Source organism: Magallana gigas, chromosome 3 (assembly GCF_963853765.1).
Source record: "Magallana gigas chromosome 3, xbMagGiga1.1, whole genome shotgun sequence".
Classification (NCBI taxonomy): Eukaryota; Metazoa; Mollusca; class Bivalvia; order Ostreida; family Ostreidae; genus Magallana; species Magallana gigas.
In genome coordinates this window covers 30,520,569-30,592,657 of record NC_088855.1, presented here as the reverse complement: position 1 = coordinate 30,592,657, position 72,089 = coordinate 30,520,569, and the positions used below count along the sequence as shown (strand labels likewise).

Sequence of the window (72,089 nt, the reverse complement as noted above, 5' to 3'; positions counted from 1 at the left end):
TTTATTCACTATATTTACGGTAATTTCCAGGAACGTTTTTTAAATGGGGTGTGGCAACATCATTCAAAAAATCTTCATAAGCAAAAAGAAAAATAAAATTCTCAAAATCAGGAAAATTCTAATCGGGGTGAGGAATGGGGAGTGCGTGGTATGCCTTTAGCTCTTTAGCTGCTCAAAGGTGTCTTTATTTTCACTACTATTTACGGTATTACATGCTCCCGGGGGATCCATTTTCCTAATGTGATCAACAATTTTTTTTTATACCTAGGCTAAATTTGATTTGTTTTAAACGGGGGGGGGGGGGGCTATGATAAGTCAATTTTTATTTGTAAGTTTAAGAAAAATGTCTGCTGCAAGACAAGAGGAAATAAACTGCAATGTACATTATGTTAAAATCTTTATTATTCAACAACATTTTATCTGAGATAAATTCTATACTGGCGTGCGACCAGTATATAAACAATCTGATTATATAAAATCAGATCTTTGATCCGCTCCGACAAATTCTGATGTCGCTACACTTTGTTCAGCGACTGTAAGAATTTCGGAGCGTTACAAAGATCTGATTTTAATCAGATTGGTATATAAATAAATAAAAAATCTTATGAATTATGACATGCATAATGAAAATTTACTGGAAAAAAGGGTATATTTATTTTATTTTGCATTCAAATTCATTTACTTTACGTCACTACTTTTATTTTTATTGATTTATCATAATTCATTTTTGATCACCTGCTGCGCTCGCCCCAACGGTCGCACCGTAAACCATATTAACTTGGCCTGTATACAAATGGAGTTTTAACTAAATTGACTTATTGTTAATGTGTCTTCATTCCCTGCCATATCATAGAGCATGTGGGTGACGGAGTTAGGTTCATAAGATATAATAGGCACGCGTGATAAACGTCGTATTCAGAGGGCTTATTTGAATAAAAATAAAAATATTTTTGTTAATAATTTTATAGATTACTAGTATATTGTTTCAGATTATATTTAGTGATTGCAAATAATAAAAACTACAAAAAATAATTTACAGAGAAACGCGGGGGGTTTTCTGCTTATGGTGACGGAGTTTGGGTACTCGGGGATAACAGAAATGGCAAAAATTGACGTCGTTATTATGACGTCATAAAGTAGACAAGTCGCAGCTGATCACTTTCCTCGCGCACTTTCCTCGTGTACTTTGTAAAATGGAAAAATTTCATTTTTCTATTTTACAAAGTACGCGAGGAAAGTGATCAGCTGCGACTTGCAAAAGAACAATATTTCATAAATAAATTTAAACCTAAACTTAATCGATAATTGCAATAATTTATTTATTCTGCATTGACTTTATTTACCTTTCATTTGAATAACCTCTTATTTTAAAACAATATGATTTGTACATATTTCATTACGTTTACATGTGTTTGTAAAAAAATATTTGCCGCCATCTCCAGATATTGTGTACACTGTTCGTGACGTTGTCTACTTTATGGCTCTACTACATCATCTGTAATATGTTAAAGGTGTAAGTATATATGTACAGTAAAATTATTAATATCACAAGTGGTTTGTAGGTGCGTTGATTTTTGCCTTTTACTTGAAAAATATTTTTAACTTTACTCACAAAGAAGAGGGTCATTATAATATTCCCCTTGCCTTGTAGAGATGTACCGGTAACTATAGGGAACATGTAGTTATATGAATCACTGATAGATTAATGGGGTCATTTTATATTCTTACCAAGAACATTGGATAGGTATGTATCTCCTTCCCTTATTTCTTTGCTTTTGGTCTCTGTATTTCTCTCACTTTTCAATTGAAGTCTTCTTAACTTATGAAACAGATAATTTTAAAATAATTATGAGAAGACCTTGATAATTTATCAAGGAAATGTTCCTCTAGAATAAATATGGAACACAGAATTTAAACTATTTCATTATCATAAGAATACATTAAAGATGAAAGGTAAAATCAAAGGTCAAATTTTTAAATATCCTCAGCATCAAACGGTCACTGGTGATATTCCACCGACCGTAAGAATTAACATACAGATGTTATACCTGATTTTACTTCTCAGTAATTCGCAAATCCTTATATCCGTTATAATTTAATTCTGGTTGTAACGCACTTTCTGATTGGCTAAACAATTATTTTATATCGTATAAAGAATGTTGCCTATGTCATAGTAAGACTAACGTCAAAAACGTATCAAAACACGTGACGTTACGTTTGAATTTTGTACAATTTTACGTCATTTTTTAAAAAGGTCAAATGACCGTTTTTATCTACAATGAAGAGTAAAAAAATTAAATTTTAAGCAACATGAATTCAAGATTTATTAGTTGTATACGATATAAAATGGTTTGAAACAGTTTACGCTTTTTAATATAAACCGCTTCGCGGTTTATAAAGCGTAAACTGCCTCAAACCATTATATATCGTATATAACAAATAAATATTGAATTTATTTCTTAAATAATAGCAAACCATCGCATTGCGCGTCCGTTGTTTACTTGCCTTGACTAACTGTCTATTATGACGCCACCTTGTTTTGGAGTCGCGAAGAGTTATTTACGTCATCGTTTACGAACCAACAAATCAAAGGCGATTATTTGAAATAGAGGGAATGTTCTTTAGATATTATTACTAGCCGGTCAATATCAAAAAAATATTGACCGGTCAATATTTTTTCGGACGAGCTAATATTACAATTATTGACTATTCATTTGTATAGAGTTATAGAGTGAGAATATACTACTGAATATAACAAATATATTTATTATACTTTCATGTTAAATACTGAAATCTGATTGGTTTAGACGCAGTTGATAATCCGTTCTATTACCCTCAGTGTTAGCAATACACTTAGCAACGGGTAACACAACGAATTGTTACATGCGCGTAAATTATGCGCGTACGGTTCGCCGTAGAATTCACGTCATTTCTATATAAAAGCAATATAAAAATTCTCTAAAATTAAGACATTCAAAATAATAAAATAAATAGTGCCTGTTTGGGGGGATAACAGTTGAAATTGACACCCCGAGGAAACCATTGTCAACCGACCCTTCGCGTCGGTTGACAATGGTTTTCGAGGGGTGTCAATTTCAACTGTTACCCTCCAAACAGGCACTATTTATATATTATTACATGTTTATCTCAATATGCGGTAGATATTACTCATGGGATAAATTTTTGATATTCCACTTTGAGTTCCTTCGCGACGTGATGTCATAATTAAACATTACGTAGGGTAAGGTGATTGATTGACGTCGATTAAAAAAGTAAATAATTAATTCAGTTGAAAAGTGTTGAGTTGTAAATGTGAAGCATTTGATGTTGTTTCAATTATATTCCATGAATTCATAAAAATGTTAGAAAAAGATATGTTTGTTTGTTAAACTTCAAGGAACATTTTGCATGCGTAAAGTTGTTGACGTCTTGTAGATAATGTGCTGTGCGGTACACAATTACAATTTTTTTTTTAAAAAGTTCTTGGTGAAACATTTGATAAAAAGAATCTCTCATGATTTGCGATGGTAGATGATTTTCATCCAACTCGTTGTGTGTTTTTCATCCCCTCGCCAAGGCTCGGGGATAAAAAAAACCACAAATCGTTGGATAAAAATCATATACCATCGCAAATCAATTAGAGATCCTATATAACTATATAACTATGTGTGTTATATAAATATATATATATATATATATATATATATATATATATAGTGCCTGTTTGGGAGGGTAACAGTTGAAATTGACACCCCGAGAAAACCATTGTCAACCGACGCGAAGCGGAGGTTGACAATGGTTTTCGAGGGGTGTCAATTTCAACTGTTATCCTCCCAAACAGGCACTATTTATTTTGTTATACTGAATGTCTTTTTTAAAAATTTTAAGAAAATTTTACTGCTTTTATATAGGAATAACGTGAATTCTACAGCGAACCGTACGCGCATAATTTTCGCGCATGTAATATTTTTTAATGTTACCCGTTGCCAAGTGCGTTGCTAACGCTGAGGGTAATAGTAAATATTATTAACTGCGTCTTAACCAATCAGATTACAGTATTTAACATGAAAGTATAACAAATATATATATATATAGCTTAAGCGCTTTCATTTTAATATCATTTAATATTTATTCGTGTGATGAAATATCGGCGCTTCTGATTGGTCGAAAAATTTCTTTGATACCTGCATCAATAAAATTTTGGCCGGATCTGTTCTTATTGAACACTATTTATAGAACGGGAATTTCCAAAATAAACACTGTCAACAAAGTGTAAAGTTGTGTCTGTTTATTTGTCAGCAAACAAAATACAATTTTATAAATATGAAAATTTAAAAGTTTAACCTTCATATATTAACAATACACATTATCTAATTCACTAAGTAGAAAATTAAGCGTCTTCTCACGATTTTGTCTGCTTGAGATTAATAAACATTTACTGTGAGGCTGGCTTTTCCTTTTCTAGAAATAATTATAACGAACATATAGGCCTATACAATTTCACGGTAACACCACTGTTCAAATTTGGAAACGATAAGTTTTAAATTTACACACCTACATGATCTGTATTCAGAATAAGCATCGTAAAGCAAAACTATGAGGAGTGCATCAACTCCTTCGGCGCATTCCAAGCGGCAGATATACCATTTAAGTACATCACTGGCTATCTAGTTACCACAACGTTTACAAAAGTTGCTTATACATACTATTCTTTGTCAACATATCAACTATTTTCGTCCACGATCTCCTCTCCTTGCATGATTATGCATATTCCAGTGATCTCGCATGAAATCCAGTTTTAACGAATCTCTCTGCATATTGAATAACATCACAAGTTATCGCATGTATTTCCCTTTCGTTTTCAATTCAGCCGGTTCAGATTCGGATTCAAATTCATTCGGTTCACTATTAATGTTTAATCTATTAAATTCAGCTCAATAGTTCTGCATCAGCTGAAGGCGCATCCATGTTGAATATTGTTGCTGTTGTTGTTCTGTATTCATACGAGCCGCTTCATTTACATTATTTACATTTTTGATCGATGACACTTCATATTTTATGATTTAAAAATGGTTTATTAAATGATAAGAAATGAAAATAATAATTTTTCTATTGATCCACATATCAAAGAATTTTTTTTTAATTTTGATTTTTTTTTCTAATTTTAATTTTTTAATTTCTTCTTTGATACGTCGATCAGTGAAAAAATTATCATTTTCATTTCTTTTAAAATCTTCAGAAGCTATATAATGCTAACATAGTAACGTTACGTCAAAAAAACTTGAACGTTGAACGGCAATGTCTATTATGACGTTATAGTTAGATTGTCACTGGATAGCCGAGTGGTTAGTGCGCTAGCCGCTTACTGTTGGGGCGGAGGCGGAGCTTAATATGGTGGATATATATGTTATACCGGTATATCATATACATATTTACGCACTATGAGGAAGATAGCAATTTTACTATGACAATGATGCATATAACCCCTTCGTAAATGTACATTTAGAATGAGTGAGAGAGTGAAAGTTTGTGTTCTGTCTTTTTGATGTGTTTGTCTTTATATATAGAACTATTGTATTGATTGGTAATAATGGATGTAAAGCATGAACAAAACAAAAACAAAAACAAAAAAAGTTTATTGTCATCCGAGTGAGCAACAATTTCAAGGGGCGAAAATAATAAACCGGAGGAAACTTTATTTTTCGAAGATGCAAATTTTCTTAATGATAAAAGAGCCTCTTGAAATACAATATAGTTTATGTCTAGGAGACAATAAAGTTGCTATCGTCCTCATTGCCAGTAAAAAACTATTTTATTATACCGAACAAAACTTTATTTGGCGGCAATGCAGATTTTTCTTGATGATAAACAAAAAAAATAGTTATCGGACTTTGAATTTAACTTGATAGATCGATAGATAGATGTTAATAAATTCTTAGTTTTCGAAAACATCACAGCAGCGGCCATTACTTTTGCTGAATAAAGGATGACAGCACTTAACACCGTAATTTGGGCCCGTTTTGGTCACTATTGTTAACGTTTATATTCTTCGCTCAATTTTACTTCGTCAATTTCTAATTTTTTAATTGAAATTTAACGTTATAATGGTTTTAAACTGCAATGCAATAAATTAATTCGTTGTTTTCTTACCCTTATTGCTCTGCGAATGTCTGAAATTAAGACTTGTCTGCCCTTGATTGAAGAGAAGATTCATAAATATATTAATTTGAATATTAGTCTTAGAATAAAAATATTGATTTTGATGTACATGTATATACTATTAAAAAGCGGTATGGGTGCAATGTATTCTGTGTTATTACTTGAAAATTGACCTTCATATATTATGGTACAGTGTATGCATGTTTAGGTATTTGAAGATAAACTTTCAAAAATCATTCAGTGGTGTGCTAGTAAAGACAGCTGTAAAGACAGCTGCACCAATTTTTCTATATTACGTTTCATTTACACATCTATACTACTATATTTACATCTACCATGTATAATTTCCTCTTTTTCGTACGGACCACTAAGTCAATTCATAGCTCTATAGAAACAGCCAAACTGAAATCTTCACGCCCCATTTATCGATTGGTCGAAATCTACAGCGGCTGAAACTAACAAGGCTGAAATTGACACGCCCTGTTTATCGATTGGTCTGAATCTACAGCGACCTAAGTAAACTCACGGACTGCATGAAATAACCATGATAATGCCAGACTCAAAGTCTCACAAGAGACGATTTGGCTGTTTCTTTTAGCTAACGTTCTTATGTACGTTAACAACATTTTTCCTGCAATGTCGCTACCTTCATATCCCGAATGAATCACCAAAGAAAGCCATTTTATTGTTTAAATATTAAAATAAAAGATTCGAATTTTGGTCTTTAATACCGAGAAAAGGGAAGAATACTGTCTTTTGTTTTATATATTTTAAACATCATTGGTACTTGAAAATTACCAATTTGTTTTTATTTTTTCTCAGTTAAGCTTTGCTAATTAATAATCAATGAAAAGTCCTAAAAAAAAATCCCGGAAATCACCTGGATTGTTTGGATTTCACAATCTTGCGCTTGCGCAATACATTCACGCTAACGGGATCTTTAGTTTATGTTTCCACAATATCACATCTGCATGAATAAACTTAGAAATTATAACACAAATACGGGTAAATTTTCATTGGACTTTTGCTATATATTCAGTTCATATAATTATGTTAATGATTTCTTATGAGAGAAAATATAAAATAACAAACATACATTTCAACTAAGTACTTACTTTTGTCTTCGTGATGACAAAAAATATTTGATTACATGCAAAAAAGTTACATTATGTTTGTTAAGCGAGTGAAGATAGAATATGTTTTATCGTAAAAATGAATAATGTCCAACAGACACAGTTTTACCAAGAAAATAATGTGTATGTTGGTTGGTGAAAAGGTGTTTAATTCTTACATTCTATTGATTAAACTTTTTAGTTGAAAGGTATTGGCGGTTTCAAAAAGGTCTGTTGTGATGAATTTGTCTGTTATTTTCAAGGCAACTTCATTAACTTTCTCAAACATAGTTCCGGAGCGATTCTACATTTTTCTGCTACATTACGGGTATAAGGGAGGCATTCTAAATGTGGTGAGGGCCTTTCCCGAGACACAGTTAGATTATTCAAACTAAGGAAATTGTGGTGAAATTAATAGCAGTATTGTAGGCTAATAGCTTTGTTATGTAAATGTCAACAATACGGTGTGTCGATAATGTCCGATATGCCTGTTAACCTGTGCACGAACGGGTCAAAGTCTAGTGCTTTATGTTAACAATTGATTCGTGAAATATTTCAATCTAATACAATGTTGATTTATACTTACAGATTGTTGATCCTACGTCAACAAATGTCAATTTCATGACCTGTATCCCTATGGCTAAACGGGAATATCTAGCAGCTTTGTACTTTGGAAACAAATACAACTGGTTGAAAAACATAGAAAATAAAGTGAAATACGCAAATGGATCTCTTTGCATGGAAATTGATGTTGACGGGACTGCGAAAGAAAATATAATGAAGCTTTTATATTCCATCCAATTGATGTCTTCTGATATTTTGTTCATTTACAAAGACATTGATGTTCAGAAAGCTATGCAAAAGATAGAACAGATGAATTTACGTGCGTGTCTAATATGGAACGAAGACTATATCGAGATCATTTCTGATAGCTATGAGGACATTATGAGAGGAAAGCAAATAGTCTCTAGCAAACCATCTACCAGACGAAGAGGGCGTACATTTAAAAAATCTGAAGAAACAGAAGAAACAGAAGAAACAAATCAAAATATAAATTCAAATGGGAACTCCATCAGTTTAATTCGAACCAATGGATGTTCTCTGGTAAAAGTAAAAACAAAGGAAGGTTTGATAGTAAATGTATATGAAGGTATCATCACTCATTTAAAAGTCGATTGCATTGCCAATGCAGCAAATGAGCGACTGAGGCACTGTACAGGAGTTGCGGCATTGATAGCAGAAGCTGCTGGATACCAGTTTGACCGTGAGTGCAGAGAATATGTAAAAGACCATGGCCCTATTCCAGTTCGAAGTTGTTGTGTAACGTCTGCTGGTAAATTGCCTTACAAGTGTGTAATAAACACAGTAGGACCCAAGTGGGATGACTATTGTAATAAAAATCAATGTTTAAAGGATCTCCACGACTCTATTCATGTTACATTTATTGAGGCAGATAGAATGGGAATGAAATCACTCGCTATTCCACCGATCGGTTCTGGTAATTTTTTTTTGTCTGTATTCTATTTAAGTTGATTTTTAGCTTCTCAGAGCTCAAGACTCGAGAAAGTTTTTCTGATTCTCTTTTGTCCAACGTCTGTCCGTAAACTTTTCACAATTTTTATCATCTCCTCCAGAACCACTGGGTCAATTTTAACTAAACTGGATTCAAACCACCCATGGGGGAAGGTGCAATGATCAGACCGAAACAGGGGATGTAATTTTTACATAGGAATAAATAAATTGAAATCCTTAATTAAGGTGGAATGCTACACCAAAATTTTATTTTATGATTAAAAGTATCATTTTGAAAACACGATTTCGTTATTCAAAGAAGAATATATACCCTTCATTATTTTATGAAGGGCCTCTTTTACAAAGGTATCTTATGACTAAATCTAACTGAAGACCAAAGTTGTCATACGTTCTCATCATAGCTGTTTCACAAACTATCATCCGTTATGAATACCCTAAGATCTACACAATTCTAAGACAATAAAATACTGTACATAGCTAGGTAAGTAAATATTAAAAATCTTGGTGCACTTCTATCAAATTTCCATGGGATCTAATGGTAAAATTTGATAACTCTTGAGACGACCCCAAAGAAATCGGGATGGCAAACCTCACCAAAATATTTAGGGTAGATATACAGTAAAACACGGTTATAGCGAACATGCATATATTGAATTGACGCTTACAGTGAAGTGATTTTCATTCCCCGTGACTATATTACATGTTGTAAACTTGACGGATATAGCAAATTACGCTTATAACGAAGCAAAATTGCCCGTCCCTGGCGCTTCGTTACAAACGTGTTTTACTGTAATTCGCTTCGATTCGACCTCGTTAAGAAGAGAACGGGTATTAATTTTAGAGATTAAACAACTCCTTGGACTATATAAATGATGCAAATATTATTTATAAGATTGAAGTTAAGGGTTGTGTGACCGTGTCTACGCCATCAATACTCCTCTTTTAACTCTTGAAATTGACGCTTCTACCACGATATTCCCTTTTCACATTACCTTTTCCCCCTCCAATGAAATTACATGTCTTTTTCTGTTCCTTCTCTACTATTCTGAGCCAGCTTTTTCCTGCTCTTACTACTCAGGCATGTCTACTGGTATATGTATAATGTCTTGATTTATAAGTATATCTGTTATCAGCTATTTATATTACAAATAGCAAATAGTTTTTGTTTGAGTATAAGTTTTTTTATTCTCCTTTTAAGGTATATTCGCTGTCCCAAGGGATATCTGTGTACAGCAATATTACAAAGCAGTGATGTCATTTAGCAGAAACTATCCGTTTAAAAGTCTCAAGGAAATTGACTTGGTTGATAAGGATGAATCTATGATCCTTGCGATACAGGAAATATTTCAACGAAGAGAGGGTCTACAATAGAATGAAACATACATTCGTACATCACATGTGATCATCGATGTTTTATTTAAGATTTGATGAAATTCATAGCTATAGACAGTTTTGCGGGTCGCAAATTGTGAATCGAATATTGAGGAAGCTATCGAAGCTACCAATCAAACGCGCCGAAGCTTGTATTCAGACTGACGTGGTGAAGAGCTTTCTTACACAAAATCAAACCACAGCTTTAAATCCTTTTAATTATCTAGATGCGCATGAACTACTATAAGTATGTGAAATTTTTGAATTTTTGTTTCTTTAACACCTTCCTTGTGTGATTCTACAATCGATAACTCACTCCGCTCATTGCACGATATTGAATAAGGTGTATATATTCCTGTTAACACTATGTTGTACAATGTATCATGTTTTTCTCATCATCATTATGCTCTATTTAGCATTGTACTGGTCAACAGAAACTGTCCAGCCAGTACACTTTTCGTTCTACCCTTTTTGAGGAGCAAAAAATTCCAGCTTTTTGTACTTTAATTTCGTCGGGCTTTTTTCTTTATTTAATTTTTTCTTTATAAATTTTTTCATTTTATGTCATATTTACATACATATTTACTACATTCTATCGCAATACGTTCATGCGTTACTAGTATTCAACCACCCTATTATATTGTTATTTACTTTTTGTTTTTTCATTGAACACGTGTATATGTACTTACATATATCAATATGTTATTTCTTTCACCCCTTTGTAATGTTTATTATTTTCATTCAACAATATTTCGCCAGTTGCCATGTTGAGGTATCTTTGTTTTCATTTGAATACCTTCATACAGTTGTATGTTTACTACCAGTAGTGTATCTTCCGGTTGTTGGTCTAATTCATTATCAATATACGACACATTATAGAGATTGCAGCCATATTTTCCCCTATTGTTTAAAAAGAGAGCAATACCGTGCTGCATTCGATAACTTATATTTTTCGTACAGATGTGCATGCAGAAGTGTTATGGTCATTTTTTATCATATCATTATAAATGATGACTGCACTTAGCCCCGGGTTTTGGGTCCTTATTGGTTGCTTCTGTTGCGTTTATTTTTTAACCTAATCTCACTTTTGTTAAATTTTCTAAAGAGTCTACTCAATTTCCAACATCAAGTAAGATTTTAGACTGTGATACAATAAGCTCATTCTATATTTTTCTTCTTACAACTGTCGATAAAAAGAGAATTTTCGCTTATCTGCCCTTGATCAAACAGAAGAATGATATTAATATGCATGAGAGGTGGAGCTGACATTATCAGAAAGGTATTAACATTAGACAAGCATGAATAACAATGCCAAGTATACAATTTATGGGATTACCCTTCACCGTAACCCTCTCTATTCTATATGGCACAAGTATACTTTTTACTATCGTTTCAACAATAAGACCACGCCCATGTTAGTACAGAAGACTTTAAATCAATGCTTGACAACTTAACGTGTTCGAAAACATTGTCCTAGTTAGCACATAACATGCTACCTTACACGTCACGTAATAAAAATTTGTATTCACAAAGTCACCTGCGGTGAGAAATCACGTGGTAAATTATTATTATTCAACATGCATCAGCCCTCGGTTACAACAGGGAAAGCGAAAGTAAGAAGAAGCAGTTTTTTTCTTTTTTAAACAATGAGCGCATGTTTGTTTAATCTCCCTTTGAGATAAATATACAACTACTATTCAACGGAGAATAATAGACAATCATGCGCTGACTATGTGTGAAGTCAGTATAAAAGTTGGCGTCCTCATTATCGTATGGAGATTGAAGAAATCGTGATGACCCCCGCCTATGAAAACAAATTCGTACTTGGTAACAAAATACTTTTATTTAACGCAATTACCTAAAGTTGCAGTTAAGATGTTGACCATTTCTGCAATTGAAAAACAATCTTCTTTTAAAAGTTTATTTTCTTGCAAATATCGCATGTCCTTTAGTGCAGTCATCCTTTTAAGGTTTTCAAGCTTTGTTTTAAGCACTAGTTTTGAAATACTTGAGGCGATACATTGTCGTTTTTAATTTTTGTTTACAGTATTTCATGTTTCTTTTACTTCTTTGCTGTGTTATTGAGGTCATCTTGGGACCTATTATTGCTAATGTCCTTGACATTTTATATTTTAACATTCCCAGTATCAGAAACAAAGTAGTACATCTTAATACAATAGTACATGATTTTGATATACTTTGTTTTAGGGAAACACACCCCGATTTTGATATTACGAACGAAAGTTAAGTGTTAGATGAATTTAATACTATTTATTGTAAGGACAGAAATTGTTCTGGGGAAGGGGTAATGATATATCTATCGGATTTATTACTAGCAATAAGGCGTCCCGAATTCAAAACAACAGGTAATGAAAACATATGCATAAAAATGCAAAGCTATACCTGTAGCTATTTTTGCTCTTGCAATCAATGCAGAAAAAAATTTACATAACACACCAAGGCCACACCAATATAATTCTTTGTTCGTTGGACAGTCAATGAAAAAAGGGTACGAGTGGGCGAGCGAATATAAAATGAAACTAGATACGATCTCGTTACGAGTAACGAGTAGGTCTTCCTTACGATTTCTGTTTTAAATCATACCATGAATAATCGATATAATTTCATTCTTACCCCCCCCCCCCCCCCACACACACACACACTTTCAGAAAATGTATAGAAATCCCTAATTACATAATAAATGGGTGTTGCAATGAGTTTTTTAGATAGATATTGCTACAATCAACAACTTTGCTTCTATAATGCATTACGAAATCTTAATCGTTTTTATGTGATTTGTAATAGACTTTACGAATCTCTTGCCCCCCCCCCTCCCCCCCCCAAAAAAGGGGGCCAGCCCCTTTTTCTTGATTTCTTTGAAAAGGTCTTTAGATTGAGATACAAATGTTTGAATATATTAGGGGCCAGCCCTTTAGATCCTTAATGGGGACAGACATTAGTGTTTTGATTGATGGAATCGATTAGAATCATCAACGCAAGCATTTTCTCTTCTACAAAGATAAACAAAATATGTCTCCGTTTCTAGATATATTGCGTCAAAGTTTAAGTACTTTCGCCCCTAAAAATCCCTAATTACGTAATGAATGGGCGTGGCAAAAATTTTACCTGATAAATATTGTTACGATCAACAACTTTGCTTCTATAATGCATTACAAAATCTTTATCGTTTTTAAGTTATTTGTAATAGAGTTTACGAGTGTGTTGGCCCCTAGTTTAAGGGGCCAGCCCTTATTTCCTTAATTCATTCGAAAGGTCTTACGATTTGTAACATTTTTTGTTCTTACACTTATCTAAAATTGTTGTTCATTTTTGAGATACAAATGATTGAATATTTTAGCGGCCAGCCCTCTAGATCCTTAAAGGGGACAGACATTGGTGTTTTGATTAATGGAATCGATTAAAATCATCAATGCAAACATTTTCTCTTCAACAATGCTAAACAAACTATGTCTCCTTCTCTAGATATATTGCGTCAGTATTGTTTCAGTACTTTTGCCCCTAAAAATATCTAATTACGTTATAAATGGGCGTGGCAACGATTTTACCTGATAGATATAATTACGATCAACAACTTTGCTTCTATAATGAATTACAAAATCTTTATCATTTTTAAGTTATTTGTAATAGAGTTTACGAGTATCTTGGCCCCTAATTTAAGGAGCCAGCCCCTATTTTTTGATTTTATTGGAAAGAACTTTTTATTCTCTACCACTTTTGTTATATATATTTTAACAAAATATCAACTCGTAAAAAGATACAGATCAAAACGTATGAAAAATTTGATTCGAAATTCGTACTTAATTCTCGAGCCTAGACGCGCTCATTGAAATGGCGCCACTGGCGCCAAAAAGCTACATTGTGCACAACTACAAACTATGGTCTACCTATCCTGAAAATTTTATATTCATATCTCTAATAGTTTCTGAGATCAGCTCTGCACAAAATAGGTCGTAAAATTTTGAATGAAAATTCGTACCTAATGTTCGTGCCTAGGCGAGCTCAAAGAAATGGCGCCACTGGCGTTAAACAATACAATAGTGCACAACTTCAAGCTATACACTACCTATCCTGAAAATTTCGTATTCATATCTCTAATAGTTTCTGAGATCAGCTCTGCACAAAATAGGTCGTAAAAAAATAGAAAATCCGCCTTAACTCGGTACCGGAAGTGACGATTTCAAAATTTCAAAAAACGTCTAGAATTATGATCTCTGGCAATCATCTGTGAAAAAATGGTCAAAATCGGCCGAATAGTTTCTGAGAAATCGCGTGCACAAAATTTGTGGAAAAAAATAATAAGAAGAAACAGTACGAAAACAATAAGGTCTTCCGTTGGAAACGGAAGACCTTAATTACTTTTTTTTGTAGCCCAAATTATTAGGCGGTACAGAAATACATTTGAGCGGACAGTAATATTTCTTCTACTTGTTTCTGATTTAAAAATTTAAACTATTTTAAATGTTAAAGATATAGCAGAAATAGAACAGAAAATAGCGCAAAATTTCCGGAATGTGGAAAATTAATTGTAATATCATTTGTATAGTGTTAGTTAAATACGATAGAGCGCGCGACGAACAAGAAATTATATTGATGTGGCCTAACGCGGGTTATGTATTTTTTCTGCAATGTCGCCACCTTTATAACCTTCATGAATCACCAAATAAGCATGTAATTGTTTAAATATCCAACGGAAACGTTGTTAACCACTCATATTTAATGACTTAATTTGTCAACACCGGCTGTAAAGGCGTAATTAACATAGACTCGTCTGTTTGTGACCACAAAGCTACCTATATTTCCATTTCTATCGACAATGAACTTAATCGTGCATACAAGCGTAATATTTGGGTATATAAAGATGCAGATGAAAATTAAACTCTCTAGTTTGTAACTGCGATTTCGATACTATAATTAACAGTGCTCCAAGTACTAATGCGGCAGTTACACAATATCCTTCATTTGAAATGGAAATATTTCAGACATTTACAAGGAAGTTCATGAAGTTTTTGACAATATATCGATCTTGCCTGTTAATAAGGTCATTGGATCTGATAATATAAGTAATACTATGTTGAAATTTACAAAATTTTCCATTAAATAACCTTATGCTTTTTATGAAATCACTTGTAGAAAATTCACTTCCAAATGAATTGAAAATAGTTCGTGTTTTATCGCTCTTTTAAAAAGCTGACCCATCTGTTGTAAGTAATTACAAACGGGTTTCCCTTCTAAGCCCTGGCAGCAAAATTATGGAAAGGATAATTTTTAAACATGTTTTCTATTTTTTTCTACGAAAATAATGTATTCTATAAATACCAGGCAGTTTTTTGCCAGATCATTCCAGTTTTCCAGTTATGAGAAACATATAGATGTATCATGTATGGGTACATCTCGGCTGAACAGAGGGGCAATGATAAACTTATGAATGTCCACTAACAATGTATGCAAGTTCATCTTCTCTGCACTCATCCTGTTGGTGCATGCCAATTGCTTTTACTAATGCTAGAGATCACAACATTGCCAAAAGTATAGAAGATGGGAAAATGTGCGGTATGATTTTTTGTTTGTCGAAAGCTTTTGAGAGTGTGTGGCACGAAGCTCTATTTATTAAACTTAAAACTAACGGCATTGCTGGACATCTTTTACAATGGTTTAAGAATTATTTATGTAATAGAACACAAAGGGTAATATACAAAAACAAGTTATCTTCAATCTAATGTTTAAATGCTGGTGTACAACAAGAGTTAGTTCCAGGACCACTTTTATTTCTTATTTACATAAATAATGTAGCAACTAATATGTTATCATTCTGTAGACTTTATGCTGATGATAATTCATAACAACATTGTGATTTATACACTAAAAACTTTAAAATTGTCTTGAACCATGATCCGAAAATTCTCAGCGACTGACACTTCTCTCAGCATATTCAGGAAAAACATTTTTGAAAATTTGTAATAACCTCAGAAATATTTTTCATTTAGCAAACGCATTTTTGATATTTTGCATACCAAATTGATATACAACTGTGTTTTGAATTATAATATGTACAGAAGAAACATGATTATGGTATGTTTATCACTTCTTCTTCGTATGCAAGAATTAGGTAAATGCAAGAAACAATCTATTTGAATCACCTTTTGATAGACTTGAGGAAAGAATTTTAATCAACACAAATTTGCTATTTTGGGGTAATGACAATTGTCTTATAATACAAATTGCTTTTTCTTTTCAAGATTTTATAAAATTTAAGTCTGGTTGATTTATTAACTTATTTTCTTTTTGTTATTGCTATTTTTTATACTCACAATTTTATTAACACTATTATATTATAGGAATATAATAATTTCTATGACAACTGTAAACATTATATATATATATATATATATATATATATATATATACATATATATATATATATATATATATATATATATATATATATATATATATATATATATATATATATATATATATATATATATATATATATTTGTTTTCCCTTGGACTGAAATGTCACATTTTCATTGGTTTAAACGTAGCACGTGATTGCCTCATATATCTTTATATTTGTTCTGTGAGAAATAATATTAGGCAATATGGCCGTCATTGGTCGACGCTTCGCTTACTCATTTCGACATTTCATAGTATTTGATACATAAAACGCATGCCGTAAGTTCTTAAAGTATTTGGAGTAGTTGCCCTTTGAAATTCTTTAAAATTAGAGTAGTTGCCCTTAGAATATTGACGTCACATTGTTTTGTCTGGAGCAGAACAAAATGGCAGCGTCGAAATTTGCTCAAATCTCTGCAGAGGAAAGGGAGAAAACATTTAAAATTGAATAGCAACAAAACATTGTTAGTAAACATGGGTGAAGCAAGGATTTTTAAAGAATATTTGAAAGGTGAGATTGAAAATTTTGAAGAGTTTAAATGAGTTAAATTGAACGAGATGTTAGGCATCTTGTATACCAGTATACATGGCTTTACGTAGATCATCGCTATTTGTGAATAAATATGTCGCTTGATAGTCCTCGGGAAAACAAAACACTTATTAGGTTAGTTACTGACTCACTACGGAAATATATTGGGTTGATCAATCTCATAGACGGCTCGGCTTCGCCACGCCATCTATGAGATTGATCAACCCAATATATTTCCGTAGTGAGTCAGTAACTAACCTAATAAGTAATAATATAGATAGATAGATAGATAGATAGATAGATAGATAGATAGATAGATATATATATATATATTCAGTATGACAGGAAAGTATAAGTTTAGAAAACTTACTTCCAATCCTCTTGAGTAATTTTCTTAATGAAATATGTTCAAAATATGCTCAAATATTTTATCTTATATATCTTGTAGATTTTTCTCTAAAACTAAATTTTAAAAACAACGATTAAGAGCAAAACAAAAAACTTACGAAAAATATTAATGAAGCACATTGTTTTGAATTCTCCATTTAGAGTCTATAAGAGTTGTGTTTCGAATGTACATCCGCATGAAATTTGCACTGTCGCCTGCTTTGTTTCGGATCACTATATGTAAAATTTTTGGAATTTTATTTTAGCTACATGTACTAATCTTTCATTCGCCAAAACCGCTACCAATTGATCACATCGACTATATTCCTTATATAACATGTAATCTGTATTTTTAAAACTTATTATGTGATACGATTTTTCATTAGAATAGCTTTTTTAATTCTATTTCATATTCTGTAAAACATTGAACTGCTTCCTGTAATTAAAGGGACTTGGACACGATTTGACATTTTTAAATTTTATTTTTCATTTTCAATGTTTATACTGATAAATATAGAAGTTTATAAGGCTCTGTCAAGATTTGAAAGTCAAATATCAAGTAATAAGCAAGATACAGAGTTCATAATTCTTTGTTTTGTAAACAAAGCTCGAATATTGTCATTTTTGGGAGTTGATTTTAATGCAGTTACTCGGGCAAACCGAAAGTGAAACAGTGTTTGGACCAAAGCACAAAGCATCGCCTCTGACATAAATTAGTTCTTGAGAATAATTGATAAATTCGAAATAATGTATGCTAAAGCATTGTTTTTCAAGGAAACATATTTATAAATACCTTGAAAATAGTCAGATTTTAAATGGTCCAACAATTTAGATATTTTTTTTAGTTGTATATATTCTTACGCCAAAGTTCAATATAGTCTCGTTCAACTCGACGCTCGGCTGTCTCCGTAAATCTCCGACAAGCAGAGAGTCTCTCTTGCTTGTCGGGGATTAACCGCGACAGCCGAGCGTTTGGTTGAACGAGACGAGAGCTCAATATTGCTTGGATCCATAAATTTTCTATCGCTGATACATAGTTTGATTGAATTTATTCTATCTTTAAATATAACTTAACATGATTCATATGGGGTTTTATCAACATTCTTGAGTCGAAAAAGTCCGAATATTCATCTATACTACTATATTAAAATAATAGACTCGAATTTTTTAGCTTTAATACCGATTAATCGGAAGAGTACTGTCTTTTGTTTTATATATTCTAAACATCATTGGTACTTGAAGATTACCAATTTGTTTTTATTTTTCTTCAATCAAGCTTCGCTCATTAATAATCAACGAAAATGCCTCAAAAAATTCCGGAAATCATCTGAATATTTTGGATTTTACAATCTTGCGCATGCGGATTACATTCACACTAAATCACGGAAGACTCTTTATTTTATGTTTCCACAATATCACATTTGCAGGATAAACTCAGAGATGATAAAAATTTTATTGAAATTTTTTTTCTGTTCATCAATGAAAATACGGGAGATAAGTCTAACACAGTGCATTTACTATTAAAAAATACCGAGAGTTTCGAATGTCAACATTTTGTGTAAAAACGTTGTTGAAGAAATGTTGAATTCTGCAATTATAGAATTAAACTTTTCGAAGAAAGGTATTTACAGCTTCAATATGGTTTGTTATGAACAATTTAACTGTTATTTTAAATGCAACTTTATTAATTTTCTCCAAAAACGTTTTGGAGCGATTCTGCAATTTTCTGCTACATTACGGGTATATGGGAGGCATTTTAACTGTGGTGAAGGCCTTTCCCCAGACACAGGTACATTATTCCAACACAGCAGAGTGTAGTGAAATTAATAGCATTATTGTAGGCTCAAAGCTTGGTTATCCAAATATCAACAATATAGGCCTATACGGTGTGCCGATGTATCTATTTCGTAAAAGTCCGATATCATATGCTATGTCAACCCGTGCACGCACGTGTCAAAATCAAGTATTATAAAAATGTGCGTAATTCAAATACAGATTAGAAACTACCTGTACTTGTCATGCAAAATAACATATCATTGATTTTAAAATAAATAAACATCGATAAAATCAACTCCCGTCAGTTCTTCGGTACTTTGATTTGCATATGTGTTGTATTGGTGTAAGTTTCAATCAAATGTATCTTTCTTTTGATAATAGTATTTATGAAGATATTGATTTAGTTTAAATTGTTTTTTACATGTCATTTTGTCTATGAAATGGTATTTCTCTACATTTCATTTTTGTATAAGACTCCAGCTTTGTTTACATAACAACCAATTCTTACCTCTGTATCTCGCTTGTTACTTGACTTTAACATTCAATATTTTGGTCAATCATTTAAAATGCACCAGTTAACCATTTTATGCATAAAAAATGAAAATAAAACTTTTGATCTCAAATCGTGTCAAAGTCCCTTTTAAGGTTCCAAATATATATGCCCTGTATACTGCAACCTTTAAATTCTTTTTATTTTAAAGAATGTGCACAACATATCTTATAAGGCTGAAACGAATTAAACTTATGCAATTGTTAATTTAGTAATACTGAAAAAACTTTAGTGGACAGTCCTTCATATCATCCAAATGGCTAATGAAAAACCACTTTTACAAATTGGAAAAGTGACAAAAAGGCAGAGTTGATGATGTATTTTGGATACTAGTATCCGTCTTAGCGAGATCTGTATCCTGATTTATTGTCAAGAATATATTTCAAAATCGCAGAAAATTTGTCTTGCAAAACATATTTTTCTCTAATAACTATTTAGCATATATACTTTAATAAACCTGTATTTTTTATACTTTCATATCTTCTTTTATTCTTTTAATTGGACTGATTTATAATCTATTTTCCTAAACAGGATTGAGCAGAAAATGCTTTTACTGACTTGTTAATCTACTACGATTTTCTGTCGTCCTAAATAATAAATGTCAATTTCATCCATCAATCTTGGTGTTTGTATTGCTTTTTGGATACTAAAAGAAACCAGGTTAGAAAAGAGAACATTACTCTGTACAAAAATTTAGCATCAGTGAATTTGTATACGTTTACTCAGAATGAAAAAAAATTCCACTGATGATAATGAAAAACCATCTATTGTGTGTGATAGACCTTTCATGGTAGTTTTACTTTTAAAAAAAGTAGGTCAATGACCTACTTTTTGAGTTTATGGACATTGAATATTTTTTGGAAAATGAAGAAAAATCCCTAAAAATTTTACACTATAATTGAAATTTTCTTAATTGTGAAAAAATGCAAATCGCTAAACCCTGTAAAATTGAAATACAGTTTATGAATGCGAGGACACTAAATAGATACAAACCATTAAGTTTTCATTCACATTTTTTATAAATATTCTGGTCAGAATTTCCTCTATCAGTTTTCAAATCCCTTCCCATTTTTTATTTAATTTAACAAAAAACTGAATGATGATAATACTTAAACATTTATATTATAAAACTAAGTATATCGACCTTACTCTGCTGCGATTTATATGAGGTCAATGATCAAAATTTTGAGACATGGTGTGTGCCATACGATTATCTAAATAAAAAAGTAAGATACAACCAATAGAATATATGCAAAATTATTTTGACTAACAAATAAAATCTTAACTTTTAATATAACAGTACTACCAAAAGTATTTCATTGAAAAACAAAATCTGAAAAATTTAGTCCAAATTTCCTCTGTTTTGTTAAAAGTCAAACTTTGTTTGAGCCTTATTCCATAATGTAGTAAACATATCGAATGTTATGTCAATAAAAATTCATTTCATAAACAATTTTGTGTTTAGAACAAGTTTTACTCATGACATTGAACTTTATAACAATCCGGATTTGAGAACTCAAACTTTGAGTAAACAACGTCCTTAACAACATGTACTAAAATTATGTCCATTGGATATGTATATCCTTCCGAATGGTTAATTTGAAATACAACATTTTTTTTCAGTTGAATTTTTAATATTTTCTGATAACATGCATTTAGTTTGATATTTCTTTTCAATTTAGAGTATCGTTGAGATTTTGATAAAATCAAAATTGTTCTCAACAATGTCTTTGAAACTAAGCTAATTGCATAGAAAGGAATAATATAGATCAGGCCATTGGAAAAGGCAAGACAAGAAAAATGAACAATGTTTAAAATCTCTCGAAAAGTCTTTATTAGGAGTTTGATGGAAATACCCTTTTTAAAACAAAGTGTGACTGATTAAAGAATGCGTTGATACCTCGGCTATAAATACATGAATACAATATAGGCCTATACGGTGTGCCGATGTATCTATTTCGTAAAAGTCCGATATCATATGCTATGTCAACCCGTGCACGCACGTGTCAAAATCAAGTATTATAAAAATGTGCGTAATTCAAATACAGATTAGAAACTACCTGTACTTGTCATGCAAAATAACATATCATTGATTTTAAAATAAATAAACATCGATAAAATCAACTCCCGTCAGTTCTTCGGTACTTTGATTTGCATATGTGTTGTATTGGTGTAAGTTTCAATCAAATGTATCTTTCTTTTGATAATAGTATTTATGAAGATATTGATTTAGTTTAAATTGTTTTTTACATGTCATTTTGTCTATGAAATGGTATTTCTCTACATTTCATTTTTGTATAAGACTCCAGCTTTGTTTACATAACAACCAATTCTTACCTCTGTATCTCGCTTGTTACTTGACTTTAACATTCAATATTTTGGTCAATCATTTAAAATGCACCAGTTAACCATTTTATGCATAAAAAATGAAAATAAAACTTTTGATCTCAAATCGTGTCAAAGTCCCTTTTAAGGTTCCAAATATATATGCCCTGTATACTGCAACCTTTAAATTCTTTTTATTTTAAAGAATGTGCACAACATATCTTATAAGGCTGAAACGAATTAAACTTATGCAATTGTTAATTTAGTAATACTGAAAAAACTTTAGTGGACAGTCCTTCATATCATCCAAATGGCTAATGAAAAACCACTTTTACAAATTGGAAAAGTGACAAAAAGGCAGAGTTGATGATGTATTTTGGATACTAGTATCCGTCTTAGCGAGATCTGTATCCTGATTTATTGTCAAGAATATATTTCAAAATCGCAGAAAATTTGTCTTGCAAAACATATTTTTCTCTAATAACTATTTAGCATATATACTTTAATAAACCTGTATTTTTTATACTTTCATATCTTCTTTTATTCTTTTAATTGGACTGATTTATAATCTATTTTCCTAAACAGGATTGAGCAGAAAATGCTTTTACTGACTTGTTAATCTACTACGATTTTCTGTCGTCCTAAATAATAAATGTCAATTTCATCCATCAATCTTGGTGTTTGTATTGCTTTTTGGATACTAAAAGAAACCAGGTTAGAAAAGAGAACATTACTCTGTACAAAAATTTAGCATCAGTGAATTTGTATACGTTTACTCAGAATGAAAAAAAATTCCACTGATGATAATGAAAAACCATCTATTGTGTGTGATAGACCTTTCATGGTAGTTTTACTTTTAAAAAAAGTAGGTCAATGACCTACTTTTTGAGTTTATGGACATTGAATATTTTTTGGAAAATGAAGAAAAATCCCTAAAAATTTTACACTATAATTGAAATTTTCTTAATTGTGAAAAAATGCAAATCGCTAAACCCTGTAAAATTGAAATACAGTTTATGAATGCGAGGACACTAAATAGATACAAACCATTAAGTTTTCATTCACATTTTTTATAAATATTCTGGTCAGAATTTCCTCTATCAGTTTTCAAATCCCTTCCCATTTTTTATTTAATTTAACAAAAAACTGAATGATGATAATACTTAAACATTTATATTATAAAACTAAGTATATCGACCTTACTCTGCTGCGATTTATATGAGGTCAATGATCAAAATTTTGAGACATGGTGTGTGCCATACGATTATCTAAATAAAAAAGTAAGATACAACCAATAGAATATATGCAAAATTATTTTGACTAACAAATAAAATCTTAACTTTTAATATAACAGTACTACCAAAAGTATTTCATTGAAAAACAAAATCTGAAAAATTTAGTCCAAATTTCCTCTGTTTTGTTAAAAGTCAAACTTTGTTTGAGCCTTATTCCATAATGTAGTAAACATATCGAATGTTATGTCAATAAAAATTCATTTCATAAACAATTTTGTGTTTAGAACAAGTTTTACTCATGACATTGAACTTTATAACAATCCGGATTTGAGAACTCAAACTTTGAGTAAACAACGTCCTTAACAACATGTACTAAAATTATGTCCATTGGATATGTATATCCTTCCGAATGGTTAATTTGAAATACAACATTTTTTTTCAGTTGAATTTTTAATATTTTCTGATAACATGCATTTAGTTTGATATTTCTTTTCAATTTAGAGTATCGTTGAGATTTTGATAAAATCAAAATTGTTCTCAACAATGTCTTTGAAACTAAGCTAATTGCATAGAAAGGAATAATATAGATCAGGCCATTGGAAAAGGCAAGACAAGAAAAATGAACAATGTTTAAAATCTCTCGAAAAGTCTTTATTAGGAGTTTGATGGAAATACCCTTTTTAAAACAAAGTGTGACTGATTAAAGAATGCGTTGATACCTCGGCTATAAATACATGAATGGCGGGACATTAAAAGAACATATCAGTTAAAGTGCCAGTGTCTGGTTTATGTCAAACGGACACGAATGACGGCAAGGATTTATTTTCAACCTTACAATTACATATTTTTAAATACATATTACTGTTGGTGTTTCCATATTTTCGAAGGATTGTTTTAAAAGTTTCCTCTGAGCAATGTTGTGAAATTAAGCTGAAAATATTTCATTTTCAATTACAGAATAGATCCATGCCATTCTGAAAGTTACGCGAGTAAAAGGTAACAATAATCTGACTAAATAACAAAGTTCTTCTATCCAAACTCCTTTTCAGACTCTTCATTTACATGAAACATTAAATTCAATGAATTGTACACTTTCGCGAAAGTCATGTCGTGTCTACTTTTGGGGAATAATCTATGTTAGGGGAACCCGCTTGCAGTGAGGGACCCTTAGAATTCCAGTCTCCGGTCCAAACGGTTTGGGATGACCGTTAAATATAAAACCAGAGAAGGCGTAAATAAAAATTAAACTCGTTGTTATATTGGCGTCTAAAATCAGAGTGTTATAGAGGGCCATAATACTTAGACGACCTTTATTTTTTTTTCTCAGTCTCACTTTTACACGAGGAATGTATAGTGGAAAAGTGAGACTGAGATCAAAAGTGAGCTCTTCAAAGTTTTATGGCCTTTGGGTCTGGGGACTCATAGAGTGACCAAACAATTAGAAAACACTCACTCTATACCGCAGATTTATACACGTATATTTGATACAAAAAATGATTGTAGAACTCGATAATATTAATACTAAAATATCAATCGAAAAAAAATCGAAATAAGGTTTAACTAGCGTACACATATTACTGAAAACATTTAACATTCAAACAAATTCCTGAATTTACTTCAACATTTTGTTAGCTGACTCGGCTAATTAATACGCACAACAATGTAAAAATCCAATAAACATTTACCTGCATTTTGTCGCAAATAAATTGTAAAATCTCCAGACACAGGAAAGTGCACACAGTATAATTGTAAAATCTAAAAGTGTACGATCAAAATAAAATATTCCGGGTCAACGTTAAGCAATAAGAAAAATAACTGAATTAAATAAGAAATTAATTCTAAGTTTAAATAGTTTTGTCAAATTTTGTTATAAGACTGCATTAATCAACTTATCAACTCTGATAGCTCAAATGCTATGAATTCATAAACTTTTTCCGACTAGCTAAAACAATTAAAGTAAAAGGTAGTCATATTGCAGATATTATTTGAGAAATAATATATGTCAGAAAGGACAGTCATCTAAATAATAAATAATTATTCAAAAAGGAACACTTTATTAAATATAGACAATTTCAAATGATACAGGAAAAGGTCATTTGCGACATACCATAATTGAGAAATGTGTTTTCTTGGATATTGCAAGTTAAGCTCTGCATTTTTTTTTATATCGAACAAGATTATGATATCGAATTAGATTTTCTGATCTATTTGCCAAAACAAGAACTTTATTTTTCTTATACAAACAACTCAAAAAACCAACTGATCGTTTCCTTTATAAAGAGACCTAAGTATGTCATTGTGCTTTGTGAAGGCTGATCTCTTAAATTATACCCCCGCAAACATTATACCCTCTGCAAACAAAGTTTGGGGGTATATAGGAATCACCTTGTCCGTCCGTCCGTCTATCCGTCCGTCCGTCCGTCCGTCCGGCTGTCTGTGCAATCGTGTCCGGTCCATATCTTTTTTATGGAGAAACATTGGAAGTTCTTACTTCACACAAGATTGCTTATGACTTAAGGGTGTGTCATGACCTTGACCCAAGGTCATTCGGGCAAGGTCAAGGTCACTGGCAGAAAAAATGCAAAATTCGTGTCCGGCCCATATCTTCCTTATGGAGAAACATTGGAAGTTCTTTCTTCACACAAAGATTGCATATGACCTAAGGGTGTGTCATAACCTTGACCCAAGGTCATTCGGGCAAGGTCAAGGTCACTGATAGAAAAAATGCAAAATTCGTGTCCGGTTCATATTTTCTTATGGGGAAACATTGGAAGTTTTTACTTCACACAAAGATTGCTTCTGACCTTAGGGTGAGTCATAACCTTGACTCAAGGTCATTTGGGCAGGGTCTAGGTCACTGGCAGAAGAAGTGCAAAATTCGTGTCTGGTCCATATCTTCCTTATTGAGAATCATTGAATGTTCTTACTTCACACAAAGATTGCTTATGACCAAAGGGTGTGTCATGACTTTGACCCAAGGTCAATTGAGGAAGTTCAAAGTCATTGTTTCAAAAAAGCTAAATTCTTTCTGTGTCATGTCTTGTATTAATGGAAATATTAGAAGCTAAAATTTGACACAAAGCTTGCTTGCCTCAGGCCACATAAAACTATGTTTAGATTCTCATCCCCGTCTCTCTGAAAATGGCCTGCCCCGTTAAAAAAAATTTTAGGAAAAAAAATATGTGGGAAAAAAAAATTCGGAAAAAAAATCGGGCTCAGTATACCAATATTTCAAAATGTTTAAACTTGACATGTGGATTTCATTCGATTCGAGTCATGGTTGTTAACGAAAGGATGCAAATGTCCTCATGCATTAACAGTTAACTTAAATAAAATGGAATTAAAGGATAGAAATTTGTTTGTTTACTCCTATTAGCATTAACAGTTTTCAAAATTAGAGCAGTTGTTTTTTATAGAAAATGGGCGGTGAAATAGATTCATCCAATATTTTCTATAATAGCAAAAATACACGCGTTATGATTTTTTTCTTAGCGGGGGGTATCAATTGTGAGCTTGCTCACAGTACCTCTAGTTTTGTTTTGTTTTATGTGTGTGTTTATATCACTGAGTATCGAAAGAGTATTATACAAGTATTATAAGTTAGGCTTTCGTTGGATGTAGACTTCATTTAGTACTAACATTTTGTACAAGGTACACTGCATCCTTCATGTTTTTTTTTAATTCAAATAAAATAAAACTCAATTCTAAATATAACACTATTTTTTGTATGAACATGCATTGCAAATTTTGTAGGGGGTCTTTGAAACAATACAAAAACTTTATGAATGGTACTAATGGACTTACTATTGGATTTTATATACATAATACATTACGTAAAAAAATATTCTTAATTGTTAATGCGAGATTGGTCTATGATATCACAGCTGTCAAGAAAAAACAGAGTTTATTAATTATGAGATTAATTTCAGTTTTGCGTATTTGATCGCGAAGACACGCATGTAAATTAATTAAGATAATATATCGGTGTTCGCCATCAACAAAAAACAGTTAAAGTGGCAAGGCCGAGGGAGCTGGATTGTACAGTGGGTAAAGGGAGTTTTCAAATGCACAATGCCAAGCAATATACAGTGTAATACAATATGTTCAGTTAGCCAATATCCCATAGAAATGGTGTCAGTGTCAAATCAAATGTCCTTATACAAAATGTTAAATGAACCAATATCCGTTTAAATATTTTTTTAATAAGTATTATTATTATACCCCCCCCCCCTCCCCGGCAAACAAAGTTTTTGGGTATAAAGGAATTAGTTTGGCCGTCCGTCCGTCTGTGCAATTGTGTCCGGTCCATATCTTTTTTTATGGACGGGAAACAATATCACACAAAGATTTTTTTTGGTGAATACAGGCACGTAGCATCGATTATGAAAGTGGGGGGGGGGGGGGGCAGACTCATCCAAATAATCTTGACAAGCAGGAAAAACCCCCCAGAAAATTAGGAATTTTCCAAAATCTTCAAAATCCTAATCCGGGGGGGGGGGGGGGGGGCTCAACAACTAAGGTATGTTATATATTTTGAAAACACAATTCAAAACGTATCACAATAGAATAAATGGCACTGAGACAGATTGATTATGAGTACTTTAGACATGGAGCTAAAAGATACAGGCATCTTCGTTTTAACATAGCAGAAGGCATTTATCAGCAGTTTTCAGACAATCAAGACAATCAGTATAATATTTTGAAAAATGGATTTAAAAAACCCAAAGAAAACAAAACACAGTTTACAAGTGAGCAAGTATTGGCTGCTATAATTCATAAAAATGTGCATTTGGTTCTTCGAACACAGATATTTTTCTTTCGCATAAAGCTTTTTTTCGTTTTTTTTCTTAAAGCAATGAACATATTTGTTTGCTAGATAATATTGAAAAATAAGATAGATAAGCATTTTTCAACTAAAATGAAATAATTTAGTGGAACATTTTTCACTTCGTTAATACCAAATATGACGTCTTGGATAGTTAAGTGATTTACATTTTATGTGCTGTTGCCACCAATAAATAAGATCTTTTCCCTTAAGCAAGTTCAAGGTCATCGGAAAGAAAGGCGTAAAATTCGTGTTTGATCTAAAAAAAAATTATGGAGAAACGTTGCAAGTTCTTGCTGCACTCAAAGATTGCTTTTTACCTGACGATAGGTCGTATTTTGACCCAAAGTCTTTTAAGCATTGTTCAAGATCACTAAAAGAAAAACGTGCATAATTTGTGTATATTTTATACCTTTCTTATAAAGAAACATTGGAATTTCCAACTTCACATCAATATTGTTTATGACCCGATGATGTGTCATGAACTTCACACGAGTCATTTGGGCGAGTTAATTTTTTTTTTTAAATCCTACCTCCTGTCTCGGCCATATCTTTTAGTGAGAAATGGATACAAGTTTAAAGTTGACACAAAGATTGCTTGTGACTAGTAAATATGTCCGGACCTTGAACTTTGGTCATTTATACATGTTCAAGAGTACTAGTATCAATTTCTTTCTGATAGAGAAATACTTGATTCTTAGCGGGTGTATCATTCGTGAGCTTGCTCAAAGTACTCTAGTTTCTATCTGGTAGTTTACTAAATTTAATGATGTTCGGGATATCTTAAAGAAATATTTTTGTGACTATAGTTGGAAAAAATCTAAGTCTCAAAATGTGTTTTGAAATACAAAATTTAAAGAGTTAACCGATGATTTTACATTTCAAACAAAGTTTCGAGACCGAGGAATTAATCTTAATAACATTCATGAAAACCAGAACTTTATTTCTCTTCTCCAACAAGCTCAGAGTTCCAGGCCAAATATTGTTGTTGATACAGAGTGAAGATGTATGTCATAATGACTAGGCGACTGTTTCTTGTAACCCTTGGTCTGCGTTACTATCAAGAGAAATCTATTTTTTGTGGGAGCAGGTACGTGTTTACTAAGATATGAGACACTGCATACAATGTACATTGTACATTCAAACACTTTACAACTCTTAGATTTGGACAAATTGTTTACGTTGCATGTTTGTTAAAGAGTTTTCAATGTCACTGTTCCAAAGAAATTCCAAATAAGGTTGTACTTAGCGTCTAATCAAAGAAATAAAGTGTAATACTATGCATAAATAATTGTTAATCATTTTTGATTAATAACTCTAATATCATAATGCGTGTTTTAAATTTTTACTAACAGCTGAAAAAAATAGAGATTTTTTTCTTAATCATCATGAATTTTAAAAGCTAGGTGGACTTACTTCTCTAAATTACACAGTTCTTTAAAAATTTGAACACTGATAAATTGTAAAAATTTTCCAATAATATTTTTTTAATTCACTCGGATTTCTCTATACTGTCGATATATCAACACAAAATGGAATTCATCTTTCACTTATGAAATAACTTTAAAAGAAATATCCATTGCGATAAAATATTTGCAATGTGCACATTCAAAATGACTGAAACGATGCATTACAATGTTGATGGGTCTTTGTCCCATACAGACAGGTCCTTCAACTGCTCGTTCCCAGGTCGCAGAAAATCGCCAAATACTGTATAGAGGCTCGAACCAGTCGGGCTGCCGCGGCATAAGAATCCACGGAAGAAGGGGGTCTACGATCCTCCAAGTAGCCCTGCCCCTCCGCCTCTACGAGTGGTGGTATCCTTACGGTGGTGAACTCTTTTCTGTCTCCCTCGAACACGAACTCGTCCTGTTTCGGATGCCAGTGTCCACTTGTATTGGTCAACCTTTCTGTATTGTCTTGATCTAAGGTTTGGTCGTATACTTGTATTTCGAGGAGAAGAATAGGGTCTGATTTAGCCAGGACGTGGATTGCATGATGAATAAATCTGAAACAAAGTCAATTTATTTTAAATGGCATACTTGATTAGAATTTTAATGATATTTGTGAAATTGCTGAGTATCATTTGGCAGTTATCTGCCAACGGGTTTTCTATCAGTTACACTGCTTTCAACCGGGTTGAATCTTAATGGGGAAAAACATGCATTGTTGTTCTTGTCTTTCAACCGGGTTGAAAGCAGTGTAACGGATAGAAAACCCGTTGGTTTCGACGATGGTACAGTTTTTTTTATTTCACAAACAGTTGAAGATCATTAATCTATGCACTTTTATTAACAACTGATCACCAATATAAATGAACAACCATGCATGTTTTTCCCCATTAAGATTCGTCCTAATTAACGATGTTTTACTAAACAATATCTAACCTTTCAAATGGTAAACTTTTAACAGCATCACATGAAGATAGAAAAAAAATATACATAACTAGCTTGTATAAAAATCTTTAAACAATGACTGATCAACGATTTAAGTGTAAAGATAAAATTATGTACATGTAATTATGCAGTAGATACATCTAGTTTCGATTTTGACGAAATATTTGGAAATGGGTGCATGATAAGAATTTCGTATCAATCTCCGATTGTATGCAATAAATATAAAGACAAAATGCGTATACATAATGAAGAAGAAACCTGTAATGGTCCATTTCCACGTAAACAGCCACATATGTTGACCCCGGCGTAGATACAGGCCTGTAGGTGCTTCATGGAAAGGTCTCTCTCCTGGGCCATATTTCTTTCGTGGACATGACCCACACTACATTAGAGGACTGCAAAGAGAAGTGACGTCGAATTATTATAGTGGCTTATATATGACTTATTCTATGACATGATCACAACTGCCGAAATTAACTTGCAGGTGTTTCTAGTGCTGTGGAGAAGTAAGATTATAGTGACGATGAATAATTTGAATATACATGGTCTACTAAAATGCGGTTTTGTAAACTGTTAAAGCTTTCTAAATTTAATATAGGAAATTTCCAAAGCATGGAACGTCAACATACTTTACCACATATTTTCACTACGTAAAAGGAATTTATCTACTAGTTTGGGGTCATTTAATCTTTCCATAGTTCCAAACATTGCACCCTATGTAAGTACAAATGATTTCATTCGCACTTGGTGTAAGAATTTTGATATAATAATAAGCAATGAACTAAAGAAGTGTGCAAGTAGGAATTTAGATGTTCTTACCAGTAAAAACACCTCTACCTCTCTCTCTCTCTCTACCTCTCTCTCTCTCTGATGAAGCTTATACGCATAATTGAGGAAAATAATATGCAATTAGGAGTTAAGACACTCTCGTCAGTAATTACATCTCTCTCTCTCTCTCTCTCTCTCTCTCTCTCTCTCTCTCTCTCTCTCTCTCTCTCTCTCTCTCTCTCTCTCTCTCTCTCTCGTTCCATTTACCGCTCCATTTGGTTCATCATTTGTCTTCCACATATCATCTAAAACAAGTTTTTGAGGACTTTCCAGGAACAGATTCTCGAACATCGCTACCGGTTTCGTAAGCATTGGGCTAAACTCTGAGTCCTTCTGGTAGACACTGTTCCACATATAGCTATCCCAAGCAGGACAATTTGAAAGAGCAGCAAAAAGAAACAGTATACGTGTACCACATTATCAGACTGGTTATATCAAAAAAGACAAAATATCGGTAAGATAGACAATTAAAACATCAAGTCTACCAATTTTAACTAGATTCCTAGCTCGTTTGATCTGAAAGCACAAGTGAGCTGTACTGATCACTTTTTGTAAGTCGTCCTTCTGTCTGTCGGTCTGTCCGTCCGCCTGTAAACATTTCACATTTTCGACTTCTCTAGAATCAATAAGCCAATTTTAACTAAACTTTATACAAAGTACCCTTCGTCAAAAGGAAAGAAGGTTTCTTAAAATAAAGGGTCACACATTCATTCAAAGGGAGTTGATTAAGAATTATTGAATTTTAAATCCATTAAATGAAACTCATCTTCGCAAACTTTTGTCAGGAAAGCCAAAACGTGTGTGAAAGCTTCTGAAAGTAGCATAGATTCAAGTATAATTATTCAAATCACCATCACTTTGATAGGCCTAGGGTAAAATAGGATAAGACTAAAATAGGGGATGATATCTAGCATAGGGATAAATAGAAAAAATCTTTGAAAATCTTACTCTTTAAAAATGAAGCAAAAAAAGGTTCAATGTTAAGCATAAGAATATGTGAGGGGAAAAATGAGGAAGATCTATTGAAACAAGATTTACTATACATGATTATCAAGATATATTTTAAGATTTCATACCGTAAAGCTGGATTGCGGAGAGTTATGGACTTTGTTGCTCAGGTGAGCGTTGTGGTGTCTTTAGTTCAAAGAATTAAGCGGGTTTTTTTTCAAGAATTTAAAATTAGAAACTTACAATTCACAGTCTTTGGTTCTCTACCCACAACTTTCACCCTACTCCAAAATTGATAATTATCGTGGTTGGCAAACACATATTCTGATATAACTCGCTTGGATGAGTTTTCTATATCTGGCATGGAGACAAACTGTAATTTTCCATTCGTTTCCATGATTCTGCAAAAGCGAGAAATTCACTGTAGTCGATTGTGTATTCATACGTTTATTTTTAAAAAGGCTCCTTTTGATTTATTGTTAGCAGTTTTGCTTATAAAAGTGTACCCAGATTTCAGCTTTTCGAAGGTTCTCAGCGGTAGCTTTACCTTTAGCTTAATATAGGCCTACCCCAGGTCAAATAGAGGATGTTATTCAGGCTATGTTATAATATGTTATCAAAAAGGAGAGCCGACGCAATCTTCCGTATGTGTCCTTAATCATATATACATTTGACTTCAGGTTCAACCAAATCAGTCCCATGTACTCTGCAATGTAAACAACATACACTGTACCCATGCATGCTTGTGTTTAAAAAGGGTCCATCGTGATTTTACAAAGATTTACGACAGTTCCTCCGAAATGAATTATGAATGCTTCATGTGGCAGACTTTAGATGTGCGAACAGTAAAGAAGTGGGAGAATTGCTAACGCCTGCCAATTCATATTCATTTTACATATTAATCTTGTTTCATCGAAAATAGTCCTGCCTTAAATTGAAATAAGTTTTAAGGAAGTATACGGTTATTGTTTAGCTCTGTACAATTTCAAATACAAGCATTTATGTTTCTTTCAATAATAATGACTAACTCCAGGATTTTTTAAACAACATATGACCTAGGTGCTTAAGTAGGTGTATTTAAAGGAGTGATTTAAACATTCATTCCAAAATTAGTTAATGTACATTTTTAGTGTTTTTAGGCCAACAGATGGTAGGATCGAGGCATATAATCAACTACAAGGAATTTAAAAAAAAAACAGTCCAGTTTAGGACATTTGTTCTGAAATGCATTCAAATTACGATATTTTATAGACCCCAGGTTTCTCTACATTACACATGTATGAGCTTCTTTTGTAAATGGGCTTGCATATATATAGTCAAGACAATAGTATGCAACGGAAATTAAGATTGCTTACCAATTCTTGCAAGAAATCGAAAGCAGGGACTTTTCACGTTCAGTTCCAATTGGCTAGATTTGAGTCTGTAGACTGATACCAACGCAACACGAAGTGGATAACTCCATCTTTGCAGCTTCTCAATAAGTAGGTCAGGTTTATGCTTTCCAAGATCATGGGCGGATTGTTGGAGATATGCAATGAACATAAGAAATGGGATAGCATGTCGACGTTTCCAAACCAGATTTAATCATTGTGCAACAGACCAGTCAGACGAAAAAGGTCAGTCTACACTTTACTTCACTTATTAAAAGAAACAACACTAATAATTATATGCACCATAGCGCACTGTAGAAGGACACTGGGTTTTTATTTGTCACAGAAAACAGAGAATAATGTAATAGAAATAATGTAAATATTTAACTATGGTTCCTTCGCCGTCCAGAAAAAAAAACCTACATAAAAATTCACAATGTTTATTTATGGTTCAGATGAATAAAAAGATAGACAAATCAGCTTGAAAAAGACTCTAAAATTTCATATGATCATTAGAAATGTATATCTAAAGCATGGTAAAAAAAAAAATAGAATTTGACCAAAATCATGACCATGCCCCTTTACATGTAACTGGTCATTTTTACTTTTCTCAATAAAAAGTTTTACATACTCTTCTTCAACCAAAATATTATTACATGTTAAAGAACTTATTTTATCAAATCTTAAAAATCCAGCAAATCCTAATAATATCATAACTAAGTTTCTTAAAATCAAAACATCATTTGTGTCTTTGTGCAATGGGCATAATCTCTGTAACATATCATTGACAATCGCGCACGGGTTTTGCGGATAATTCTTTTGCCGAATCTTGGAGTGATTTTACGAATGAATTATCCGTGGAATCATCTATACCACATAATTGTTCATCCATTTGATCGAGTAAATTGTAGAATTCACAGTGATATAAGATGCGCCCCAACCAAATAAATAGGTTAAATATAACGCAACATGCATATGTTTTGCTGGTATTTTGCTTTATCCGTGATCTTTGATGAATTTGGTCCATCGTTGTAAACAGTGTGAATATGCTTTATGTTTATTTTCACTTTTTGAAAGCAGAAGCTACTTTGACATGCGATTGCTAAGGTTTCCCAGGTTACTGTCAAGAGGAACACTGTTATCCATTACTGCCCTGTTTACGTGTGACTGGAAACAATTCATAGGAAATTTAGCAAATACTGATTTTTTGCATTTACCACCTATTTTTTTGCTGGCAAATACTTCCACCACTTTACAAAACTTTTAAAATCTTTACCATCATGCAACATTGGCCAGAATGGAGACGATTTTCATCTGGAATGATCAAAATTGCCTTTACTCTGTCTGAAACAAATTTGTTTATAACTTTTGCTATTAAATTTGGGGAAGGAACCAACCAATTGTTTTCCTCTGTCCAACTTGCATTAAAAGCATCTACACATTCAGTATCTGGAAACCAATACTCTGAATTAAATCTGACACATTTTTTGTTCTAATGTGTTGCAAACCCATCAACTGTATGAATGCCCAAAAATTTTTCATAATATCCAACAATTTCATCATCGACTGACCAATCATCCATATCTGTCAAACGACTCAAAGTGTCAGCTTTTTTATTTTCTGCCTTCGGCTTTCAACAAGGATTGACTCGAACATTATTTTCTGAGCACGTTTTAAAAATTTCAATAACAATATTTTACAGATAAGATACTGCCAATCTGTAAAACTCTAGAAACGTTTGTTATCTGAAATAATTTCGATTTTTTTATTGGTTGTATTTGAAATATTACTTTTGACAACACAGCTTCCAATTATTTCCATGCTGAACTTTTCTGACTTTTATTTTCTGTCCAACTACCAAACACACTTTCCACATTATTCTTTTGACCGTCAATAGACATATGTTTAATAAAACCACCATTGCTTACATCTTAGGCGTCACAAAAAAAAATCGCATACATCTGGTGCGTTAAAACACTCTATAAGACAACCGCTTTCGTTTAAGGAATTAACTTTCCCGCAAACAAATAATTTCATTGAAAGCATTCGCAGAAATTTTACCTTTGAGTACCAACTTGCTCTACTCATAATGCAATCATACAAATACCTTGTCTTCAGTCAGACAGTATTACCAATAACTGCCTTCCTTGAAATAATTTGGCCTTCTGTTTTTGCCATTTCTTTAAACTGAATTTTTTTTTTCATTTCCTTCAAATGAATATTGTTCAAACAAGTTTAAAGCCGCTGGATCCAGCTGTCTTCTGTAATAAAAAGTTTCCCTTTTCGATATCCCACAACAAACCGAACCATACAAGAATTTGATTAGGAAGTCATTCACATTTATCATCAGCAAACCCTAGCTTTTCAAAATATTGCTTAACGTAAATTGCTCTATTTAAAGAAAATTTAGCTCCGATGCCATCATCTACAAAAGTAATTATTCTCATACATTTTGCTCTGAAATACTTGACAGTTTCTCTAAGAACTTTCGTAAAAAGGTAAAACTTTGAAAAAAGAATAATGACTTTTCCCCATTAATTTCCCATGAAAAGCCAAGAAATTCTCTGTGTTCATTGAAAATTTCAATATGATGGTAGGCAGATTTGAGATCAAATGTGAAATAAAACCCCCTTTTTAACATTTCTTTGGCTATCAAAGTATCCTCTTACCTGTACTTAAATCTATACAAATGTGGATGTATATGTCTGCAGTCAAGAACTAAGCGCGGCCTACCGTATCTGTTGGTTTTTTCTTGTTTTGTTTTTTTTGCATCCGTCAGTGGATTTACAACTTTGGGAATATTACTGACATTTAAAACACACCCTTTTTCGGAACAAACTTTCCATTTTTTTTTCACAAATTTGTTGACGTTCAACGCAGACCTGTTATTACGTAACACTTTTGAAAATGGGTCGATTTTGAATGGAATTCTATAACCTACCTTGATCAATTGAACAATGCATTTATTTGCCCCGATTTTTCCCATTCACTCATCTGTGACTTTTAACGACCAACATGACTAGAACTATTTGGCAATTTTTCATCAACTTTCGCATTCATTTCAAATTCGCCCAAAAATGAAGTATAATATCTACTTATCTTATTTTCATCTTTTCTTGGAAAATCTCGGCTTCAATGACCTTTGAATTGGCACCACAGCCGTAACATCTGCCAGGTTTGCTTGAAGAATTTTTTTTCGTACGTTTCAATGCGAGAGACGGTCTCTGCTACTGGGCTGTTATAGTATGGCGCAAATCTTTAAGTTCGTCTTGAAAATCTCTCTTCTCTGGCCTTCTTTTCCGCTCTGATATGTGCTCGGTACATTTTCTTTTCGTCGTCCGAATCTGCCGCAATCGGATTTGATTCATACTCTTTTTCAACTGTCCACCCTAATCTGCCAACTTGATAAGGTTTTGTCAATTTTTCACAAGTTCAATACCTTCTGTGATGCTTGACTTGGCTGACTTGACGTTTTTTTCGTTGATAGTGGTCGAATTAAGATGCTCATAATTTGACTTCCTCTGGTAGAGCGTGTGCTAGAAACTGAACTTCAAAACCTGAGAATTCTACTCAAACACGTCTTTCCCAAAACTATTATTTCATTGTCTATTACTAAGAATACATACGCTACTAAATATACGAAAAGGAACTTCCTTTCGCCACAACAAATTGTGAACATGTCGTTAGGACAACTATTTCTCGCTATACTAACGTAACGCAAGAAATCAAAATTATTGACGAATTTTATCTCTTCACAATCCTTATATACTAGTATGCATCATCCGAGAACGGTGAGGAGTTAAGAAGAATTTACGTTTCTAACGTTCGCCACTTTCATGATTTTGTAGAATGCAAATCAAATATAAATTTAAATTTTTTTAAATATAATACCCACTTTCGTTTTGTAGCTTGCTGAGTTTATCATCACGATTTGTTCGCAAGTATTTTACAGTTATTTTAAATTTATCTTTATTCTTTGTGTAGAGCAAATAAACACAACAAGTATGTCAGAGTAAATATACATTATATATAAAGAACTAGGTCGACACATGCATTGTAGGCACGTATCTTTAAAAAGTCGACGTACTTAAGATTTTTGAGACAGAGGATTCTTGAAAGGTTAAAGTTTACAAAATGACGTGTAAAGCATTTTCTTCCCACCACTGAACAAAAGTTTTAACAATGAATTTATATCATATTTAGCTTGAATATTTCCTGGGGGGTTTTGTGTCTAAAATTTTTAGAACGTTTTATTTTATTAATATTGACAATTATTTGAACCTAGAGGACAAAGTTTTTGTAAGCAATAACTTGTGCTTTCTGAAGGGAGTTTTTAAGTTTAACATTATGTTGATAAAGGTGGTGCATGCGTTCTTTGTCTGTCGACGTACGAAATCAGTTAGCATGAGGTAATATACTATAAGACAAATATGCTGCAATTATTTAGTAAACATTATAAACATTAATAAAGTAGTACATATGTAACAACACTTTTTAACTAAACAGTAAGTATTTCTTATTGAAATAAAATTTAAAAAGAAGTTACAAAGTTATTAGATTATCAACGAAAAATATGCACACAACTATATAAACTAGAGTTATTAACAAATCGGTTGAAACGTACAAACACCTCTCGCTAACTTGTAAGAATGTAAAAAATATATCATTCAGAAACAAACGCATTGCTAATACAAAATTTACAATACCCACAACCAAAATGGATGAAGAAACTCATTACAATTTTGATTGGTCTTTGACCCATACCGACAGGTTCTTCAACTGTTTGTTCCACGGTCGCAAAAAATATCGCTCAAAAACAGATGCATTTCTAATACAAAATTTACAATACCCACAACTACAATGGATGAAGAAAATCATTACAATTCTGAAGGGTCTTTGTTCCATATAGACAGGTTCTTCGTTCCCAGGTCGCAGAAAATCGCCAAATATACAGGCTCGAACCAGCCCGGCTGCCGCAGCATAGGGATCCACAGAGGAAGGGGGTCTACGATCCTCCATGTAGCCCCGCCCCTCCGCTTCTACGAGGGGAGGTATTCTTATAGTTGTGAACTCTTTTTTGTCTCCCTCAAAGACGAAGTCGTCCTGTTTTGGATGCCAGTGCCCGCTTGTGTTGGACAATCTCTCTGTGTTGTCGTGTTCTAAGGTTTGGTCGTATAGTTGAAGGAGAGGTATAGGATCTGATTTCGCTAGAACATTGATTGCATGATGGATAAATCTGAAACAAAGTAAAAAAAACTCTTTCATTTTTTTAGAACTATTAATGAAAATTTTTAGATTGAAAAAAATCATTTTCCTCATTTATTTTTCCGCATGTATGTAATCCGTATCTTAAAGTATATCCACCCTCCTGTGACGTCATACATTTTACATAAACCATAAATTCATTAAAATTCTTGCAAGTAGATTTGTAATTTCTATGTTATGATAGGTGCACATCAAAAACTCAAATCATTGTTTACTTGGAGATATTTAATAAGCATTTTTCATCCTTATATTCGACATAATTCAATAATGACAAAGGGAAATAACTCTTTTCTACTTTTCTCTAAGTGATATATCTAAATGCATTAATTTTTCTAATGTAAACAATTTTTTTCTTTTTTTAAATTAATTTTAGTTTTCTGGCAAAGTTAGCAATAAAATTTAAATAGACAAACAAGTATCCATCCACTTATATTTAGTTTTTAAACAAAAGAATGTGTGATTATCAGATGATAATTTTAGCCTTTGGTTTTTATTACCTTACATCTTAAATAGTATGGATACATATATATTTTATTTATTTTTTGATGAAATTCAAGTCCAATAAGTTAAAAAAAAGTTAAGTTTTTAACTTTGAACCCATGATTTTATCGGTACGGAGTTACCTTAAACTATCTCCACTTGTGAAGATATGAAAGCATTATACTGTAGGTTTGCTTACAATGAAATTACTATTAAACTTATGATTTTTACATTGACAATAAAATAACTACAGAAATTTGTGTTCCTATGAAAGATATGCATATTACTTAAAAATGATTGATTTTTTATTCATAACTCCATATACATGTATCAAGTTTCAAGTCTTTTCTTAATTTAGTCCTGCTAAATGTCGGTGTTTTTATTTTTTTTGAAAGATAGAAGAACGATTTGGCATACTTAATTCCTCCTTTTTCTCTCATCTTCCTGACACTGAAGTTCAAATGTCCACCGGAAAAGAAGGCCTCTCCGTGTACTGGAACTGATTTTAGAGTCACTCTTAGTCCGTACTGCTCCCCCAGTCTCAGTAGAATGTAGCGGGACATCTGTAGGTGGTCCCCAATTTCTACCCCAGCACACGGCCCTACCTGATACTCCCACTGAATAAAAAACATTATCTTTTTATTTTTTAAAGATGGAACATTTCAAATACAGTATCTTCAGACACGAAGCATATTTTTCAATGGGGGAGGACAGCAGACTTATCTAAAAAAAAATTACAAGCCAAAAAAAACCCAACATAATAATGAAAAGAAGAAAGAGAATTTTTATAGTTATGAAAATCTTAATCCGTTGGGGGGGGGGTTGCTTATCACGTTCATCTAACCTAAATTTCACTGTTAATTTACTTTCTTTCACTTCAATTTTTTTAATGCTCCTAAAAAAAAGGTGGCGGACTTACTCCATGTGAATTCCCTTCGTAATATGTAAATTTTAAAACAAATGTTTGCTACGATAAAAAAGTGGGCAGAAATTCAAACAAAATAACAAGATTTTATTGAGTATCATTTAGCTCTTTGCACACAAAACTTCTACAATCATTGCATGCTAATGAAAATGTTAATTACTGAAATTTAAAAAGGTTGTTTATATAAGAAAAAACAACTTTTTGAACAAGTCATAACTTGGTGAATATATATGTATCTTCATGCATTAGATATACATAGGTTGAATGTGAAAACTGGCGCAAGCTATGAAGTGTATGACGTTTTCATGTTCATAAACATACACGTACATGTATGTTCATTCATGCATATCCAAACAGTGTGTCAATACAAAATTAATGAGGAAGACACCTGTGAGGGTCCATTTTCCCGCATGCAGCCACAGACGTTGACCCCGGCGTATATACAGGCTTGCAGGTGCTTCATGGACAGGTCTCTCTCTAGGGCCACATTTCTGTCGTGGACATGACCCACACTACAGTAGAGGACTGTGAAGAAACATTGATCGTTAGAGTTGATTTTGATCCAAACTCTACCAACACAACTGCAGAAAATAGCTGCTTGTGTATATATCAAGTGCTGGAGATAATAATAGGTATAAGTGAGAGTACAAGGAATATATATATATATATATAAGTCTACACCAACATTTAACTAACTGAACCATTCTTTCTAAATTTAATACGAATTATCCCTGGGGCTTGGAACGGTAGCATACCTTACATCATCCTATTTTAAGAATTTTACGCATTGCTATCATGTTATTGATAACAATTAATATGAAAAAGATATCGTTTGATATCTTAATTTCAAGTCAACTCTGGTTTAAGGAATGAATCTCCTTCCCTCCCCAAAACCAAGCATTACCCACCCAATCGACCAAATTCGCCGCCGTGATATGAAACTACCTTCCTACGCCCCTAACCATAAATGGAATTTATTTCTTTATGCTTTGCGACCATATCAAAATCATGGACGTGTAAAAGCTTATAGTATCCTACTAAGAGTAGAATAGTCATTGTCCTTGGGTTCATAGCTTGCCGGTAAGTTATCACTGCGTCTGGTCACTATATACTCCTGCTCAATTCCAAACCACGGGTCGTGGGGAACCTTGGGACGGAATCCGGTTTTGGGATCATTTTTTAACCTTTCCATAGTCTCCAAGCATTGCACTCTGGTATTTATTCCTATGTAAGTACAAATGATTTCATTCGTTTATGGTGTAAGAATTTTGATATATAAATAACCAATGAACTAAAGAAATGTGCAAGTAGGAATTTAGATGTTCTCATCACTAATTACATATTACACATTACACATTTACCGGCTGGTTCATCATTTGTCTTCCACATATCACATAAAACAAGTTTATGAGGACTTTTCAGGAACGGATTCTCGAACATCGCTACCGGTTTTGTAAGCATTGGGATAAACTCTGAGTCCTTCTGGTAGATACTGTTCCACATATAGCTATCCCAAGCAGGACAATCTCAAAGAGCAGCAAAAAGAAGCAGCATGTACCACATTATCAGACTGGATATATCAAAAAGACAAAATATCGGTAAGATAGAAAATTAAAATATCAAGTCTACCATATTTTAGTAGATTTCTAGCTCGTTTAAGCTGAAAGCACGAGTGAGATTTACTGATAACCTTTTTTTAAATCGTCCTTCTAACTGTCGGTCTGTCCGTTAGTCTCTAAACATTTCACATTTTCGACTTTTCTAGAATCAATGAGCCAATTTTAACTAAACTTGATACAAAGTACCCTTCTTCAAAGGGCATTAAGGTTTCTTAATATGAAGGGTCACACACTCTTTCAAAAGGAGGTGATTAAGAATTATTGAATTTTAAATAAATAGATGAAACTCGTCTTCGCAAACGTTGGCCAGGAAAGCTGAAACGTGTGTAAAAGCTTCTTAAAGTAACATAGATTCAAGTATGTTCAAATCACCATCAATTGTATAGGGTAGAATAGGGTAATGCCACAATAGGGGATATTGTATACCAATATCAAACACAGGGACCTGACGTGAGAAATTTTTCTTTTTTTACAATAACATTGTTCGTCACGGTCGCCATTTTGGTTTTTTAGACGGACAGATCTGACACGATTTATTTGCAGCGATTCATGTAAAAATAATAGCTAAAATGGCTCCGTTTGCCACTTACTACTTTTTGTGTAAACTCGTGCATCATCAAAACGAATAACGATACAACCGTTTTCTTCATTAAAATCATACTCCGAATTGATAATCTTGGGTATGTCTTTCCTGGTTGGCTGTTATATTTGTCGTTAAAATAGAGCTACAGAATGCTAAAGACATTAACTGATAAATGTACAAAGATCAGACAATTAAAAAAAACTGGTTTGAAAAAATAAATACAATGTCCAGATCAGTCACTGAGTGCTAATGATGCGAAGGAGAGAATGTGTTATGTCAAAGAAAAATATTTACTCGCCGGTAATATGTTTTTCTGACAATTTGAATAGGCAATGTTTATTGTATGATAATTGTATATTGTTAACTTTAGCTATAAATTCTATCAGAATTATTTGATTTTAAAATTTCTAATATATGCAAAGTAAACGCCTTTAACAGCAAAATTAACAAATGTTGTAGGAAATTATCATTTCAGGGATCTGTGTCCTTTCAATGCACGCTCGTCTATCAAGCGCAAGTTTTCATGCGTGTCTTGGAAAAAATGAACTTAATTTCGAAAGCGATTTTAATAGAATTTTTTCGAAGAGCTACAGTAAAGTATTTGTAAATCAGATTTTAAAACTACGATATAAACTATGAGTTTCTATCTTCTTAAAATTGAGATAAGTACTATTTCTATTTATATGTTCTACCACACGGTAAATTAAAAAATTCAAAACATAACAACCATGCATTTTTTCTGAATTCATAGGTCTAATACTGGTATGATATATTTACCGATTGAAGAGAGATCAGCAGAGTTTCTGTTGATAGACATCAAGATATTGATGAAGAATTTTTTAAAATCATGAATGTGTTTGCTTTTGTCCGTTATAAAGTATAGAAAAAAATGTAAACTTATGTCTCATAACATTAAAAAAAATTACATACATATTCCAACTAAGCCGGACAACATGAACATTAACATTTAATTTGGTTCTTCAATCGATAAGATTATATATATTGTTTGATGTACTGGTCACCCAAAATGTATAATCTATATAGATTTTGCTTACAATGCATTGTTCAAAATTTAAATTCAGTTTAATAAAGTAAAGAGTCAATGAACGAGAAGGCAAATTCAGACTTGTTTATTTTTTATATACAAAGTTCCTTAAGAGATGAACAGCAGTCATACTACCGCAAGTAAACTGGAAGCAAATGAAACACCTATTTGAGGTAGCTCGCAGGTTTACCTGCTTGTGAGAAAACATACCTTGAAAATTTGTCCACGTGATCCATAGGTTTTATAGTTTTATTTCTAAAATTTATTTAAGATTCGTCTGCGCGGTAATAATGTTATCGTGTTTCAAATACAGTGTCATTAATAACATCAAGCAACGCCATTTCAATGAAATATATAGTAAAATGCACATTTTAACCGAGAAACGCATTACAAAACTATGCTCTAAACTTTTAAACGATTCAGACGAAATTAATCATACTCAACACAAAAACAGAGGAGATAATTATGAATCAATTCATAAAAAAATATCAGTATGTGTTCTCGGCCAATTTTTGGCAAAAAAACTTTAAAGATTTAAAAGATTTCTCAAAACCTTAAATTTTCATTACGACGTTAGCCTGACGTCATCATTTCCTTACTTCTTAGAACACCAAAATTGAAATGCATTTATTGACAAGACTAGCTGTTTAACACATTTTAGAACATGTAAATGCTTATTAGACATTATTGTGAATGTTATCAAATACAATTAATGTAAGGCTGTAAAGATACAGAAAATTACTAATTTTGTTTTTATGAAACTCTGAGTCAATCAATGCAAAAATAAAATGCCAGGCAACTACTGACATTATAAGTAAGTAATCGAATTAAAACAGTTATCTCAAGCCAAAAGAAATTTAAGAATTTAATCGGTAGTACCGATTACGGAAGTTATAATTGTAAAAAAAAAAGCGAAGTTAATGAATACATTCTATTTTAAAACATGATTTTAAATGGAAGAGTTAAAATTCTTACGCACACTCATTCTTTATCTTTATAGAACAAAATATGACAATTTATGTGACATCTTTAAATTTTCAGCACTTGATATTATAAATCTTTGTATAAACAGTCATAAACCGCATATAAGCTTTTTAAAATATTTTCTTTTATACTTCTAAATATCTCATTTGTCGTTTTAAAAAAAAATTATGAGTTTACGGTCAACTCTTTACGTCGATTCCTATTGTGACGTCAGCAAACCCGCGAGCTACGTTAAGGTCAAGATCTAGTAAATGATTCGAGTGTCTTTTTGGTGCTGGAACTATTATGACGTCATAATTGATTTGATGAATCTTTTACCGTAATTTACGGCTTTAAAGGAATTATGTAGAAAATAAAAAAAACATTTTGACATTCTATATTCAATCACGGGAAAAGTAATCCCGGTACCTAGAATCAATTTTACAATATTATGAAAAGGAGGTCAAGAGCTTCTCTTCTATTGATTAATAAGCTGTGCATTCAGTTACGTAACTCATTCCACAAATCGATACATCTATTAAATCTAAGCAAGAATAGTTTGATAAATAAATTAAACTATTTATTTTTTTTCTTTATAGAATTTGGTTTATACATATAGGACTTAAATAGATTTAATGAGTGTTTTTATCATATATTTTTACTAAAATGCATGAACACTTTCTGCACTATTTTCTTACGCGTAGACTCAATCCATGTGTTCGACGAGTGCCTTCCGGTTTGAGAATTAGGCTCACAGTAAACTAATAGACGGAGTCACGTGACCTCGTCTAAAAATTGAAGAAGATCTATATTTAAACAAGATATACTATACTTGATTGTCAAAAAAAAAATTATATTTAATACTGTCAAGCTGGATTATGGAAAGTTCTAGATAGTGTTGCTCAGGTGAGCGTTGTGGCGTGTGTACCACTTGTTCAGAACTAGGCGTTTTTCAAGAATTTAAGATTAGAAACTTACCATTCACTGTCTTTGGTTCTCTATCCACAACTTTCATCTTACTCCAAAATTGATAATTAGTGTGGTTGGCAAACACATATTCCAATATGACGCGCTTGGACGAATTGGGTATATCTGGTATGGAGACAAGCTGTAATTTTCCATCCGTTTCCATGATTCTGCAAAAACAAGAAATTCACTGTAGTAGGTTTTATATTTATACATATTTTTTTAAAAGCCTACTTTTGTTTTATTGTTAACAGTACTGCATATAAAAGTTCCCAGATGTCAGTTGTCTGAATTTTTTTCAGCGTTAGCTTTACCTTTAGCTGAATATATATTTCACGTCAAATAGATAATGTCATTAAGGCTATGTTTTAATATGTTATCAAAAAGAAGAGCCGACTCAATCTTCCGTAGGTGTCTTAAGCTATAGACAAGTTTGCTTTCAGGTTCACCAAATTAGTCCCATGTACATGTACTCTGCAATGTAAACAACATACACTGTAACCATGCATGCTTGTGTTTAAAAAAGGTGCATCGTGATTTTGCAAAGATCGAATTACGACAGTACTTCCGAAATGAATTATAAATGTTTCATGTGGCAGACTTTAGATGTGCAAACAGTAAAGGAGTGGGGTAATTGCTAACGCCTGTCAATTCATATTCATTTTACATATTAAGGTATTTTAATCGGAAATAGTCCTGCCTTAAATTGAAATAAGTTTTTAGAAGTATAAGTTTAGTTTTTCTCTCTGTACAATTTCAAATGCAAATGCATTTATATTTCTATAACAATGACTTACTAAAGGATTTGTTAACAACATATTACCTATGTGGTTAAGTAGGTGTATTCAGTGGAGCGATTTGAACATTCCAAAATTAGAAGTTATAGAACCTTGTTATTGTTTCTGAGGTCAACAGATCGTGCGGTCGAGGCATATAATCAAGAAGGAATTCGAAAAATCAGTCCAGTTTAAGCCATTCGGGCATTTGCTCTGAAGTGCATTCAAAGTACGATATTTTATAGACCCCAGCTTTCTCTACATTACACATTTATAAGCTTCTTTTGTAAATGGGCTTCCATAATCATGACAATTTAATGCTACGGAAATTAAGATTACTTACCAGTACTTGCAAGAAATCGAAAGCAGTGACTTTTCTCTTTCAGTTCCTTTTGACTAGACTTGAGTCTGTAGAATGATACTAACGTAACACAAAGAGGATAACCCCTTCTTTGCACCTTGTCAGTCCAATAAGTAGGTCAGGTTTATGCTTTTCAAGATCATGGGCGGATTGTTGGGAATGATTTGAACCACATAACCACATTTCCAATAGCCAAATGTGTCCGTCAAAGCGATAACTTGAGCCCTTCCTTATTTAAGGTATTTATTTATTATTTTCCAACATTTAGATTCATGTATTGAGGAAGTATCACTTCAGACACAAACTGGTAACTGTTAAATGTATGCAGACGGCATTGTTACTTTGTCATCCTCAGCTAAAGGTATACAAGCAAGACTTTCTAAACTTGAAAAGTACTGGTCTGATTGGTGTCTAAACATTCAGAAAACTAAAGAAATGATCTTTAATAAAGCTGGTCGTAATATTACACAGAAACTAATGTTTCAAAATAACATGATAGACTGTGTATCTAGCTGCAAATATCTTGGAGTCCACCTAACTGTATCTGGAAGTTTTTATGAAGCAAGATCCGAGCTCTATAAAAAAGCGTTAAAAGCATATCACATATTGAGAAATATTTTTTATTAATTTAAATCCTGGAATTAAAACCACTATACACGTATTTGAATCCACTGTTAAACCAATTCTTTTATATAATGCGGATGTTTATCAAAAAGTTTTCGGTTGAAATTCTTAATCTTGTGAGAAAATTTATTATAATAAATGAGAACATGCTGTAGTACTCTTTTTTTATGTGAAATATTGTTGGAATTAACATTGTCTTTTGCTATAATTGTTATACTTTAATCATTTCTAACTATTCATTGGCATGTATTTCTCTTGTACATATGTAGTTTTAATAATATATCAAGTACTTGTCTACTCTGGACTCTGAATTAAAAATGAATGATCTGTATCTGTATCAAAACGGCAAATGTGCAATGAACATAAAAAATGAGATAGCATGTTGACGTTTCAAAACAAGATTTAATCATTGTGCAACAGACCAGTCCGACGAAAAAGGTCGTTATCGACGAAGTTTATCTTTTCACAATCCTTGTATACTAGTATGCACCACCAGAGAACGTATGAAGATGTGGAGTCAACAAAAGTTTACACTTCTAACGTTCGCAATTTTCAGAATTTTTAGAATGCAAAGGTTTACAATTTTGTAATATAATACCCACTTTCATTTGGTGGCTTGATGTCTGAGTATTATTCATAAGAAATTGAAAGGTTAAGGTTTACAAAATGACGTGTAAAGCATTTTCTTCCCACCACTGAACAAATGTTTTAATAATGGATTCATATCATATTTAGCTTGAATATTTCCTGAGGTTTTTATGTTTCAAATTTTTTAAAATATTTTATTATATTAATATTGACGGTTATTTGAGCGTAGAGGACTAAGTTGCTGTATACAATAAGTTGTGCTTTCTGAAGGGAGGTGTTAAGTTTAACATTATGTTGTTCAAGGTGGTCCATGCGTTCTTTGTATGTCGACGTACAAAATCAGTAAGCATGGGGTAACATACTAAAAGACATATATGCTGCAAATATTTAGAAAACATTATAAACATTAATAAAGTAGCACATTTGTAACAACACTTTTATACTCGACAATGAGTATTTTTATTGACGTGAAATAAACAAAAAATTAAAAAAGTAAATATTTGTAGATTGTATATGAAAAATAAGAACACAACAATATAGACTACAGCTAAAAACAAATCGGTTGAAATGTACAAACACCGCTTGCTAACTTTTTGAATGTAAATGATACATGTATATCGTTCAGAAACAAATGCATTGCGAATACAAATTTACAATACCCACAACCAAAATGGATGAAGAAACTTATTACAGTTCTGATTGGTCTTTGTTCCATACAGACATGTCCTTCAACTGTTCGTTTCCAGGTCGCAGAAAATCGCCAAATATACAGGCTCGAACCAGCCCGGCTGCCGCAGCATAGGGATCCACGGAGGAAGGGGGTCTACGATCCTCCATGTAGCCCCGCCCCTCCGCTTCTACGAGGGGAGGTATTCTTATAGTTGTGAACTCTTTTTTGTCTCCCTCAAAGACGAACTCGTCCTGTTTTGGATGCCAGTGCCCGCTTGTGTTGGACAATCTCTCTTTGTTGTCGTGTTCTAAGGTTTGGTCGTACAGTTTTAGGAGAGGTATAGGATCTGATTTCGCTAGAACATTGATTGCATGATGAATAAATCTGAAACAATGTAAAAAAAAATTCTTTTATTTTTTTAAGAACTATTATTGACAATTTTTAGATTGACAAGCATCATTTTCCTCATTTATTTTTTCGTATGTATGTAATCCGTAACTGAAACTATCTCCACCTGTGACGATATGAAAGCATCATATGTTTGCTTACGATGAGATTTCGATCAGACTAATGATTTTTACATTGACGATAAAATTCTCAAATCTGTAACTACAGAAATTTGTGTTCCTATGAAACATAAGCATATTACTTAAAAATGATTGAACTTTTATCTATAACTGCATATACATGTATAAATGTTTCTCTTCATTTCTTAATTCAGTCCTGGTTAATATTGGTGATATTATTTTTTTTTAAAGTTAAAAGATCGATTCGGCATACTTAATTCCTCCTTTTTCTCTCATCTTTCTGACACTGAAGTTCAAATGTCCACCGGAAAAGAAGGCCTCTCCGTGTACTGGAACTGATTTTAGAGTCACCCTTAGTCCGTACTGCTCCCCCAGTCTCAGTAGGATGTAGCGGGACATCTGTAGGTGGTCCCCAATTTCTACCCCAGGACACGGCCCGACCTGATACTCCCACTGAATAAAAATCATTATCTTTAAAGGTGGATAATTTCAAATACAGTATCTTCAGACACGAAGCATAATTTTTCAAAAGGGGAGGACAGTAGACTTGTCTAAAAAATTACAAGCCAAAAAAATCATAAGAATGAAAAGAAGAAAGAGAACTTTTCATAGTTATGAAAATCCTAATCCGTTAGGGGGGTTACTTATCGCATTCCTGTAACTTCATTTTCACTGTTAATTTACTTTTATTTCACTTCAATTTTTTAATGCTACTAAAAAAAGGTGGCGGACTAACTCCATGTGAATTCCCTTCGTGATATGTTACTTTAAAAACAAATGTTTGCTACGATAAAAAAGATGGCAGAAATTCATCCAAAATAACAAGATTTTACTGAGTATCATCTAGCCCTTTGCACACAAAACTTCTACAATCATTGCATGCTAATAAAAATGTTAATTACTGAAATTTAAAAAGTTTGTTTAGATATGAAAAAACAACTATTTGAACAAGTCATAACTTGGTGAATATATATGTATCATCATGCATTAGATATACATAGGTTGAATGTAAAAACTGGCGCAGGCTATGAAGTGTTTGACGTTTTCATGTTCATAAAATATGCATGTACATGTATGTTCATTCAGGCGAATTCAAACAGTGTGTCAATAAAAAAAAATAATGAGGACACCTGTGAAGGTCCATTTTCCCGTATGCAGCCACAGACGTTGACCCCGGCGTATATACAGGCCTGCAGGTGCTTCATGGACAGGTCTCTCTCTAGGGCCACATTTCTGTCGTGGACATGACCCACACTACAGTAGAGGACTGTGAAGAAACATTGATCATTTGAGTTGATTTTGGTCCAAACTCTACCAACACAACTGCAGAAAATAGCTGCTTGTGTATATATTAAGTGCTGCAGATAATGATAGGTACAAGTAGGATAGCAAGGAAGATAAATAGTTTTATAATTAAAGTCTACCAAAATGCGACTAACCGAACCGTTCACGTTTTCTAAGTTTTTTACGAGTTATCCCTGGGGTTTGGAACGCTAACATACCGTGCATCATCCTATTTTAAGAACGCATTGCTATGATGTTATTGATAACAATTTATATGAAAAAAATATCGTTTGATATCTTAATTTCAAGTCAACTCTGATTTAATAAATGAATCTCCTTCCCTCCCCAAAACCAAGCATTACCTACCAAATCGACCAAATTCGCCGCTGTGATATGCAACTACCTTCCTACGCCCCTGACCATAAATGGAATTTATTTCCTTATGCTTTGTGGTCATATCAAAATCAAAACCGTGTAAAAGCTTATAGTATCCTACTGAGAGCAGAATAGTCATTGTCCTTCGGTTCATAGCTGGCCGGGAAGTTATCACTGCGGGTTACTATGTACTCCTGCTCAATTCCAAACCACGGGTCGTGGGGGACCTTGGGTCGGAATCCTGTTTTGGGATCATTCTTTAACCTTTCCATAGTCTCCAAGCATTGCACTCTGGTATTTATTCCTATATGAATAGATTTGATTTAATATGCACACAAGGTGTATAAGTGTTAAAACAACCATAAAACACATAAGCATCCTTGAAGAAAATAATGTGCAATTAGGAATTCTAGATATTCTTGTCAGTAATCACTTCTCTCTCTCTCTCTCTCTCTCTCTCTCTCTCTCTCTCTCTCTCTTTCTCTCTCTCTCTCTCAATTTACCAGCTGGTTCATCATTTGTCTTCCACAGATCACATAAAATAAGTTTGTGGGGACTTTTCAGGAACGGATTCTCGAACATCGCTACAGGTTTCGTTATCATGTCAAAAAACTCGGAGTCCTTCTGGGAAATACTGTTCCACATATAGCTATCCCAAGTAGGACAATCTTAAAAAGAGGTAAACTGGCGCTTACCGCAATGTTCAATTTTCAAACTTGCTATATGTATCAAGAAAAATTACTGGTATAATAAAAAATCAAAACATCAGTTAGCTAAATTTTTACAGGCAGATTTTTTAAAAACATTATGCGTTTACAAGACGTTAAGACAAGAAACTTACCATCCACAGTTTTTGGCTCTTTATCCACTACTTTAACCTTATTCCAGAATTGATAATTGGTGTGATCAGCAAACACATATTCTAATATGACGCGCTTGGACGAATTTGGTATATCTGGCGTGGAGACAAACTGTAATTTTCCATTCGTTTCCATGATTCTGCAAAAGTGAGGAATTCACCGTGGTAGATTTTACTATTATAAGTATTTGATAACAACAACGTTTGTTTGACCATTAACAGTATTACATCTAAAAGTACCCATACTTCAGCTGTCTGAAAAGAAGTACATCAGTGTTACCTTTACCAGTACTTAATGTAGATGAAGTAATTCCAGACTAATTACGATAATGTAATTAAACAGAAGAACCCACTTAATCTGCCGATTTTGTTTTCAAGTTATACACAAGGAGGTGTCTTCCCACTTAGCCAACATTTTGAAAAAATACAGGTAGATCTGTGTTGGCTAAGTGGGAATGGGTGCAGGTGGAGAACAAAAGAATTTAATTACAGGTAAGCTATAGTCTGTTTTCAGATGAAAGTAGGAGAAATAATATATATTTGTTAGCCTACAGAAGAATACATGTGAATTGAGCTTCTGTCCCAGTACTTTATCTTATTTAATTAGTTCAAATAAAAATGCAATTTTTAAAAATGAACTCTTACCTATCCCCCTATAATTCATGCCCTTGATTAGGGTACAATTTAAATATCATGGTTTGTATATTTTCATCATAAATTGAGATAATTATATAAGCTGACTTAACTTAACCTTAGCATTGAAAATATTAAAATCATAAGAATAACGTTTGAAATTTTCATTATACATCATATGGGTCATATTTTAATTTTTTTTTTCGATTTTCTTTGGTTTCTATGATTATATTGATTAATTCCAATCTACAGAATATGAAATTAACAAAACACAAAAGCGCTAGAGTTAAGTGCTTTTATTTTTTATGGTGTATACTTCACATTTAATAAGATTCATTGGATGATGATCAATACAACATTAGTTATGAAGATAAAATCCTCCGTTGTCGTTTTCTATAAAGTTGACTTGCATCTAAAGATTGGGCATTTTGATTTTTTATGTTTTTAGTATATTTTTTGAAAACTGCAGATCGGTCTTATTTATGTATATATATTATATACATCCAATTAAAACAATTTAAAATTATTTACATAAACGTTTTCATCATGTAAGTACCCATATTGGTATATACATATATACTGTTTTGAGTAATGATCTTGCAGATAATTGCTGATCTATATTTCAAAAAAAAAAAGTTGGTCATTATTATTTATTTTTTCTGATATCATGTTATAGGCAAAATTAAATGCTATTTGTTAATTTGTTTTCAACAAACTATTCTCGGGTAATTGATATTAAACACATTAACATGTAAAAACAGACAATAGCCTCCTGATCACTCAGGTGTGAAAATCAAAATGTTGCATTGGCCAGGTGAGAATTGAGAATTTCAGAATGTTGGCTAAGTGGAAATAAACCCACAAGGATGACTGGTTCAATCAAATCAGTCTCATGTATATATAAAAATAACATGTGAACAAAAATACACTGTAACCACTGATGCGCGCTTGTTTACGATGAATGGATCGCGATCAGGCACAGATTCACAAGCGTATATCTGAGATGAGTTATGGATACATTTTCTGACGTACTTAACAAGGTTGAACTGAAAAGGAATTTCTCATGCCTGAGGTTGGAGATTCATAATGATCAATAATGATCGATGAATTACTCAGCTATGTTAAGGAAGGTATCAGAATTCTACCATGCGTGATTTAGATATCATTCAATGAAACCGCAAATGTATGCAAGTCTTAAACAGAGAAAGATAGTTGTTTATATTGAATAATGATAAATAATGCATGGGTTTTATGTGAATTATGAAGCTGTCTCAAGCAGACGTAGAGTATTTTATTATATATATATATATCAATAATTTCTAAGAAAGTTTTATTTACAAAATATATATGACCTACATTCGATGAAGTAGAACAACTATTTAAAAGTAGTTTTGTGTGGAGGGATTTAAAATTCGTTTTACATATTTATTTTTCACCAGGTCAACAAATGTAAGCAACAACAAAGAATTCAAAATGTCAGCCCATTGTAAGGCACTCGATTGACTAAATTGCTCTTTTAAAATGGTTGTTATTTACGACATTTTGCTGGCATTTTATGCATCCAGTGCATTGCACATATATGAGATTCTATTGTTAATGGGCCTGCAGATTCAAGAAAATTGGCCCGCAGATTCAAGAAAACTGGCCTGCAGATTCAGGAAAATTGCATGCAACGCTTACCTGAGGCAGAGACGGCTTTTTTTCACCGAGTTGAAATTAAAAATGCTTACCTGTGAAATTAAAAATGCTTACCTGTAGTCGTGAGAAAACGTAGGCACTGACAATTATTTCTCTTTCATTTCTAGTTGTTGGCTAGAATATAACTGTTTCTGAATAAAACAAACCCAAACACGCTTAAGATAAGTCCATCTGTTTTAAAACCATTTGCCAATTTATCTTGTATGGCATGCAGTATGTCAGGCCAAAAAGTGGGTCGGGATTACACTTCCCAAGGTCATAGGGGGTTCACAGTGGCGATTTGATTGACACATCATCGGAACAATTTTAAATACACATAGAAATAAGTGGTTTTGTTCAAGTGGCTTTGAATGTAGATTTTCAATACGTTTTCAGACTTTTCATATATATATTATCTTTTAATTCCATTTTTTTTTTTAATTTTTCATTTTTTATGGGTTTTTTTTTTTTTGCTTGTAAGTCGGTTAGTGCTTTTTCAGTTTGGTGAACTACAAAGCAGTAGACACACGTAAAGTGGCGGAAAAAATAATATAGCAATACAGGGAGCAACTTGTAATAAATAAAGTGTAAATATGTAGATTTAATTAATTTATAATAAGTAAGATTTCGACTAGCAATAAGAAAAACTCTTATAATTCTTAATGGAACCATGAGAATCGAGGTCGTTCCACCACTAATCAAAGTAAGCACAAATTTTCAAAAACATCTCAGCGGGTTAAGTCCAAGCAAAACATACGCGAGTACTATCAAAGACATTATACAATCAAAGACATAAGATACAGTAAGGTTAGTATTAGCAAGGCAGATAGGGGACTGGAGCAGGCAGATAACCCTTCGCTGACCCTTCAAGGACAACTTCACCTGCTACATCACTATAGGCTGCACACAACAAATTATAGCCGAAAAGTGCATGAAGTACGCGAAAGTGTCGTCACACCTTCCAAAACGTCCAGGAGCCCGTTTCACAAAGATTTTCTAAGATGTTTCCTAAGATAGGACTTAAGATATGCCTAAGTTGTAACTTAGGAAGTTCCTAAGATTTGTCATAGCTTTCTCACAAAAATTTCTTAGCATAACGCAGTTGACTAAGTCTTATCTTAAGATACATTGAAAGCCACTTTCATATCATATTATAAATTCTAAATTAATACCAATCATGTAAATTCTTTTCAATATGAAACGAATGTAAACTAAATATAAGTAAATGTAAAAACTTATTCCCTTATTCACATAGAAACTTCTTAGAAAAAAGTAAAATGTGTTAAAAGAGTTTAAATAATGTAGTGTCTACGTGCATGTACTAAAATATTGTATATTAGTTACCTTCACATGCATACACGAGTAGATAAGAATTACGTAAGAAACGGTATTTTTGGAATTTGAGAGAGAATGCATTGATCGTAGTATATTTCTTCTTTATTGCTACCTATACATATACTTCTATATCTTAATTAAATATTATTTGGATATGACTGCATCAATTGAAAACATTGATTACTGCTAGAATTTCTTTATAAATGATCAAGTGATCGAGTGCATTTTACTGTCTCGTTTAGTCCATTATAAATAGCCCGTGTAAACATATACAAACATGCGTAATCCTAAATTAAAAAGGTTCGTTGGATTGTACTATACCATACGGTATAGTCCAAGCGGAATACAATAATCACATGTAGTGACAAGTAGCATTTTAGAATGGAGAGATGTGGAACTTTTAAACTAAGTTTATTGAAAATCGTAATTTTTATTGTAATGGTTGATATATAAAATGGTGGTGTATTTTTACTAAAAGCAAACATCGCAAAGAAATGTATCTTGGCTGAGAGAACAAGCGAAGATAAAATGCAATAATGAATGAAACAGGATCCCCACGAACAAAAAATCAAACCCACCCACCTATTCAAAGAAAACATCTAAATTTTCTCCCATAAAGAAAAGTTTATTTCGTGGAGGGATACAACATATCATCAAGTCATTCTGTAATTGAGTATTATTTTTAATATCTATTCCTGATTAAGATATCAGTGATTCTCGGACATGAATAATTTAATTTTCATAAGTGCACTAGCTATAACTATACCTGCTATCCATCTGCGCGTGCGACCAGATAATCGAAAAAAGTGTGAAAATTTAAAGTCCTCACCAAAGAAATTAATTATAAAATATATGTACGTTTTGACAATTCTAAAGTATTCAGTTTAGAAGTAAGATGAAAAAGGCTCTTATTGATACGTGCATTCTAGTATTTTTGTTCAACTTTAATGTGCATATAATTCATTTCAATGTAAAACATAAACAGTCGCCATGTTGAGTTTGTTCCTAAGACATCGATTTACCTGTCTTAAAGGTAAGACATAACTTAAGATTCTTAAGAACAAATGTTTATAATGTAGCTGTTCTTTTTTTATAGTTTCTTAAGTAGTTTAGTAGTAGCTTTAGATTTTGTTTTCTTTGTTTTGTACTCGTGTAATTTATTTTTTGGTCCTGAAGAAGGGACTGGTTGTCCCGAAAATTTGACAATTTCTATTGTTCGTGTCGTTAGCCATTTTTATTGCTTTATATATATATATATATATATATCCCCAGATTACACAAATCTTTATAATTTTGGACACTTAGTTTTATTAATTTATAAACAGATGATTTTTTCCAGTTATATTTCTTAATATATTTTAATCGTATTTCTTTTTACGGAGGACACTTTAAGACAAAAGATTGCTGTTGCACTTTATAATCGAAGTTTCAAAGGTTTCATCTTTTAAATGGATCCATCTTCCGGGCTATACTAAATAATGTTTTGCAGGAGCAGTCAAAGCTTGGACTGGAAAATACTGTTTGAGGATCTTTATTTTAGGATATATTAAGTGCAATAATAGATTAAATACATAAATCTTGTATTTTCTATCAGTCCAAACTAATGTAATGTGTAATTAATATACAAGAGAAGGAGAGAGAGAGACAGAGAAAAAGAGAGAGAAAATAAGTAAGATTATTTTCAAATGGGTTATAATATTGGAAGTGATATTGATTTTTATCATGGATGGACAGTGCATTCATTTTGCTTTTAAAGGTGCATGTCTGTCTCCTATTCTATTGTGACATAGCGAAGGGAAGGGGATTGGGGTGTTTAGCACTTCTTATAACAATAGATTGTTTTGATACTTAGATTATCCTGGAGGCATAGTGGTGTTGTTGACACATTTCTTATTGAAGTGAAAACTAATTGGAGTAAATTGTTTAAATGATTAAAAACTCTTAAATAACAACACTTAAATTGTGCTGTTATCTTGAGTAATATAAACAATTCAAAAATGAATTTTAAAAAACCTTTTTTAATAAAACATGTACAATTAAAACATTTTTTTCTCAATTAGAATTATTTCTTTCTTCTTTAAAAATAAATTTAATCAAATTCAATTTCAACTATTCATTTATTCATCACATTTTTTAAAGTGAACATACATAAATATGCATAGTAATGCAAAGTAATGCCATGTAATGCCAGCATTACACTAGATTTTGGAAAGTAATGCATTACATTAGCATTACTTGTAATGCTTATTTTGAGGCATTACACATTACTAGCATTACTTTGAAAACATGTAATGCATTGCAATGCATAACCATTACATTTAGCATTACCCCAAGCCTGCTTAAGAATTTCATAAGATAAGACTGGAATAGTGAAACGGATAAGTAATTAACTTAGGAAAAACTTCTTTCCTCAGATAGAACTTAGTCCTAAGTATGCTTTGTGAAACGGGTCCCTGTTCTGTAAGACCTCACGCAGTCTACCCAGAATATAAGCTCCCCAGTTTGAACTTTTGTTTAGTTTTGATTTTGATATACGTTAGTATGAAGTTGAACAGATGTAGAGGCTTTACAAGTAAAATCTAAGTCAACTTTAAAAATTCTTGCTTTACTGGTGGCTTCAAAGACCAGTACATAATGAACAGAACAACAGATATTACAAAAGTTTGGAGTAATCAAATTATAACGTAAATTTGTAAACATATATAGAAATGTCATCTTTCCAAAATTTTGCATACAAATAGACACACATTTAATGTCTCAGTTAAAAGAAAAACAAGTAGGGGATCACATCTCAAAATTTTGAGATATAGCATAAAATAAGCTAAGTTTAGTCCAAACTTGGAGTTTATTTTTTATCGATAGAAATATCAAAATATTGTTTAAATATGTTTTACAGAACATCATGAATATATTGTAATACACAAACTATCCAGAAGTTTGGTCTGCGCTGAAAATTAGGAAGCTAAAGTAACAGTACTATAAAACTAGTGGGTTATGAAAATTGTTCATTTCCTTCTTGAAAACCTTCCGCCACAAAATATAGTCTCTTACTAAATTCTGTGAAAATATAAATTTTTAAAAACAAATTTATTCAGTATAGTTTATTTGGCATTGTAAAATAAAAATATACAACTAGATTAATATGTGATGCAGAATTTTCAGACTAGAGTGACTCAAAAAGGCTACACAAAACCTAAGGAGCGAATCTCTCCTTAATGTTATTCACACCGTAATATTACCGATCTCGCCTGTCCGCAAAAGTCAACATTCCTTTAGAATTTGTCAAAACTGTTGAAGCTCCCGATTTTTGGCCTGAAGGAGTTCGATACAGGCGACGGATGAGTAATAGGGAATGGGAGGAAAATGTGCGAAACAGCTTGATGAGGACTTGGACACTGACGTCCATGGCAACTACTGACTCCTTATGACGTTAAACTTCCAACCGTACCAAGACAAAAACCTAAATATATATGTTGAACAAAACTAGTACTTTATATTTTACTTTCTCAATGTTTGTGTTGATGACATGGAACGTAAGGGGTGTGTTCTCATCTACATCTTGTTTGTCAACTCTTTTAGAAAAAGAAGAGTGTGATATTTTGATCATAACAGATCATAAACTTAAAGAAAATACACACAATTATCTTGATGCTATCCACAATGAATATGCTTGTTTTGTCAGACTTGACTATGTAAATATATTGTACGATAATTTGGCGTTTACCGGTGAAGAGAGCGTTGCGATCATATATAAGAAATCTCTAATGTTTTCTGTAAAAGAAGTCACTTTAGCTTGTTATAATACAAGACGAATTACAGGAATTAAACTTTATGATCATTCTGGTAACACTTACTATATAATTGGTGTACATTTGCCATCTGATAGCAATATTGCTGTTTACACGCAAGAACTTAGCATACGTGAAAATCTATACACATATTATTCGTTTTACGGTAAAGTTCTCATTGCAGGTGACTTCAACGGCAGTTTAGTTGATCCATGTAATACAAACCTGATTAAGGCAGAATTATTATCTAATTTTGTCTCAAAGTATCAATTGAGTATCCAACACAAGGATTTAAAGGATTTTGTCGTTGAGGGTGAGTAGATCACGTTTACCAAAAAGAGTATAACACTAGACTATATCATATTTGACAAGCATGTTCTCACTGAGTTAAAAAGGTATAAAATTATTGAGGAGGGGGCATTTTCCATCTCATCTGATCATCTACCGGTTTTAGCATGTTTTGACCTTTCAAAGGCATTTTCTAATGAACTCTAACACAATATTACCTGCATGGCACAAGGCAACACCTGGATCCATTGTTGAAAATAGAAACCAAGTGGAAAGCAACATACAAAAGTTATAACTAAGCGAAATCAGGGTGGATAAAGACATTTATAAATTCGTTAGTGACATAACGGAGATATTAATTACTTTCGGTCAAAACACAATCCCATTTCCTACATAAAACCCCTACACGCGACCAGAATGGACTGAATCTGTCAAAAATCTACATGCAATTGAACGGAACAAACGTAGGGTATAGGTGTCCGAAGGAAGACCTCGGTGCATAGAGTTTTCGTCATACCGAGAGTACAAGTGGGCAAAGCGACAGTTTCGAAATGCTTTATATGAGGAACACGAAAAATATATTCTAAAAGTATACAGTGACATTGATAAAGCCGCAGAAATTGATGTCCGTCTGTTTTGGAAATTAACAAAATGCAGAAAGCCAAGGAGATCCCAAATCTACCCAGAAATCCGCGACGAAGAAGGAGTTTTTCACACAGACCCAAGAGGTGTTGCGGAAACATTCGCTTTGTTCTATAGGAAACTATATACTCCGTTGGAAGACGATAGTTTCGATCATGCATTCAGAACCACGATTATTGATAAGTACCGACATATTACGACTGAATGTGAAGAGGATCGGGGTATATACCCAGGGGTTCAACTTACACCGACAGAAATAACGTCAGCCATAAATACATTCAAATTACGTAAAGCACCCGGTGACGATTCGGTAACCAATGAACACATACATAAGTCATGGTGGTGCAACACTTATCGCTTGTAATTTGAAGTCGTTTAATGCTATTGTGCAATATAACTAATTATTATATATCATTTATTAAATATTCCTCTCTGTTGGAAACGTGATCTTCTTATAGTACCATTACATAAAGAAGGAAACATGTCAAAAGATTCATGCAACAATTACAGACCTGTAGCTTTATTACAATGCTTAAACTTTTTAGAAAGGTTGTGTACAGTCGAATTAATCGAAGCAATTTTTTCAAGCTAAAGATTTTCCGAATTCTCAACGGGAGGGATTCTAGAAGGAACTAGGTTGTCTGACAGCATCATTTAATCTCCAAGAGACAATATTGCATAACTTAGAACAAGGAAGCAATGCATATGTATGTTTTCTTGACACCAGCAAGGCAATTGAAACAATGTGGTGGCCTGGACTAATAAACTTGGTATTAATGGCAAATTATGGTCTCTCATCAACAAATGCCACCAAAACACACTAAGCTAAATTGTCGTAAATCAATCTCGATCAGAGTTGTTTCCGATACAACAAGATGTTCGACAGGGTTGCGTTCTATCAGCGTTCCTTTTTCTTGTCTACATGAATGATCTTATCCATGCTATACAGTCCGGTAGTCTAAACACAAGTATACATGTACTCAACATACATATACCTAGCAGCTGCCCTTCCTTAGCAGATGACATGTCTCTAATTGGTATTTCTCCGCTTGCGCTACAAACACTGTAAAATATTTCACACAACTATTCCTGCATGTGACGATTTACATTCAATGCGTCTAAATCATGTGTTTTACATTTTCGCGCTAAAATAGCTAAATAAGATAACACAAACTGGTATCTAAGTCCTGCAAAGGTGTCCTGTGAACAATCTTACAACCATTTAGGAATCGAAATTAACCACTAGTGTGAACTTTCGGACAGAATAAACGAACGTGCAACAAAGGACGAATATCCTACTTTGCATCCGATCTTGGCACACCATTTCTTAACCCTAATATGTTATCCCATCTATACAAAAAAAAATTGCACTCCCATCAGTGCTTTATGGATGTGAACTTTGGTGCAACTTGTCTCTAACAGACAAAAACAAAATAAATATATTTCAACGTAACACTTTGTAAGAACTCACTCGACTTACCAAAACTGTGCAGATCAGACATGTGCGAATCCTTTTTCGATGCCTTACCTATCAGCGCAGAAATTGACGTTCGGAAGATTTAATTCTTTGAGGGACTTTGTCGTTTAGACCCAAAAAGGTTAACAAAAAGGATATTTCTAACAAGATTATTTTCTTATCTACACGATCTTTCCGTAAATCAGTTTGGCTTTATCCCTGATATTATAAAGGTTCTCTAATCATATAACCTTGCAGTTTACTTGTGGTATTTTTTAAAGGACGGATCCTTTTCCGAGAAACCTTGTTGGAAGAAAATTGTCAGCAACAATGTTACTACATGTACTTCACACCTTTCTCAACGAAAAGCACGGACATCTCATGACCCTGACTTCCTATTTTTCACAGAAACTTTCAGAGAGTAAAATCCCTCCTCGATTTGGAATATACCTGAAAACTATTCGGAAATCAAACTCTACAAGTCAATCTTTAAACTCTGCACAAGCGTACGTTTCAATGGAAATCCCTATTCATGTATTCGGTGCGGAAAGCCCTTTGTCGACGTGTTTCAACGTTCTTTTTGTGTCTGCCCAGCTACTGTTGTAATACGTAAAAATTGGTAAAACGTAATAGAAAACTGCTTCAATATAGAATTATGCACGGAATTATGTGGTCTTTCAGAAAACGACTTTTTCATGTACTTCTCGGATGTTGTACAAATCATGAATCTACGAAAGCCGAGAAGGATCATTCGAGATTCAAAATACGAGATTCGAAATACGAGATTCGAGATTCGAAATTCGAAATTCAATATCTAAATTAACCAATCAAATCATGGATCTGAAACCTGTATCCTAGCAACATCAAACTGTTCTAAATAAAGATCATTCGTACATGCTCTCTCCTACAAATAAATGTCTTAATAGCTCTTAATAAATGCTATGTTCACTTTTCCCTACCTAACTAAATAATTATGTGTATTTACTTTTACACAGAATATCTAAGTAGACTAGTAATAATGCAGTGTGCTTCGCGGATCTAAGTGATTATGTTTGCCCTGGTGCATTTCCACCTGATGCGTTTGAACCCTGGGGTATTTCACCACCAGTAATAGTTTAAAACCCGGGTTTATTCACCCCTTTTGTGTAAAAATGCGGTTATGGTAGAGAACTTCATAAGCGTAGCTAATTTTTTCTGTAGGGGGTCCTAGGCCAATTTTAAAAAATTTTACTATGTAAATTTAATAAGCTCCAATTTTCCCGAGGAGGGGGTCCAGATCCCCTGACCCCCTCCTTTCTAGATCCCCGCATGAAGATTAGTACATATATCTAAATAATCTAAATATAAATAATCTGTACTGTTTCACTAATAAATATAAGCATTACTTATCGTTTTTATGTATGCATACAGTGATACACTAGTACTATGATTATAAACAAATCATTGAGATATTATCACATCATACGGAATTATTAATAAATACAATTGTTTTTTTCCTTTTCCTCAGTAAACAACTTATTATGAGTCTTACTTTTGGAATTGTTTTCAATATAGAAGGATACCTACTCTCTACAATTAAAGGTAGGGATGATAGGGTGCCAGTTTGTTCACATTGCCGATTTATTGTGCAGAGAACAGTAAAACTTTTTAAAAATTTGATTGATTGTGCATGAATATTTCAAAATTAATTGTTGTACATTTATTTTGTTATAATTCATTCAATGATATATCAACAAGAAAGAATAAAAGCATATGTTTCACAGCCAAGTTAAGTTTCTCTGTAGTTTCCTACCCCTCCCCCCCCCCCCCCCCCCCGCACCAAAATTGCCAATAATTACATATATAAGTCATACAAATGTTTACTTTTTTGTAAGTAAATCTCTAAAGATGTAAATAAGCACTGCAAACAAAGATGTGTGTATTTAATATACTACTACATTACACTTAGCCAGATAAAATGTAATCAGAATGAAGCTACAAGGGGTGAGTGGTGCAAATTTACCAATTTGTCGCCATACACACAGAACACCGAATAAAGAAGTGTGAGTGGTGTGTGGAATGCATAAAAGATGGCAGCAAATTATCTTAAATAATCAGTGCAAAAACCAACAAATAGACTGTTATTTGTTACATACCCTGCAAAAAAATTGATAAAAAATGTTATCGTCCCATAACATAGCCGATTGTGTAAATGTTTACATATGGTCAACGTACATGAAATTCTAATATACAAAAAGGCTGACGTATCAGGCGGGGATCCAGAAAACTAAATTTCAAAAATGATCGGTTGAATTACATTAAATGCTTTGAAAATTGCTTTAAACTATCGCACGGGTCAAAATGCATGATAGAAGCTATGTACAGTGTAATTGGAAACTTTCATTTTATATCAATATGTAGTATTACCTATTATAACAAATGATAGTATAGCACAACTGCCACAAGCAATACATGCCCTTTACCGGTACCACCTCCCTCCCCATAAAAAATGAAACAATTGTCGTTTTATTTGCTAAAATGTGTGTGGTTCAAGATTTTTCTAAGAGACATACCCGATTAGAATTGAAAAAGAGTCGTACGTTTAAAACTAATTTTGTCAAATTTTTTAGATTCATTTGGTTATATTTTGGTCCATTTGGGTAAATAAATGCACCAGCGCAGCTCTTATTTATATTCAATCAGGCCATAAATTCAAATATTTTCAAAAATTAATAGCTTTAAATTCAGTGGATGAAAAAAAGGAAAGCAAGTCGAACTCGATGAGTGCTAATACCTGTGTTAAAAAAAAGTCCCGCCTACTCTTTCCTACCCTATATTTATTGGAATATTATATCCGATTATAAGAGTCAAATTAAAAATCAAGTACGGATATGTACCTGTTTATCAAAAGTAAAACTACTCATAATTTATCTACAGTGCATCGTTATGGAGCTACACAGAAAGTTTAATATTAATTTGCCGAGCCAAATGAAAAAAACCTGGAAAACGAAGAGAAAACAAAGTGGGGACAGAATAACTGGCAAACTAATTAGGATTATATAGCCCCCCCCCCCCCTCTTGAAATGTTTACATGTATACTGAAAACAGATTATTGGAGTACAACATCCGCACACAATTTAAAGAAAATTTCATGGTTTTTTTTATCATTTTCGCAAGCTAATGTAAGACATCACAAATACCCCAAACCCCCTCACGGAAAAGGAAATGCTAGGTGATGAGAGAGAGAGAGAGAGAGAGAGAGAGAGAGAGAGAGAGAGTTGATGTAAATCACAGGTGCGCTAACACCGTTAAAATTAAAGCTTGCTAGTTGGTCTGCCCTACCCTAGCTACCTCCTCTCTTTTCTCCTTTTAGAGGCTTAATTATTGTCTATATATGCTTGTAACAAATCAAATCAATTTCAAATTCTAAATCAAAACTGAATTTGACACTACAAAACTCTCTCTGTGTCTGCCTGTCTGTCTGTCTGTCTGTCTCTCTCTCATATCGACAATGGCATTTCCAAACCCTACAATACACTATTCTTATCTGGAGTTTTGTCTTTGAGGTTGTAAATCATTATATCTTCTATGGTTTAAAACTTTATCATAACCTATATTTTGACATGTCGATTAGTTCATTGAGTTTCGTTTCATGGCTAAAACATTTAGATTAAACAGATCTTTCTTCGCGAGCCAATTTTTACACAGTTGGGGCGAATACACTTCGGGTTAAATTTGTTCGGGGGGAAATACATACAGGGCAAACAAAACCACTTAGATTCGGAAAGCCAACAGTGTTATTTCTAATTTAATTGTTTATACTGTGTGGGGTTAATTCATCAATGTTAATTGAACCGTTTTATAACATTGATTGTCCAGGTACGACAATGGAGCCTTAAAAGCAGTAAATTTGATATCTTAAAAATTTGTCTTTAGGCTTTTTCTTTCGCACGAGATTGTAAAAATGAAGTCCAGTATCTTGATAAGAAAAACAATGACCATTTAAGCGTAAACAAAAGTAGACAAAAGTTGGAATCGGGTGCTTTTAAATCTGTTGATTTCCTCTACAAATGAGATTTCATTTATCTAAGTGTTCAGATAAGTTTAAGGTCAACAAAAATCAAGGTCACTCTTTATGGGATTATCACTCCTTGGAAAGAATAAAGGCGTTCTCAAAAAGACAGGTTTTCATATTGATGAATAACTTTCAAATTTGATCTTAATTTTTTAAGCAAACCGGAAGGTGATCAAAGCCATTTCATGCCTCTACAATAGTTTTAGTGTTTTTCATATTTTGGATTTTGTAAATTCCAAAAAAGCAATTCTTAGCCATTTGTCTGTGAGAGATACACAACAACATTTAAGACCGAGAACGAACTGCCGTGAATGTTTTGTGCACGCAATTTCACAGTTACCGAGATGTAGCGAAAAACAAGACGCAATGCCTAATGATTTCTCGAATACATTGCGAAACAAATATCATTTTACGAAAGAAGAACAAAACCAATAGGTTTTTCCACTGTGGTGTACAGGCCTAAATAAAAAACATATAAAAAAGCGGTTAATGTTATTGTGATGATAACCTTTGTTCCTATAAAAAGATATATACTACTCTTTTCAAAATGCCTTCGTTAATTCATCTTTTTGATAATTCAAAATAAAGAGACCAAACACTGAATGTGTGTGTCCCTGTGGAAGGCTCAGAGACATACATTATTCATTACTCTATTTGTTCGACCCTTTTCGAAAATATCATAGAAAAGAGATAGTAATAAGAGACTATTTCTTGAAATATGCATTTGTGTGGAATTGGTGAGGTTTTCGAGATTCTGCGAAGCAAGGATCACTTTAGAAAAGGCTGTTGATTCAAAGATGTTTAAGTGTTTGAAGCTTTCGGGGCTTGGTATTCAAGATAGTTGTCATGGCGTGGAGTTTTGTCTTTGAGGTTGTAAATCATTATATCTTCTATGGTTTAAAACTTTATCATAACCTATATTTTGACATGTCGATTAGTTCATTGAGTTTCGTTTCATGGCTAAAACATTTAGATTAAACAGATCTTTCTTCGCGAGCCAATTTTTACACAGTTGGGGCGAATACACTTCGGGTTAAATTTGTTCGGGGGGAAATACATACAGGGTAAACAAAACCACTTAGATTCGGAAAGCCAACAGTGTTATTTCTAATTTAATTGTTTATACTGTGTGGGGTTAATTCATCAATGTTAATTGAACCATTTTATAACCGCTATATAAGAGCTATTAAGACATTTATTTGTAGGAAAGAGCATGTACGAATGATCTTTATTTAGAACAGTTTGATGTTGCTAGGATACAGGTTTCAGATCCATGATTTGATTGGTTAATTTAGATATTGAATCTCGAATTTCGAATCTCGAATCTCGTATTTCGAATCTCGTATTTTGAATCTCGAATCTCGAATGATCCTTCTCGGCTTTCGTATGAATCGGACAATAAATCATTCCTCATTTTGAACATCAATCTTGTTCGAGCGACAACGGCAGCATAATTCCGTTCCATAACAATTATCACTTCCCCTACTTCCTGATCCAATTCACGGCTATTACCCCTTATTAGGGACACTGTTAATAAGTTTTGCTCTTGTCTTCATTTTCCTGTATGTGTATATGTAACTTTTTTTATTCATTTTCAATACAAATGCATCTATACCACATGTGTATATGAAATTTGTGTGTGTGTGTTTGTGTGTGTGTTCGAGTGAATATATAAGTTGTATATAATCATTTGCTAGTTGTATGTTGTCATATCTTTTTACAGAGGAAATATAGCATGATTGATTGATTGATTGATTGACGAGCAAAAAGAAAACATTGTAATAATTGTTAATGGAACCATGAGAATCGAGGTCTTCCCACAACCAATTACTACTTTTGTTTTCTTTAAATCTTTAAAGAAAATCAATAAATTTTAATTTATGAAATAAAAATCAAAAAAATAAAATAAAACCCTCCTCGAGGTAATAGCGAACCACCAAGCCTCGTATCAGCAATAGAGAGAATTAGTTTTGTTTTTTGTTTTTGTTGTTTTGTTTTTGTTTTTGTTATTATTTATTTTTTGGCTGTGAAACCTGTTGAATAGAATAAAGTTAAATTATGCTGTATAGTTAATTTTAATGATGGAGGAACCACATGGTGATCACCGGGATCCCTTGGGTCGTCCATCTTTGATATTTAAAGTTGCAATAATAAATAACTTATTTGACAGTGGTAGAATGTCTGAAATAATTTTATAAACGTCGTTATAATGCTTTGTGGAAAAGGATAGCTAAAAATTCAACTGTAATTCCTATCAAATCGGGAAATAAAAACATCCGGGTTTTACAGTTTGTATGTTCATCAGATACTGTCCTAGCTGTGCATTAAAATGAAAACAATTCTTAAACATGCCACAGAAACTTTTATTTACTAATGTCAAACAACAGATGGCAAAATTACAACTGTATGTAATTTTTTTTGTATGATAATGTTAGATTTTTTTTTCAAGTTGGACTAACAGAAAATATAGGATCTGAAGAACACTTCTTCCACTTTCTATTTGGTTAATCAGAGGAATTGGGAGTTGGAGTTTTTTCTGCATTGATTGTCCAGGTACGACAATGGAGCCTTAAAAGCAGTAAATTTGATATCTTAAAAATTTGTCTTTAGGCTTTTTCTTTCGCACGAGATTGTAAAAATGAAGTCCAGTATCTTGATAAGAAAAACAATGACCATTTAAGCGTAAACAAAAGTAGACAAAAGTTGGAATCGGGTGCTTTTAAATCTGTTGATTTCCTCTACAAATGAGATTTCATTTATCTAAGTGTTCAGATAAGTTTAAGGTCAACAAAAATCAAGGTCACTCTTTATGGGATTATCACTCCTTGGAAAGAATAAAGGCGTTCTCAAAAAGACAGGTTTTCATATTGATGAATAACTTTCAAATTTGATCTTAATTTTTTAAGCAAACCGGAAGGTGATCAAAGCCATTTCATGCCTCTACAATAGTTTTAGTGTTTTTCATATTTTGGATTTTGTAAATTCCAAAAAAGCAATTCTTAGCCATTTGTCTGTGAGAGATACACAACAACATTTAAGACCGAGAACGAACTGCCGTGAATGTTTTGTGCACGCAATTTCACAGTTACCGAGATGTAGCGAAAAACAAGACGCAATGCCTAATGATTTCTCGAATACATTGCGAAACAAATATCATTTTACGAAAGAAGAACAAAACCAATAGGTTTTTCCACTGTGGTGTACAGGCCTAAATAAAAAACATATAAAAAAGCGGTTAATGTTATTGTGATGATAACCTTTGTTCCTATAAAAAGATATATACTACTCTTTTCAAAATGCCTTCGTTAATTCATCTTTTTGATAATTCAAAATAAAGAGACCAAACACTGAATGTGTGTGTCCCTGTGGAAGGCTCAGAGACATACATTATTCATTACTCTATTTGTTCGACCCTTTTCGAAAATATCATAGAAAAGAGATAGTAATAAGAGACTATTTCTTGAAATATGCATTTGTGTGGAATTGGTGAGGTTTTCGAGATTCTGCGAAGCAAGGATCACTTTAGAAAAGGCTGTTGATTCAAAGATGTTTAAGTGTTTGAAGCTTTCGGGGCTTGGTATTCAAGATAGTTGTCATGGCGTGTTTGTTTGAAATATTATCATGTTGTAAATTTTGAATTAACAAGGTGGCAGTAAATTCAAAATTTACAACATGACAGTATTTACAATGATTATAATGATGAAAATTGATCTTACTAAATTTTAAAAAGTCCAGTCTCTGTTTTTTCTATTTGAGAAATAAAGTACGAGTTTTCATGAACGTTGCAGAATAAACTCCTAGGTCGAGAAATGCTGTTTTGAAATATAAAAGCCGAGGCGTTTCAAACAACATTTCGAGACCGAGGAGGTTATCCTGCAACATTCACGATAACTTAATTTCTATTCTACTAACAGCCCAGTATTTCTACAGATCGTTTCTCCTATAGAGAGACGATCTATGTCATTTTGACGGCTGTTCCGTTTAACCCCAACGGTTTTGTTTGTAATGTTTACATGTGTATTGATCAAAGGATTCACATGCAGACGACAGAATTTCTCTCTGGATTTTTAATACTCTTCACTTATTTATAAAATATCTTTGAATCATATTCCTTATATTTTTTAAGTTATTTTTGTACAGAAGAGCCCACTTAATCTGCCGATTTTGTATTCAAGTTATATACAAGGAAGACTGGTTCAACAAATCAGTCCTATGTACATGTATATTGCATGTGAACAATTATACACTGTAAAGAAAAAAACATGTCTGTCGGTGCAGATTCATTTTTCAATTTAGGTCAATAATGAATAAGAATCAATAATGAATTAATTCAATTATACTGCAAATATATACTAGTCTTAAACAGAGAAAGATGGTTGTTTATCTTTAAAAATGCATGCCTTTTGTAAATTATGGAGCTGTCTCAAGCAGACTTAGTGTTATATATATATAAATATATATCAATCATCTCTAACATAGTTTTATTTACAAAATATATATGACCTATGAAGAAGAACAGATATTTGAAAGTAGCTTTGCTTGGAGGAATTTATAATTTGTTTTCCTTTTTTATTTTCCTCAATATCAACAAAAGTTATCAACAACGAAGAATTCATTAATTCAGCCAAATGTAAGGCACCAATTCACTGAATTGCTCTTTTAAAGTGGGTGTAATTTACGAAATTTTGCAGGCATTATATGTATCCAGTTAAAGACAAATGCATGCAACGCTTACCTGAGGCAGAGATGGCTTTATTTTCACCGACTTGAAATTAAGACGCCTTACCTCTAGTCGCGATAAATCGTAAGCGCGGACGATTTTCTTTTTTCTCTTTCAGTTCTAGCTGGCTAGAATATTGTGACTGAAAAATGATACATGTACCAAACTAAACTCGTGGTAGACAACTCCGTCTATTAGGAAATTATTTGATCATTCAATGTGTATAACATGTTGTATGTCAAGCAAATAAGTGGGTCCGGATTACAGTTTCCAAGATCAATCATAGATGGATTGTCAGGGGCGATTTTATTGACACATCGGAACAATGTTCAATACACAGGGAATAAGTGGTTTGGTTCATTAAGTGCCTTTAAATATTAATTATGATATAATAATTTCGTTTTCAGGAATTTCATATAGATTGTTTGTTAATTGATTTTCTTATTTATTTATTTATTTACCTACTTTTTTATTATTATGATTTTATTTATACTTTTTTATTATTTTTATTTTTCAATCATTTTTATATTCATTGATTTCTTGCTTTTAAGTCTGTTGTTTACGGTTGAATATCCCTCTGATGAGAGAGATAACTCCTGTAGAAAAGAATTTCAATTTGTTTCTATGAGGTCGATCACAATTAGTAAGGCATGTAGCAACTAGGGAGGCGGTGCTGGGCCCCAGCTGCAAACTCTAGACTTTGTCAACCACATTAATTTGAAACTATGGCATTTCAAACGTTTGAAATTAAATAAGGGTTTTCTATTCTGAGAGAGCAGATATGGAAAAACAAATTTAAAAAACCTAAACTCTCATTTTATTCAAGACTAGATTAATATTACAATATTGAAATCATATGTACCATGTAATTACTGGAAACTCAAAAATTTGATTCCCTTTTTTGTGTTGTCATAAAATGCCATGGTTTACATTTTTAGTGTTTCTAAAACATAAGAACCAATTTAATATTATCTTATCAAAATTTAAAAACAGAAAAACTTTTTTGAAAAATTAGAAATTATGACAATTTATCATGTACTGTATGTTAAACCTTCAATATTTCATAATAAAGGTTGTTGATCTTGTTACAAACTTATAAAACAAAGTGCTATTCTGATCTAAAAAAAACATTGCTTTTTAATATCTTGTAATATGAATTGACAATGTATGTAACTATATATTATTTTCATATACATTGAACAATTTTTATTTAATGCTGCGGTTGTAAAATTTTGCTTTTTCTATTCACTATGTATAATTTTCTTCATATCATGATTAGACATATTATCAATTTTTTTTAAAAAAATCTTGCAGCAATTCATCACTTTAACCTAGTTTCATTTGAATCTTTTAATAACAAAAAAAGGTAGACATGTATAAGGGCGGGAAAAATAATAGAGCAGTACTTGTACATGAAACAACCTGTAATAATTAAAGCGTAGATTAACTTTAAGATAGCATGCCGATGTTTCCAAACCAGAACAGATTTGTGTGCAACAAAGCGGTCTGAATAGAAAAATTCTACTGGTTTATTGACAAGCATTGTCTGTTCTAAATCTTTACTACTGTATATGCAACAACAGAGAACGTATGAAAGGTGAGGAAAAAACAATAGTTTACATTTGTATCGTTTGTTATTTTAACAAGTGTCCAGAAGGTATTTCGAAATTCGTGTAGTTTGATACCTACTTTCGTTTTGGAGTTGCTGATTTTATTAAAACAGTTTCAAGTTTTTTACTATTGTCGATTTAATTATTAATGCATTTCTTCTTCTTTTGAGCATATACACATGCAATCTATATCAGAGTTACTTAACATAAGAAAAGAT

General features: G+C 32.6%; 3 protein-coding genes across 4 annotated transcripts in view; 1 reads left to right on the top strand and 2 right to left on the bottom strand.

Annotated features, from left to right (window-relative positions):
* Positions 1-29,773: 29,773 nt before the first annotated feature.
* On the bottom strand, positions 29,774-46,882 carry LOC105326224 (glutamine synthetase-like). Of its 2 annotated transcripts, none has more exons than XM_066079290.1 (7): positions 46,724-46,882; positions 45,617-45,774; positions 41,790-41,954; positions 41,467-41,652; positions 40,817-40,953; positions 39,921-40,120; positions 29,774-30,224 (listed from the first exon to the last, which is right to left on the bottom strand). In XM_066079290.1, the coding sequence occupies exons 2-7, from the start codon at positions 45,768-45,770 to the stop codon at positions 29,888-29,890; spliced, it is 1,179 nt and encodes a 392-aa protein (XP_065935362.1). In that variant the 5' UTR covers positions 45,771-45,774; positions 46,724-46,882; the 3' UTR covers positions 29,774-29,887. The 2 variants fall into 2 exon arrangements, with proteins under 2 accessions (XP_065935362.1, XP_065935361.1); XM_066079289.1 differs by lacking the exon at positions 29,774-30,224 and adding an exon at positions 38,316-38,994 and having other exon boundaries at positions 46,724-46,878.
* Positions 46,883-48,365: 1,483 nt separating this feature from the next.
* Positions 48,366-54,004, bottom strand: LOC105326221 (glutamine synthetase). Its single transcript, XM_066079293.1, has 7 exons — positions 53,982-54,004; positions 51,651-51,808; positions 51,313-51,477; positions 50,931-51,113; positions 50,281-50,417; positions 49,404-49,603; positions 48,366-49,007 (listed from the first exon to the last, which is right to left on the bottom strand). Exons 2-7 carry the CDS (start codon positions 51,802-51,804, stop codon positions 48,641-48,643), a joined length of 1,206 nt encoding a protein of 401 aa, XP_065935365.1. The 5' UTR covers positions 51,805-51,808; positions 53,982-54,004; the 3' UTR covers positions 48,366-48,640.
* A 17,705-nt stretch (positions 54,005-71,709) lies between these two features.
* LOC109618487 (uncharacterized) overlaps positions 71,710-72,089 on the top strand; it is a 14,553-nt gene continuing 14,173 nt past the window's right edge. Inside the window, exon 1 of the mRNA XM_034480628.2 lies at positions 71,710-71,858. The gene's annotated coding sequence lies outside the window, so the exon portion shown is untranslated. The remainder of the gene's footprint in view (positions 71,859-72,089) is intronic.

Excerpts from the sequence above, each read along its gene's own strand:
- LOC105326224 (XM_066079289.1), bottom strand. The coding sequence starts at position 45,770 with ATGGAAACGGATGGAAAATTACAGCTTGTCTCCATACCAGATATACCC. Across the intron at positions 41,955-45,616 it reads AGAACCAAAGACAGTGAATG|ATTGTCCTGCTTGGGATAGC; the intron begins GTAAGTTTCTAA and ends CTGCTCTTTGAG. Across the intron at positions 41,653-41,789 it reads GACAAATGATGAACCAGCCG|GAATAAATACCAGAGTGCAA; the intron begins GTAAATGTGTAA and ends GTACTTACATAG.
- LOC105326221 (XM_066079293.1), bottom strand. The coding sequence starts at position 51,804 with ATGGAAACGAATGGAAAATTACAGTTTGTCTCCACGCCAGATATACCA. Across the intron at positions 49,604-50,280 it reads GGGAAAATGGACCTTCACAG|TGGGAGTATCAGGTCGGGCC; the intron begins GTGTCCTCATTA and ends ATTTTTATTCAG. Across the intron at positions 49,008-49,403 it reads AGAGAAAAAGGAGGAATTAA|ATTTATTCATCATGCAATCA; the intron begins GTATGCCGAATC and ends ACATTGTTTCAG.